At 38.9% G+C, this 72089-nt stretch overlaps 4 protein-coding genes and 3 pseudogenes across 4 annotated transcripts; all 7 read right to left on the minus strand.

The window, feature by feature from the left end:
• Positions 1–2168: 2168 nt before the first annotated feature.
• LOC149831090 (zinc transporter 5-like) lies at positions 2169–3988 on the minus strand. Its single transcript, XM_090012930.1, has 3 exons — positions 3365–3988; positions 2705–2854; positions 2169–2491 (listed from the first exon to the last, which is right to left on the minus strand). Exons 1-3 carry the CDS (start codon positions 3986–3988, stop codon positions 2186–2188), a joined length of 1080 nt encoding a protein of 359 aa, XP_089869056.1. The 3' UTR covers positions 2169–2185.
• Positions 3989–16009: 12021 nt separating this feature from the next.
• Positions 16010–17116, minus strand: LOC149831091 (zinc transporter 8 pseudogene; annotated as a pseudogene).
• A 3862-nt stretch (positions 17117–20978) lies between these two features.
• LOC149831092 (zinc transporter 8-like) lies at positions 20979–22533 on the minus strand (annotated as a pseudogene).
• A 5630-nt stretch (positions 22534–28163) lies between these two features.
• Positions 28164–31817, minus strand: LOC149831093 (zinc transporter 5-like). Its single transcript, XM_090012931.1, has 3 exons — positions 31194–31817; positions 28687–28836; positions 28164–28470 (listed from the first exon to the last, which is right to left on the minus strand). Exons 1-3 carry the CDS (start codon positions 31815–31817, stop codon positions 28165–28167), a joined length of 1080 nt encoding a protein of 359 aa, XP_089869057.1. The 3' UTR covers position 28164.
• A 4850-nt stretch (positions 31818–36667) lies between these two features.
• On the minus strand, positions 36668–41094 carry LOC149831094 (zinc transporter 5-like). The gene is made up of 3 exons (XM_090012933.1): positions 40471–41094; positions 37275–37424; positions 36668–37061 (listed from the first exon to the last, which is right to left on the minus strand). Exons 1-3 carry the CDS (start codon positions 41092–41094, stop codon positions 36756–36758), a joined length of 1080 nt encoding a protein of 359 aa, XP_089869059.1. The 3' UTR covers positions 36668–36755.
• Positions 41095–52028: 10934 nt separating this feature from the next.
• On the minus strand, positions 52029–54561 carry LOC149831095 (zinc transporter 9-like). Its single transcript, XM_090011970.1, has 3 exons — positions 53890–54561; positions 52790–52939; positions 52029–52387 (listed from the first exon to the last, which is right to left on the minus strand). Exons 1-3 carry the CDS (start codon positions 54505–54507, stop codon positions 52082–52084), a joined length of 1074 nt encoding a protein of 357 aa, XP_089868096.1. The 5' UTR covers positions 54508–54561; the 3' UTR covers positions 52029–52081.
• A 15917-nt stretch (positions 54562–70478) lies between these two features.
• The window catches only part of LOC149831096 (heat shock cognate 70 kDa protein pseudogene), a 2197-nt pseudogene continuing 586 nt past the window's right edge, over positions 70479–72089 (minus strand).

Consider the following 72089-nt stretch of genomic DNA (forward strand, 5'->3'; position numbering starts at 1 on the left):
CTGTTCTCCTCGTGGATGTAGGTCGTCAGTGACCGAACCACGTAACTTTTGTGCCTTCCTTGTTTGCAAACAACCTTATCATATTTTTCAAACTCGAGTAACGTGCCGTGCCTGTCTTTGTGATGTAGAATGTGTGATGTACGCATGAAGCAGTTATCGTGCATCATTCAGTGGCCCACGGCCGCCATCCTTTTTGCTCAAATTAGTTTGGAGTAGGGGTAGTCCCGGTTGGGCCTAGGTGGGTCGGGTCAGGCTGAACTTTTTTTTTGTTGAGTTCACATCCATAATCCAATGCTCACTTAAATTGCTTGGGATTCATTATTAGAATTCAATACTCACAAGAATACAAGTTCCAACACACACACACGTATATATATAATGCACTTTAGCAGTGACTTTTGTTGCCGCTAAAAATCTCGATCTCTGAGATTTTTAGCAGCGACAAAAGTCTGCTAAAAGTCTGGCAGCGACTTTTTTGTTACCATCCATCGCGATGCTCAGTGTGCGCATCCGTTTTCAGTCAGGCACAAAAGTGGTCAGGCAGCTGCTACTTTTTTTTGTATATATATATATATATATATATATATATATATAGAGAGAGAGAGAGAGAGAGAGAGAGAGAGAGAGAGAGAGAGAGAGAGAGAGAGATTATCATCTAACATAATGGTTGACGGCACTTGAATGACATGGCCATGTCAGTGATCATTTGACAAACCTGATAGAAGAGGTTATTACATTAACATAAAAAAGGATATCTTTTTTTTAATGAAGTAAAAAAAATGTATTAACACAGAGTCAGAGAGGACGAAGAGATTTTGTCTCGAATAGCAGAGGGACTACAGCAAGGCCCCAAACTGTGTGTGCCCCCACTTCAATTTTGTTGCAAAGAACAAAACGATCTTAAGCATATTTGACACCCTAGGTTAGGTTTTATAGTACGACAACGCATTTGCTGGGCCCACACTGTGTAACACTGCCCCACTCAACTGGGTTGGTACCGACCCATCAGTGTGTATGCGAACTTGCCAAAATAATAATTTGTCTGGTTGATCTCAGAATTTTGCTAGGTCATGAAAATGAAATCCCAAATCAGGATTTGTATAATTTCAAAAGTTTACAATTACTTAAAATTATATGTGAAACATTTGGATCGGGTTGGGTACCAACAAAACAGTCAAATCAGATTGAGTACCCTGCAAACAAAAAAAACAGAAACTCGGCCCACATATTCCTGAGTACAGTTAGGGCTGGCCCCGACCCATGCATTTGAGATGAGTTGCGCCCATTCATCTCAAATGCATGGATAGTTCAATTATCTTACTCCAAACCATATATATTTTTATTTGGGTTTATCTTTATCAAAAGGTAATCACTTTTTTTGGATATATAAACCCTGCGTTAAAGAAACAATTTTAGTGGAAGTTGATCTCTCCCCTATTCCCCATAATTAATGACTACTCCCCCTCCTTCTCTCCTCCCCCAACTCCACAGCTAAGCAGCCATGAAGAAGCCAAGCCCCCTCATCTCTTCCATTGTGCTCTTCATTCTGAAGCTTCTCCTTCTACCTCCCGTTGTCATACGAAAGCGGCGACTCATCTCAAATGCCCACTAGAATTGTTTCTCTAACGTAGGGTTTATATATCTAAAAAATGTGACTACGTTTGATAAAGATAAACCCAAATAAAAAAACATATGGTTTGGAGTAAGATAATTGAACTATCCATGCATTTGAGATGAATGAGCCCAACTCATCTAGGACCAGAAGAAAATATGGTTTGGAGAAGGATAACTGAACTATCCATGCATTTGAGATGAGTGGGTCCAACTCATCTCAAATGCATGGTTCCCAGCCAGCCCGAACTCTACTCAAGCAATATGTGGGCCGAGTTTCATTTTTTTTTTGTAGGGTACTCAATCTGATTTGACTGTTTTGTTGGTACCCAACCCGATCCAAATGTTTCACATATAATTTTAAGTAACTGTAAACTTTTGAAATTATACAAATCCCGATTTGGGATTTCATTTTCATGATCTAGCAAAATTCCGAGATCGAACAAGACAAAATGTTAGTTGGGCAAGTTCGCGTACACATTAGCCATTAGCAAAACATCTTAATGGTCCACTTGGGGCCTCGGATTTATACTCTCATTTTGTAGTTACGGTAGGAGAACTATATTACATATTTTTAAGCCCACTTTGCCACAAGGGACATTAAGCCTGCCCCAAGTAGAAGAGAGACATTGGCTAAAACTTGAAGCTTCCCACTGTTCTGCATCCTAGGAGCCATGAAATCAGCTGCAAGAAGATCCACAAGCGCCATGTAAATCAAGATCCCGGCTGATGCAGCATTGAAGACTCCCTCCACGATTAGAGCAGTTGGGCTATTCTCATTGTACACAGAGGATATTCCGATGCCGATTGCAATCCCGACGGGAGTTGTGAGGGAGAAGAATATGGCCATTAAGGCTGTAGCTCTTGTCTTGAATTTTGCCTGCATTTCATAATCATGTCAATTTAAATCTTGTAATATTTCTTAGTAAGCGAATTAAAGTAGCACGATAAGAAAACACGTTTATGATAATATTCTAAGAAGCTCCGTTTATACTAATAAGAAGAGATCTAATCTCATGTACTTTGCCGTGAGATAGAATCAATGATCAAATGAAAAGGGGAAGAAAAATGTTAGAGCTAATGCAATGCTTACCTGAACAATGCAACCTCCAAGTCCCATTCCTTCAAAAAATTGATGGAAGCTCAAGGCAGCAACCAAAGGTCTAATAGTGCATGGGCTTTCAGATGCTCCCAAGGATATCCCAATGATGACAGAATGGACCACAATGCCCAATTCCAAAACCTGGATCACAATTAAGTCATAACATAAGCTCGGGTGTTCAACAGCATGCAAATTTCATTACAATGCAATGCTATCAAGAATTTCAAAGTTTCTACTATTTCCAAGTTCTGACCACCAAGATAATCCAAAAAATATGAATAAAAATATAACCTATTTTGAAAATATCATGTTTTTATTGTGATATCATTGTATTATTAAGGAAATATTTATAATTTTATATACTTTTTGTATTTTAATGTTTTTCTTATACTTATGTATTTTTAAAGATTAAAAATACAGGGGTTCTCAAAGATTTCGTAGAGAAGAGTTTCTCTTTTTTATTTATCAGTTGATTTTCTTTCGCCAAAAAGCTGACATAAGAAAATTTGTTACTATACTAACAACAACATGCGGTTTAACCAGCATTGCTACTCAATGGAAGCCTAACACGAAGGCCACAAAATACTTTTTTTCGCCCTCAAAATTTGGAGAATCCCAAGTGAGAAGATAAAGTTTTTGATGGATACTTACCTGTGAGATGACACGGTGACGGATGAGTTCGGCCGAACTGTCCAGCGACAGAGCCGCACCCGAGCCATGTGCGTGACCGTGGGTAGCGTGATTATGAAGGTGCATCCCTAGCCCATTTGGAGCAGCCTCTTCATCGTCCGCCCCGACCGTCCTAGCCTTTCTGAGCTCCAACTTGTTATAGTAACCAGTAGCGAAGGAGTCCACCATGAGCGTCCCCAAGGCTGACAGCATCGCGATGAAGCCAGCGAAAGGGAAGTTCTGCCACGGGTTCTTGCTCAAACACGACGATCCGAGGCTTTCGAAGGCGTCCGGTAGCACGTGAATGAAGCCGGTCGCGAGGATCACTCCGGCCGCGAAGGTCTTGATCACAAAGAAGATATCTTTTTCTGGATTCAATGCGGGTATGAACTTCCCTGCGATGGGCAAACATACCCCAACTGCACTGGCCGCGAGGATGGAGCCGATCGCCGCGATTTTCAGCCTCAGTGCTTGTTCTTTATTCCGGCAGTCATCGCCGGAGGCGCATGAGTCGCCGCCTTCGTCTGCAACGACGATGAGAGGTAGGAGGAGGAGCATCAGGAGGAAGAGCACAGTGGGAGAGAGGAGGGTGCTTGGCTTCTTCATGGCTGCTTAGCTGTGGAGTTGGGGGATGAGTGATTGAATATGGGGAATAGGGGGGAGAGAGTGATATATAGAAACCGTTTGACACGTTAAGTAAGGAAAGGAGATTGGGTTGAAGTGAAAGTGTCGACATACGTAGGCGGTAGGTCCCCTGAAAGCTCGATTTTTTTTCCAATGGACTGTAACGCCCTTTGGCCTAATCACTCGGAATCGGTGCTGAATCATAAGCTGCTTGTTTAGCTTAAATGAGTCGAGCTCGAACATAGTGTGTCCAGTCTGACTCGGCTTTGGATAGCTCATATAGATAAATTATATTTATTTCAACTGTAATATATATATATATATATATATATATATATATATATATATATATATATATATATATATATATATATATATATATATATTGATGGTATACATAGAGTCGTGTCATATGTCACAGCATGTTCGACTAGTGTCATCCATGACACGCTCACCGTGACATGGTAGAAAGTATGAAAAGCAAAAGTAATGTACAAAGCAAAAAACTGATTTGTTCATGGTTTTCATTAGTATCTTGGTCTTTTAAAATAATGATATAAATTTTCATATTTTCAAAATATAAGATATATTGGTGACATAATTTAGTTACAATATTTTTAAAATATAATTTATATCATTGACGTAAATTCTACTTATTGGCGTGGGTTGAATGGTTTACCAATCTAGGTCGGCAACAACCACATGACCAAAACTAATTGCTACCGGCACAGATGGCCACATTGTGATGATTCGCATACAATGAGCGTGTAGACTAAACTCACTTTCGGGTTGGGTTTAGTTGGGATCCGACCCGTACCAAATCCTACTAAGAAGGATAGATTAGAATTCGGGTTGAACCACGGGTATGGTTTGTGAAATTTCATACCAAACTCAGAACCAACCTGAGTTCCGAGAAAGAACCGTTATTTTGCAATCTAAATAGGATAAAAAAAATTATTTTACCGAGTTAGGTTCATGTAATTCTTATAGAATATCTGGGTGTGGTTTGTCTTATGTTAGGTCCGATTGGACCCAGGTTCAGACCCAATAGCAGCATCTCACATCAGGTCTGGATCTGGTTATATATGGATCTGAACCAAACCCGACCCGTTGACACTAGTACGTGCGACTAGAGCTGTCAATGGATCGAGTTTGTGTCAGTTTCCCGACTTGATCTGAACCTGAATTACATACTCGAATAACATTCAGCCAGCCCGAACTCGACCCGAGCAACATGTGGGCTGAGTTTGGTTATGTTTTTTTGCTGGGTACTGAATCTGATTTGACTGTTTTGTTGGGTACCCAATCCTATCCAAATGTCTCACATGCAATTTAAGTAATAGTAAACTTCGGTAATTATACAGATCCAGATTTGGGATTTCATTTTCATGACCTAGCAAAACTCGAACACGAGATCGAACCAGACAAATTGTTATTTGGATAAGTTCGCGTTGATGAGTCGGTACCGACCCAGTTGACAGTGGGTGAACGTTACACAGTGTGGGCCCCAGCAAACGCATTAACAAACTAAAACCGAACCTAGGATGTGCATATGTGTGGGAAGGGTGGTTGAGGGTGATGAAAGAAAAAGGAATGGCTCCAAACTAACTTGAGCAAAGGGATGGATGCCGTGGGCCACTGGATGACGTACGTCACACATTCTACATCACAGAGACAAGGGCATGACACGTGACTCGAGTCTGAAAAATATGATAAGGTGACCTGGATTTTTTCAGTATTTAATTAATAAAAATCTAAATTTTGATATTTAGTAATAAAACATATTTTAAAAAAATATTATTAAATATATATACTGCGATAATATTAGAAATTAAAAGAATTTTTAGACATTTTAAAAAATATGTCAACGTGTATAAAGTATACATCATACATTAAAATTATGTGTCATATTTGACTCATTGACTAGCCAAGTCAATGAATGACAGGGCATGAGAGGCAAAAAAAAGAAAGAAAGGTGGTTTCCTTGAGCTCTGTACAAAGAGCAGAGCCCACCTGAATAAAGCATGTCCTTTTCTCTGCCTTCTTTCTGATCAATCTTGACGTTTTACTGCATGCACTTGAGCTACCACTCAGAAAAGCACCTTATCCAACATTAGTTGGTGGGGTTTTAGCTCATAAAGTTTAACATTGGGTTTTGAGAGTAAACCAACATTTCAACTTTGTCAACCTGAGTCGCTCAAGTGGCAGCGAGCTTGGGAAGAAGGTGTTGATGTTGAACTTTTGGATAGGGTCCAACCTAATGTGATTGGGCATTGAGCGTCGATTGGTTGAGGAGAACGCCAATCACCCATCTCTATGAAAGGTTCGATTGAATCAATGGTGGCACTGTCTGGTAAGTAGCGTTCTCCTTTTGTTTACACTAACCCATACCACGCATCCGCTGTGCATGTTTAGGGTGTGGGTGCAGCAGCATCCATGCAGTGCTCGCGGCAAACTCGTGTCAACCAACTTCTCCTTTGCCGGACTCCAATTTTATTTATTTCTTAAGGAAGTCAAAAGGCGATGAAGGATGCGTTGACCGGCAACCCACCACCTACAGATCAACAGCATTTGTTGTTGTTTCCCCACATGGGGTGACAATGATCGCCACCGTTGAGCAGGAACGCAGGATATCAGGTTTCAGTTGGGATTTTTTGGAGCCCTCCTGCAAAGAGCTGTTGGGTTTCCTTCCTTATGGGACCCATTTGTCTTGGAAATGGATCGTCTGATAACCGATTATTTATTGGCATCATCATTGGTTCGATGAATATTCATTATCGCAGCAGAATTCTCAAGCACAACGCTTGATCTTCTCAAGGACAATTCTTATATTCGTTGGGTAGCGATTTGTAGAAGTCCTCATAGCTAAATGACGATTCAGCTGTTCAGAGTTTTGAGGATCAGCGATTTGTCGATGGCGATTTGTGGTTTGTGTCTTAAGCTGCATAGCGATTTATTTCAGTATTCGTTGGATAGCGATTTGTTTCAGTACTCGCTGGATAACGATTTATAGTATTCGCTGGATAGCGATTTGTGATAAAGCGATTCAAGCGCATTGTAAGTTGTGCAAGACATTTAGTCTTTCACATTAAATGCGGGTCTCGTCCTCTATTTAAGGGATGAATGAGAGAGAGAAAGAGAGAGCTAAAAAAACAAGAAAGAGTGTGAGATACATTTTTAGGGCACCGAAAGGGTGTGAAGAGAACAAAACAAGAAGTGTTGTTACACTTCTTTTAAGACAACTTCGTGAGGCTGGTTCTTCAGAGCATTTGTTCTTTGTTCTTTAGTGAGGTATATCATCTTTGCTAGTTTATTTTTGTTACACCTTTGTGTGTTTGTAAGGCTTATGCCTTTTGACCACTTTGTAACTCTGTTTGAAGATAGTGGAAGGTGTTAACCTATCGATCGTCGTGGACATACCCCAGTTTGAGAGAGAACCACGTAAATCTTTGTGTGCTTCTTTTGTTTCTGCTGTTGATTTACCTTTCTTTCACTGTCATTGTGGTATTGCCTCCATCGATTCACACTTGTGGGAAAGACAGTTTTTTCCAACAGGAGCCCCCTATCGACACTGAAATGCTACTGTGTCGTCTGCCATGGTCGACGACGGATGCCACCAAAGCCTGATCGTTGCTGTCGATGGTGGAGGCTGACCATAGGTGGAGGCAGATCGTGCTTGGCGGTTGTTGACTGCAGCAGATGGAAGGTGGCTAGACCCCATCCAAAACAATTTTCATCGTCGTAGCCGTTAGTGGACAGCCCAGGTCAACGATGGCTGGCCGGGCATCGTTGGTGGCATTTGGGGGCCAACCACTGATGGCATTTGTTGGCGGCAATGGCTGGATGGAAGGCATATAGGGGCGAAACCCCTTTCTTTTATTTATTGTTTGTTTCCTCCCCTACTACTATTTGTCGTCATTGGCAGCTGAGGTTAGCTGCCAGCGATAGAAGGCAATGGAAGGAGGTGTAACCATCTGAAAAAAAAAATAATAAGGAGAAAGGTCAAGATTCAGTGTAGCATCTATAGTGGATTTCGACCCAGTCTAGTACTCAAAACCCAGTCGTAGGTTTCAGGTAGACTGGGTCTGTTCCAGACCCGTTTGGGACCTAGTCCATTACCCAAAACCCAGTATACTGGGTTCTAGGAGGACTGGGTTTGCACTTGATCTGGTGGGAACCAGCCCAAGGTTTGAATCCGTGTATGACCCATTTGGCCTGATCCAGAACTCAGACCTCATAATCGAGTTTCATGTGGATCACATCTAGCCTTGACCTAGGATCTGGTTGGTTCTGGTCTAGATTCGAACCTTGTTTGGGTCCATGAGATCCTACCAGGGATCCATTTGAACCAGGTATGGATTGAGGAATCTGACCTATGCGTTGTTTTGAGTTGCATTAGGTCCAAAACAACATCCATGCACTGTTTAACCCGTTTAAGAAGTAAAACTCTTTCAAAGCCTTTTCTGATCGGCTTGGAAAGGTTTTTCATAGGTTCCTATAGGGGAAGACTCTATTTTTTTATATATGAGAAAAAACAAGGGTTTTCTCATTTAGCTTACGGGTTTAAAGACTTTTGTGCATATTTTAGACTGGTTCGACTGTTTTGAGATCGATTAAGAGTATTTTTTGATCGATTTTAGGTCGTTTAAGACTAGTTTCAAATACTTTTTGACTGGTTCCAAAACTATGACCCCAGGTATTACATGTAAAAGCATGCCTTGTTATTTTTTCTCATGCATTTTATGTTGTTTTAAGTTATCCATGATATTTAAGTATGAACATCATGACTTAAATCATGATATATATAATATGTTTCATCAAAATTTTATTTGTGCATATGAGATGAAACATGAATTTGTATATTTTTTTGTTATTATATATAGTATACCATGAATATGCATGCATTATCATTTTTTTATCAACATGCTTTGTAATATGAATATATTTAACGTAAAAGATCTCGAATGACTTACTCTTGCAATAACCAAAGTGATCTCAGTTGTGTTGATTGAGGCTTCTTTGGACCGTATTGAGATTCAGTATTGTAATTGTGTGTGACTTTATGAACTAATGATTATACTCAAAGGCAATTCATTGTGTTTCAAAGTCACACAGGGCGTAATAGTAGGTGTGTACATCAGTCCATGAAGCATGTTCATACCCAAAGGTACAATGCAGTGGTTGCATGATCTACTAGTTTCATCAATTAAGCTTCAATTCATTTAAAAATTGAGGAGGTGAAATAACTCTTAGTATTATTGTTTCTACCAAAATAGAATGATAATAAATCCATTGTGCTTGCTTTAGAAAAAGTGAATAATAAAAGGTCTTATGTTTATTTTTTTTTATATAAATTTTGCATGAAGCGATTAACCCAATCCTATAGAGAATAACACAACCAATCAGAAGGTTGTTTATGAGAAGTGAGAACGCTGAATACTCAGATAATCTTAACTTATTTTTTTTTTTGCAATCATGAATATCTAAGAATATTAGAAGTGTCATATCTCATTGCAAGACAATGACAAAATTGCAAACAAATAGTCACGCGTTGGGATCGGGACAAGACAACATACTGGTCCCACCAAATTTGGGACAATTGTCTCTGCATTCAAACACAAAAAAACATTGTTACAAGTAATGTACTCATAAGCAGAAAAAGTGTCCAAACTAAGGAGCACTAAGTGAAAGTGTCCAACCTAAGGAGCACCATCAAAGTGGAAGTGTGGAATTCATAGTGTGTTGTTTGATAGCATGGAGAAATGGTATTTGTGGATGTTTGCATAGGAAGTGCCAATTCCAACTCCTCAAATCAATTACCACCATAGCGAGGAATCTACCACCTAGTTCAGTTTTGCTAAGTGCTGGTCTTCCTTTCCGAACACCTTTCAGCGGAAATGAAAAAAGAACGACTGAACTATCCCATACGCACACTATATGAAGTGCCAAATCTATGTTTTTGGCCTTATATATGGAATCCATAGCTGCAACCCAGCGCCCAGTTCCCAAGCAGAGAAACTCATTTTGACTAGGCAGGTCAATGACCTAGAAAAACAACAAGAGTGGAAATGATTTGCAAAAAGAAAGGCATGAAAGATATCATGTCCTTTTCTCACTTTTCATTCTTGGCATTGCATGACTTGACCTATAACACAAAAGTTCTTTTCTTTTTGTTGATAATGAGGTGAAACCGTTCTTAATGATTCAAATGCCCTGTTGACACCGTAAGAGTGGCCAAGCGGGGTGGTTGTGAAGGCATTGAGATGAAGGCGTCATAACAATCTGGTGGCGCACAGGTGTGTCCATAGCTTTTGACTTAAGGAGGCGTGTTTGTGGGCCCTATTTAGCATTTGCCTCACTGGAGGTGGGTTCGCTAAGTGGCCTGGTTCTTGGTGAGGATTCTTCATCATTAAAAAAAATATTTTCTTATGGGTAGAGGTGTCAATGGGTCAGCTTTACCCTGACCCAACTCGTAGCAAACTCTATAAGGTCCAAGTACGATGATAAATAAGAAGACATGATTAAGACCCGAGTTTGAACCTAAAGATCCAATTAATACATGAAACCAGATATAGTTTGTGAAATTTTATTCCAGACCCTGGCCTGACACGAGTTTTGATTAAGACCTATAAATTTTCAATGTAAAAATGACAAAAAAATATTATTTTACTGGGTATGGTTGAGTTGGTTTATGTAGTTCTTATTGGGTTCAAGTATGGTGGGTCTGATTAGACCTGGGTCCAAACTTGATACCATACTCAAAAATTGGGGTCAGGTCTCGTTTCATCTGGATCTAAACCAAACCCGCCCATTGACACCCTTAGTTATGGGCCAAAAAAAGTTGCATGTTGAGTATGGTACAGGGTCAGTGGCGATGGACCAGGCTCAAAAGAACCTGTTTTTGCAATCGAGAATTTGTTTCACTGTTCGCCCCTATGAACAGGAAAAACTTTTACTAACCTTAAACACTATTTTCTTGTTTGATTTTGCTTTTGTTTTTTTGATGATGCACATGGTTTCGACTGGTGCACACGATCGCCGATGGTGATGGACCTACTGCGCTCTGATACTAATATAGGGACTTAAGTATAATGAAGTGCAGATTCAATGGGCTGAAGCTTGCGCTGTTACTCTCGAAATCGCCAAGGATGGTCAGACTTCTCAACCCTCTTACACATCATAGTGATCTTCTGTTAACCTTAAAAATCGAGTTTCTCTCTTGCTGTTTTTTTTTATGTATAAAATTTTCATACATTTCCCGGAGTTTAAACACATCCTTAAGAGAAATTCCCTTCGGTCTAAAAGACACAACTCTTGATAACTGTACATTTTTTGGTGTAAAATAATTATCTGATTAATTTAATTTAATTGCGTTTGTTCATGTATGAATAGTTATATCCCCACTACCTTGCAGAGAAGGTCTACTCTGAGTTATAGCTCAAGTTCCTGTAGTAAAACCAACACAAGTTTGTCACAGCTGTGTTGTGTTGGCAGAATGACAAAAGAGAAAAGGACATGCTTTATTCACTGTGGGCTGGGCTTGACTCATCTTCTTCTTTCCCTTGTCTATGCTCAACCTCAAGAAATGATGACTGAGGAATTACACACCCTTCTTTTGGGCCTCTGAGTCCCTTTCTTTGTTTACGCTTCCAATGACTTGACCTGCCTAGTGATGAGTGACACGGCAGGATACATATGCACGTTGACATAGTTTTTAACATGCATAAACATTCTTTTAATTTTTAATATTATTGCAGTATATATATTTCATAATATTTTTTAAAAATTTATTATTAAGTATTAAAAAATAGTTTTTTATTAAATTAAAATTGAAAACAATCCTTGTCACCTTATCATATTTTTCAAACTCGAGTAACGTGTCGTGCCCCTGTCTGTGTGATGTAGAATGAGTGATAAGCATGAAGCAGTCATCATGCGTCATTCAATGGCCCTCGACATCCATCCTTTTGGATCAAATTAGTTTGGAGTAGGGGTAGGCAACTGGCCGGCCCAACATGGCCCAGTAAACCCGGCCTGTCAATTGACGGGCCAAGCCAACATCCCGATTCGGACCCGCACATTAGAAAAGGCTTGACCCATGGGCCTACTGGGTGTGCCGGGTCTGGCTGAACTTTTTTGTTTTTTCGAATTCACATCCATAGTCCAATGCTCACCGAAATTGCTTGGGATTCATTGTTAGAATTCAATGCTCACCAGAATACAAGTTACAACACACTTGTATATAATATAAACCCTACGTTAGAGAAACGGTATCTCTCCCCTATTCCTCATATTTAATGACTACTCCCCCTCCTTCCCTCCTCTCCCAACCCCACAGCTAAGCAGCCATGAAGAAGCCAAGAACCCTCCTCTCTCACACTGCGCTCTTCCTCCTGATGCTCCTCCTCCTACCTCTCGTCGTCGTTGCAGACGATGGCGGCGACTCGTGCCCCTCTGGTGATGACTGCCGGAACAAAGAACAAGCACTGAGGCTGAAAATCATGGCGATCGGATCCATCTTCGTGGTCAGTTCCGTTGGGGTATGTTTGCCCATCGCGAGGAAGTTCATCCCCACATCGAATCCAGAAAATTATATATTATTTGTGATCAAGGGACGGCCGGCGTGATCCTGGCAACCGGCTTGCTGTCGGACACCTTCGAGAACCTTGGATCGTTGTGTTCGAGTAAGAACCCATGGCAGAACTTCCCTTTTGCAGGATTCATTGTGATGAGTCACCGCTTTCGTCTACGATGATACATAGAGGTAGAAGGAGGAGCATCAGGATGAAGAGCACAGTGAGAGAGAGGAGAGGGCTTAGCTTCTTCATGGCTGCTTAGCTGTGGGGTTGGGGGAGGAGGGGAGGAGGATGAGTGTAGTCATTAAATATGGGGGATAGGGGACAGATCAATTTGTTTCTCTAACGTAGGGTTTATATATCCAAAAAAACGTGATTACGTTTGATAAAGATAAACCCAAATAAAAAATATGGTTAGTAACTGAACTATCCATGGATTTGATGAGTGGGTCCAACGCATCCCAAAGGTCATGCTTTTGAGGTGAGTGGGCCCAACTCATCTCAAATGCATGGACCCTGTCAATATTATCTTATGTCTATTTACTTTTAAGTGCTGTATACAAGTTTAAGAGGATGTATTACGTTCACGTTTCACACTTTCAGGTGTCATTGTGGCTGTTTATTCCCCTCAATTATTGGGCCAAATAGAATTGGATATCTGTATGAACTTTTTTTTTAATGACTCACAAACTCTCGCGCGGGCTTTCTGCAAAAACATACAGCTTTTGATGCGTTTCTGCAGGGCCCGCAACAGATATGCAAACGCAGGGCTCCCTTTCCTCATGGAGAAGGAGCCTCAAAATCAAAGTTGGACCCCCTTTCCACGGTAATGATTTCTGTAGGGGGGTCGGACTCATCTTTCGCGGAAGAGACCTCCATGGTAAAAGCTACCGTGGAGCTATCTTTCGTGACACAAACAAGCCCTTAATGAGCCCATCCCTAAACCCCAAGTATAATCGTCGACACTCAAGTCCTTACAGAACTCACCATTTAAAGGCATTCACACACTTGATGATAGTCAAACTTAGGAAGAATGAGTCTGCATCTTCTCTCCAAGCCTGCTATGCGAGCGAGAGAGAGAGAGAGAGAGGTTTACGTGGTTAGGCGACTATGGTGCCAAAGTCCACGGGAGAGAGGCTGGTTCTATTATTGCTTCTTTAGGCCCAAGCTTTTAAATTTATAGAACTCTCCGTACTCTAGAGTTTACGAAGATTATGATCAACAGATTTCGTTTCCACAGTCCTAATTTCTTTTCTTTCTTCTCTTCCTTTTCTAATTTTCCCTTTCTGTTGTGTCATCTTATCGAGTAGGAGATTTTGCCAGTATCATCAAAAACAAAATTAACATGAGAAGAGAACATCAAAAACAGTTGATCGCTTCAAGTTGGAAGCCCCATCGAGCCACAAAACAATAAAAAGATTATGTGGGTGACATTATACACAGAAGGGACATGAGAAGAGAGCATCTATGACAGCTAGTGGCCTCCATTTGGAAACCCCATCAATTGAAACTTCAATCATACAATAGCGAGCCTCCAAACAATAAATTTTTTTTATATATGGGTATCATGAGAAACATATAACAGAACGTTCTATGAGAGATAACATCTGAGATTTTGTGGATTTGTAACATTAAAACCACAATCATACATGAGAGAGAGAGAAGGAGGTGGTTCTACCTACCTTCAATGATCCGGCAACTCTCCATACTAAAGAGAGGCTGGACGTGTGTGTTGGGATTTGAGATCAAGGGTGTAAGCCGAGAGAAAGGAGAAGAAGAAAAAGAAGATGAAAGGTTTTCTCGTGAATGGCTTGCTGCATCAAGAGGGATCGTTACTACTACGATTCACTATGAGTGTATGGGCAGGAATGGTATTTAAATTTTCTTGGTGTAGCCATTTACATCCCAAATTTAATATATTTTAATGCATTTTCAATGTGTACATTTGTGTTTTCATAAGTTACAAGGTCACCGTTAGTGTGTAGCTCTTTGGATTTCATTTATGAGATCATATGATCATATTGGATCCCTTACCCAGATCCAACATCTCTCACTTGAACATATGGGTCAAACAACTATGTTAAATCATACATCATGTAAAATTCTTTGTGACAAAACATTGCACCTAATAAACTTGCACGATTCTCTGGGTTATATCAATGATGTTTTTCTTTCATGCTATGAGTTATTTTTTATGATAATCATGTGGTTTTTCATCATTCCCACGTAACTATTTACACTTTATTTATTTTTTAAATTAGATGTTTTTCGAACATATAGTCATGTGGTCTTTCTATCATCATATAAATCATTATTCTTTTCACATATAGTATGAATTTAACCATTTCATCATCTTTTCATGTACTCATTTTACGTAATTATATGAGTTTTTTATTATGTCATAATTTAAATCATAATCCTTAATGTGCAATATCATATTCAACCAAATACATCATATTATGGGTCTACCAACATCATTTAAGATATGATATAGTTTGGGTAATAGGGTGGAGATGATATGCATCCGGTGTTGCATTTTGCTGCAAAATTAAGCCCGAAACTTATAAACAATCACTAGACATTCTTTCCTCAAGAACTTATCCTTAGCTTCCCCCTTTTTTGTGTGATGATGGACCCTTACCAAGAACTGGGTTGAGGTGGTATTCCATGTGATAAGCGGGTCCTGTGTCAAGTTGAAGGCCCAGGATTGAATCTCTCAACCACATGGGGTGGCTGTTGTTCTGTAGGGGTCCGCCTAACCCCAGCTTGCCTTTCAAAAAAAAGTATAGGCCTGCCTTACTGCATGGTAAACTCTAGGTGGGGTCTACAACCACAATGAGTTACATTCAGTCAATTTTTAACTGCATCTTCGGCTTTGGTTTGGTTTAGGTGGGATTTAGATTATGTTTACACCTAACACTTAAATGTAGACCTTAACTTTCATTAACCATGCATGTTAAACCCAACCCTCTTTCTCTCTCATTGGAGGCCTTTAGTTGAGTATTCAATCTTGTTTCATGAAAGTCTCATGTAGAATCATGAGAGAAGAAACAAGCCATCATATCTCACGAGTAAAGTTGATGCAGTGAACAAAGGATTGCTCATGGCACAAGTGATGAGATCTATTTTTTTTCCGCCACCAACCATTTTTTATAGTTAGATTCATTCATACCTCCCCCTCTTATGAAAGTTTTCGCATGGGCTGTGCTGGCAATACTTTTAGAAATCAAAAACAAAGGAGGCCTAAAGTGACTTGTTTTCTCGGTGAGCGTTTTACTTTGTTATAATAAAAGAGACGTGAAAGAAAGGGCTTCTCTATTTCCGTATTTACATTAACCAGTATCAAAACATTAGTCTTGATGGTCCATTTAGGGCCTGGGATTTCTACTCTCATTTTGTAGTTAAGGTGGAACAATATTACATATTTTTAAGCCCACTTTGCCACAAGGGACATTAAGCCTGCCCCAAGAAGAAGAGAGACATTGGCTAAAACTTGAAGCTTCCCACTATTCTGCATCCTAGGAGCCATGAAATCAGCTGTAAGAAGATCCATAAGCGCCATGTAAATCAAGATCCTGGCTGATGCAGCATTGAAGACTCCCTCCACGATTAGAGCAGTTGGGCTATTCTCATTGTACACAGACGATATTCCGATGCCGATTGCAATCCCGACGGGAGTTGTGAGGGAGAAGAATATGGCCATTAAGGCTGTAGCTCTTGTCTTGAATTTCGTCTGCATTTCGTAATCATGGCAATTAAAATCTTGTAATATTTCTTAATAAGTGAATTAAAGTAGCACGATACGAAAACATGTTTATGATAATATTCTAAGAAGCTCCATTTATACTAATGAGAAGAGATCTAATTTCATGAATTTGGCCGTGAGATGGAATCAATGATCAAATGAAAGGGGGAAGAAAAAGGTTAGAGCTTATGCAATGCTTACCTGAACAATGCAACCACCAAGTCCCATTCCTTCAAAAAATTGATGGAAGCTCAAGGCAGCAACCAAAGGTCTAATAGTCCATGGGATTTTAGATGCTCCCAAGGATATCCCAATGACGACAGAAGGGACCACAATGCCCAATTCCAAAACCTGGAACACAATTAAGTCATAGCATAAGCTCGGGTGTTACATTAATGCACAAGTTAGCAAATTTCATTACAATGTAATGCTATCAAGAATTCCAAAGTTTCTATTATTTCCAAGTTCTGACCACGAAGATAGTGTTTGGATGCATCCCCTTTAATTTTTTATTTAAAAACTCAAAAGGACATACACCAGCTAGAAAACGGACATACACCAGCTAGAAAGCTGAAAGCCCAACTTCTTTAAATAACTGTGAGTCTTAATCCTATCATGCAAGATTAACCAACCCAGGACCCGAGATCTTGGGAAGGGCCCTTAGCCCATAACACACACGCAGGAACCAATCTGCCCTCGGGGGGAGCAACGATTTATACACTTTGTGGGTGAGGAACACACCATTTGGCGCAATCGCCCATTGCAACCACTGATCGTAATTTCCCGCATCTTCAATTTGATCTCTAAAGAATGATAAAGATCTCAGCCACAAGCTTCGCAAGTGCGAGATCACCAACCCCTGGGTTCCATGACGAAAAAGAGATAAATCCGAAGCACCATATTTTGCATGAAGCAAACTAGTGCATGGAGAATCTAGATGATGGGCCATCTAACATTGCTTGGCCACAAGACCAATACTCCTCTGTCTTGGAGCAAAAACACCTAAGCCAGTCATACACCTAGGTAACACCACCGTTCGCTAACCAACCAAATGGCGCTTACTCTGTAGTTGACACCCAAACCAAAATAAATCCACCATTAAACGACAAATCTGTTTATCCACACCCATAAGCATCACAAACATTGACATGAAGAATTCAGGAATAGAAGAAAGAACATGTTTGATTAAAGTCAGACGGCCAAGGATGGGGAGATAAGATGCATGCCATGCAAAAAGCTTATTTTTTACTTTTTGAATAGTTGGAGCCCAAGCAGTGGAAGAGAGGCGCTTCACTTGTAACGACATACCCAAATACATCATCGACAACTCAGAGATAGCGTAATTAAAAATCTGTTGACCTGCTGCAAGTATAGATGACTCAACATTGAACATAGTAAGAAAGCATTTGCTATCATTTAGGGAAAGCCCAGAAAGGGACAAAAAGAACTGGAGAATAAGTTTGAATCTAAGAATTTGTTGCACGTTGCTCGCCCAAAAATAATCATATCATCAACATAAATAAGGATATGGTCCGAGAAACCCGAAACATCTAAAGGATCTATCAGACGCTTCTCCGCAGCATGCTTGAGCAACACCACGAGACCCTCAACAATGACATTAAACAACAAAGGTGAGAGAGGGCAGTCTTGTCATAATTCATGCCCCAACTTGATCTGAACACCTCTAATGTTGTTAATCTTAATCATGGCCTGCGCATTAGAGATCAATTCCCTCACCCACCCAAAAAAATGACGATCAATGCCAAAATTGGATAACATTTGAAATAAGAAGGGCCAATGCACAAAATCAAAGGCTTTATGAAAATCTAATTTAAGAGAAAAGTAGGGCTGACCACTAAGATGTAAGGAGTGAATTACTTCAGAGGCCAAGATGAATGAATGGTGAATCCTCTTATTGTGGATAAAAACAAACTAAGAGTTCAAAAATATTTGGTTAGCCACAACCTTCAACCTATTAGCCAACACCTTGGCAATCATCCGATAAAAGACACTCATAACAGAAATCGGGCAAAACCTAGAGATATCAGTGGCAACATCATCTTTCGAAATTAAAGAAATAATTGCTAAGTGGGTTTGAATAGGCAATCTGGAGTTGCGATAGAATTCATCAAACATGTTAATAACATCAGGCTTCACACAAGACCAAAAAATTGAATAATTTATGACATGTTCATGCATAGTAACACATGTGAGAGAATCATGCATAAAGCGTGTTGAATTTAAATCATACATGAAAGCATGTTAGAAATGAATCATACATGAGAACATGTGTAGTATAAATCATGACATGATAGAATCATGCATGAAAGTGAAAATCATTATGGCATGTACATGCATGAAGGCATGTAAGATTAATGCATGCATATGACATAGTCTGTTTTAGTCATGCAAGAGGGCATGGACTGTTGATATCATGCAAGAAGGCATGAGTGGGTTATCCTGTGAGACGATAATACTTGACTTTGACCTATGACTTAATAAAAATGATAACCCTGGACTATGAGTCCATTTGAGGCACCGTTGAAGTTGAACTCTCTGAGATGACTCACTTTGTCCTGATCTCTTGTCTTCCTAGGAGAGGGAAGGGCGATACAAACATCGTGGGACATATTGAGTTTTTGAGGGCTGAAGGGGCCTCTTGTTGCCATCTCAAGAAAGTTAGGGGATAGGTCTACCAATGAGTCCTAAGTCGTAGTACCACAGCTCTGCAGAGTTAGGGATGTATGCTTGATTTTTTTTATCAATAATTATGGCTTGACGTAGGCTAAGACTTGAGACCATGGGTTCGTTCGCCCAACCGCTCCATTGTAAGGTTGAATCACTAAAAAAAAACAGTTAAGCCGTAAGAGGGTAGTTAAAATATATAGAATAATAAATACTCTTATAATTATTTCTAGATGTCTATACCCTCTTTTGTACCAGATGGTTCTAAATAAATAAGCGAAATAACTAATTAGATTTTTAGAATCACTACTATTATATGCATAAACATATAGATATGAACATGTAGGGACTACTAAGGTTGTTTCTAGATGTCTATACCCTCTTTTGTACTAGATGTGTCTAAACAAACAAGAAAAACAATTAATTAAATTTTTAAAATCACTGCTATTATATGCTTAAACATATAGATATGAACATGTAAATACTACTAAGATTTGCATGATTTGTTACACGTTAATGAGAAAGTCATGTTTATGTCGGTCATATGATTTGACCTGTTGATGCAAGCCAAGGCTTGGTTGTTGCATGTGAGGTGCTTGTGTGTGTGAGAAACACATGAAATATCAAATTAGGGCATGTTTCATTTATATATCTGAATGCAAAGTGCATAAATCTTCTAAAAAAAGACATGAATATATAATTTAGATAATGCATATCTTAGTCATGAGTTGTACATGAACATGTTTCTTTTGATTATAAAGAAAGTAAATGTTTATGTTGCATGAGTTGTTGCATTTTACTTCACTTTAAAGCATGCTATGAATTATGAATTTTCAAACATTTATACAAACATTAGTCATGGATATAAATGCTCGTAATGTTGAATGCTATGAATGAAAATGAATATGAGTTTCATGCATACAACTTATACAATTATGAGTACTATGGAATGGTTGATGATTAATGTGATGGAATATCATGTGCATGATTTGTTGTGGATTTCATTGACTCTTATTTTTTTTAAATGATGGGAGTTACACTTTGATTGTACCATTACAACTTGATTTGTATTCTCCAAGTTTAGTTTTGGGTTTCCTACAAGCATGTGGTTCATGCCCTTTTACATTACAGATAATCTTGTGGAGGATTATAGTGAAGTGCGGGTTGTTGCGCGGTTGAAGGCTCCACTCTTACCTATTACGATCCCTAGAGGACCCAGGCGATTTTTGAGGGTTATAACCTTATAATAATTTACCTTTTTGTCTGGACCTTTATATTTTAAGAATCATGATATTTTAGAATGAGAAAAATTCTAAATTTTGTCATTTCATTTCCGCAATAGTTGTGCTTATGGTTTGTAAACTTTAAATCTTTACGTAACTCTTCAATTGTCTTAAATCTAAATAAATTTTGTCTTTCGCATTTTTTTTCACATGTGAGAATTCTTAGAGTAATAACCCAATTGAGTTATGTTTATCGATGATTTCATATTGGAAGGCTAATATAGACTCGTGCTTGCACTTAGGTGGGCCGTATAGTATTTGAAATGGTTGGAATGTGGCTATAGACAAACTCGTTGGTATATTACTGTCGAGAATCATGTGAATTTTTATAATAAATAAAAAAGTTTTAAATTTTTCTCAAAATTTTGGGTTTGAAAAAGTTTTAAAAAGGTTGATTTTTTGCGTGGCGTTACCATAAGCCCTAGGAGTTTTATGCTAACAACATGCACAATGACTATAATAAGGCAGGCTGAACCAGCGCGAAACAATTTCTCTGAGTAAAAAAAATGCAGGCACTTGAAAGAGAAGTGAAAATCAAGCCAAACATGATTCCAAAACAGCCATAGATTACATAAGTCCCACTACCCAGAAGAACATCACTGTTGATAGTCCATTTAAAGCTCTTATCTTGAATTTTGAATCACTTTTTGTAGTTTAAGGAGGGAGAACTTTCTTACATCTTCTCAAGCCCACTTTGCCATAAGTGACATCAATCCTGCCCCAAGAAGAAGAGATCCGTTGGATAGAACTTGAAGTCTCCCATTATTCTGCATCCTTGGATTCATAAAATTTGCAGCCAAAAGATCCACAAGTGCCATGTAAATCAAGATTCCAGCTGATGCAGAATTGAAGACGCCCTCCACAATTAGAGCTGTGGGACTATTCTCATTGTATACAGATGATATCCCTATGCCAATTGCTATCCCAACAGTTGTAAGAGAGAAGAATAAAGCCATTATGATTGTAGCTTTTGTCTTGAATTTGGCCTGCAGGAAATAAAATAAATATGTCAATAAGAATTTTAAATTTCATAATAAGAGAATTAAAGTTTAGGACCATATATATATATATATATATATATATATATATATTAAGAAAAGTGCCAGTTGCCTATCACTTTTTGAGCCTACCACCAGTAAATAAGTGTTTTCAGTTTTTTTTTGCAAATCTGAGATGTGTTTGGGCATAGTCAATTTGCTAAAAAATGACATTGGTTTTTGCAAATCTAAAGAGAGAGAGAGAGAGAGAGAGAGAGAGAGAGAGAGAGAGAGAGAGAGAGTTCAAACAGCCCAAACCATTTTTAAAAATCAATTCTAGATATGTTTTTTTTTTGCAAATCTAATAGCATGGATGAGATATACATGGTCAAAAACCTAAGAACCAGCACTTGAATTAAGTTTTTTATTGCATTACTAAGATTTTTATAGTAAAAAAAATTCAACAGTTGATTTTTAGTACAAAAATCCCAATTACAAATAAAAAAACTTGATCCTGCAGGGTCTTTGGTTTTTTATCATGTAGATCACATCCATGCAATTAGATTTGCAAAAAAAAATACATCTACAATTGGTTTTTGAAAGTGCTTTGGACCTTCCTTAGATTGAACACTCTTCTTATATATATATATATATATATATATATATATATATATATATATATATATATATATATATATATATATATATATATATATATATGAGAACTGAACATGTTAGGCCTCATTTTTCATTCTGCCCAACATTTTTGACATGTCTTATGATAGATCTGAACTGTAAGCTGTATCTAGCATGCTCGATTTAGTGAGAATCCATTCTTGGATCATGTTTTTTAACAAAAAAACAAGTTTTTATGATCTAGGAAAACTGATACTTTGATAGCCATTGATTTTGGATCACCGAAAAAACATATACACAGATTCTGGTTATCCAAAGGCCAATTCCCACTAAACAAAACATATAGATCAAATCTGTTAGTAAGAGATGTGAGGTGGTGAAACAGAATTGATGAACACTTATTGAAAGAAGCAAAAAAATAAAAAAAAGTAGAGTTTAGGAATGGCTTGCCTGAACAATGCAACCACACCAAGTCCCATGCTTCCAAAAATTGATGGAAAGTTAAGGCAGCAACCAAAGGCCTAATGGTGCATGGGCTTTCAGATGTTCCCAGGGATATCCCAATGATGACAGAATGAACCACAATTCCCAACTCCAACACCTGAATCACAATTAATTCAAACATAAGCTAAGTTTGTTAATAAACATTAATGCTGCAACATGAGTCCCTCTTTTGAGATTAAGGGCAAAGTCGGCACCAAAATGGAATTTTCACTTCACTCAATTTGTCATATTTCTAGGTGGGCACCGCGAAATCATAACAGGGAAGGAAATAATGTGCACAAATGTCTAGCTAGTTTCTTTTTTTTTTTTGTTTAAAAACTCAAAAGCACATTATAGAAGAAAAATAAAACAAGATATTTCACTGATAGATTATTTGATATTGAAGAAACAAGGTCCTATCTAGAACCCAATTCACGACACAAAATAAAAATTAAAAAATCTACAATATCATGGGTTAATATTTGGTGCTAATGATGGTAGAAAAACCTATGGAGTTTGAAATTTTTGATATTTTCTTTTAGATCAGACCCTATAGATGAGATCTTTATAGGAAAATGATTTTGAATCATGTGATTGTGATATGTAAATAGTATGTCCATTAAGGTCTCAGAAAATCAACAGCCTAAATGTAATAAAATTTTATGACTGAAAAATATACTTTTGTAATAAAAATACACGATCCAAAGTTTGATTCATAGCAAACAAACCATGCTAAACATGTTTAGATTGAATATATACGGCTTAATTAAATCTATGATTTTCAGCTCAATAGTTTCATACTTTCATTACTACAAAATATAAACCCCAATATCAATTGTGGTGTATATAACACCTTTTTAGCATTTAAAAACTAAAGTACAAAACATGAAATGTTACTCAATTCATCCTAAAATTACCACTAATGGTTTCAATATTCACCAGACATAGCACCTTGATGGAGAGCCCAAAGGGGCTCCCACAAGTTCATCTCTGTACCACCATGGCATTTTGGTAGCATGGAGATGCCATCCGGACATGATGTGCGGTGGATATTGAAAATCACCAATATCACCTGACCCGGTCCCTGAATCTCTAACAACCTTGTATGGTTTATCCAGCACAGGTTGCAATACTAGAACTTAGAGAAAGTACTTTTTCATATGGAAGCCTAAACATGAAAGTCAAATTGACATTGTTGAATGCATTTGTGGAGTCAAATTGATCAAATACTGCTTGCATATATATATGAGTCAATTAAATAATACAGTACTCTAGAGTATAGCCCATATATGGTGAATATTTTCTTATGTTATGCGTTGAGATTGAGATGGGTAATAATGTGCTATCAAGCTTTCCTATGATTCAGTGCATAAGATTACATTTGATGAGTTAATTAATTTGGATAATGGTACTTAAGTGTGTTTTTGGGTAATCTATGAAAATGCAGCTGACTTATTAAATATTTATGGAAAGCTGTTTAACATTTCAGTTATTACCTTTAGCCTCTTGCATTTTAGGCAAACAGATCAGATATGATTTGATATTTAATCTGAATCAGATGTTACTTTTGGATTCGGATCCTTAAAGCAAGATTCAAATGTGCTTTCAGGTTGGAAGAGATTTTCTTAATTACTCAGATTAAGTTCAGATTCATATTGGATTTGGATCGGTACTGTAGGTTGGTTTTAATTTTAAATGAATGAAAGGCCAATTCGTTTGTATCTTTTATATGTAAAAGGCTTGATTGGTTTTAATCTTCTTTCACCGGTACCTACGATCACCATATATTTTTTGGATCCAGATTTAACCCCGTCTCATTAAATCTGATTCAGATTCAACTCTGCTAGTTATATTTTGGATTTGGATTCAGATCTAGCATGATCCAGATCCAGCATGATCCAGATCCAGCTTGTATCTGGGTCAGCGACAAGAGTACCACTGTACCAACAAAACCCCAAGGGCATGCTGATGCGGGTCCCACACCTACAATGAATAATCATCGACTCGTCCTGGTCATGGGCCCACTGCCGAAGAGAATGGTTGTGGAAGGGGAAATTTTCAAAATATTACTTTATGTTGCATTTGATATGAGTTGGGCTCACTCATCTCAAAAGCCTGACCCATTCATTTGAAATGCGTTGGGCCCACTCATTTCAAAAGCATGACCCATTCATTTGAAATGAGTTGGGCCCACTCATTTCAAAAGCATGAATAGTTCAGTTATCTTTCTTCAAACCATATTTTTCTTAGTTGAGATCACTCATCTCAAAAGCATGAATAGTTTAATTATCTTACTCCAAACCATAATTTTTTTATTAGCCTTCATCTCAATGCTATAACCGCACGGTGCCAGCAGGACATTTGAATCATTAAGAACGGTTGCACCTCGTTATCAACAAAAAGAAAAAACTTTTGAGTTATAGGTCAAGTCATGCAATGGCTGGGCTCGATCCATGCCACAAATATTTTGAAAAAAGTTGATAATTCTGTAGTTTGGTATTTACCATCATTCATTAAATAAAAAAAAAGTTTGGTATTTGTCAAACTAGTGAAGGCAAAAGGATTTATTTACAGTCCATTCCAGAAACTTGAGATATCAAGAGGCCCACACATGTGGACACATTGACTTCAACATGATCTCATTTCTTATTTAACGTGTTACAGGGTTTCTATGTATATCATTCACTCCAAATTCTCATTATTGAAGCACTCATCCACTCCCCCAACCCCACAGCTAGCCATGAAGAAGCCATGCCTCATTCTCTCTCCCACTGTGCTCTTCCTCCTGCTACTTCTTCTTCCTCTCACCATCGTTGCAGACGGTAGCGACTCATGCTCCTCCGCCGATAGCTGCCGGAACAAAGAAAAAGCACTAAAGCTAAGGATAGCAGCAATCGGCTCCATCCTCCTGGCTAATGCAATTGGGGTAAGTCTACCCAGCGCAAGCAAGTTCATCCCTGCCTTGATCCTGAGAAAGGCATCTTCTTCGTGATCAAGACTAAGATAGTTGGGGAGGACGATCACGAGGCTAATCCAAGTGGGCTCGGGATGCATGTTCATACACATGCAACCCATGGTCACGCATCCGTCGCTATCACTGGACAGTTCAGCCAATCTCATCCGTCACCATGTCATTTCACATGTGCGTATGTGTTTGTGGCCCTCAAATCTTTATCTTCTTTTATTTGGGAGAATCCAAATTTTCACCTTGAATCTTTTCAAGTAATTGCCAGCTTGTGGCCTCAAAGGGGTTTGGCGTACTGAGATGGGGCCTAGGCTGCAAGGCAGGCAGATTAGGTTTAAATTCCATGGGTGCCACCTCTTATGCATGCCAAAGCATGACGACTCCTTGAGAGTAAGAGGTAAGCCCATGGAGTTCTACTTTGCAGGGGCAGTGACTCAAGGCTGAAGGTTATGTTGCCGGAAAAACCTTGACCCCATCAAATAACAATCTGACTATGGTTCGAGAGAGAGAGAGAGAGAGAGAGAGAGAGAGAGATGTGGTTCTACCTACCTCCAATGATCCGACAACTCTCCATACTAAAGAGAGGTTGGACGTGTGTGTTGGGATTTGAGTTCAAGGGTGCAAGCCGAGAGGGAGGAGAAGAACAAAAAGAAGATGAAAGGTTTTCTCGAAAATGACTTGATTTGTCAAGAGGGATCATTCGTACTACGACTCACTATGAGTGTACGAGCATGAATGATATTTAACTTTTCTTGGGGTAGTCATTTACATCCCAAATTTAATATATTTTAATGCATTTTCAATACGTACATTTGTGTTTTCATGAGTTACAAGGTCACCATTAGTGCAGCTCTTCAGATTTCATTTGTGAGCTTATATGATCATATTGGATCTCTTACCCAGATCCAACATCTTTCACTTGAACATATGGGTAAAACAACCATGTTATACCATAATTGGTGTATCATACATCATGTGAAATACTTTGTTACAAAACATTGCATCTAATAGACTTGCACAATTCTCTGGGTTATATCAATGATGTTTTTCTTTCATGCCATGAGTTTTTTTTTCTCATAATCATGTGGTTTTTCATCATTCATTTTTAATTATGAAGTTTTCACACTTACGATGAGTTATTTCTCACATAACTATGTGCATTTTACTTATTTTTCAAATTAGATGTTTTTCATACATGTTGAATTATTTTTCACATAGTCATGTGGTCTTTCTGTCATCGTATAAATCATTATTCTTTCTGACATATAGTATGAATTTAACCATTTCATCATCTTTTCGTACACTTATTTCACATAACTATATGGTTTCTTATTATGTCATAATTTAAATCATAATCCTTAATGTGCAATATCATATTCAACCAAATACAACATATTATGGGTCTGCCAACATCATTTAAGATATGATATGGTTTCAGTAATAAGGTGGAGATGATATGCTTATGGTATTGCATTTTGCAGAAAAATTAAGCCCGAAACCTTGTACACAATCACTAGACATTCTTTCCATAAGAACTTGTCCTTAGCTTTCTTTTTTTGTGTGTGTGATGAGGAACCCTTACCAAGAACTGGGTTGAGGTGGTATATATCCCATGTGGTAAGCGGGGTATGTGTCAAGTTGAAGGCCCAGGATTGAATCCCTCTACCACATGGGACGGCTGTTATTCTGTAGGGGTCTGCCTAACCCCAACTTGCCTTTCAAAAAAACAAAAAATAGGCGTGCCTTACTGAATGGTAAACTCTAGGTGGGGTCAGACAACCACCCTGACTTACATTCCGTCAATTTTTAACTCCTGCTGCTTTGGTTTGGTTTAGGTGGGATTTAGGTCATGTTTACACCTAACACTTAAATGTAGACCTTAACTTTGATTAACCATGCATGTTAAACCCAACCCTGTTTCTCTCTTATTGGAGGCCTTTAGTTGAGCATTCAATTCAATCTTGTTTTATGAAAGTCTCAGGTATAATCATGCGAGAAGAAAGAAGGCATCATATCTCAAGAGTAAAGTTGATGAAGTGAAGAGAGGATTGCTCATGAATCCCACAAAATTGACACCCTAGCGCAACTATGAAACTATGGAATTATGAAAATACACGAAAAAATAACAGAAAATACAAAAAAAAAATTTGAAAGTACGAAATTATATATATAAGAACCCCTCCGATAACCAGGTCACTCAATGGGCCTTACTCCATGTAAGGTAAAACTAGAGTGATCATCTTATTTTTTAAATGCCTGATAAGTCGATTGCCTTTTCTCTGATATTTTGGATTTTCCTTTTGCATGACATATGAAAGAAAACACAAGGCTGGGTGATCGTGTCCTCTCAACCTGAAGTTTTACCTCACAGAGGGGCAGGCCCATTAATTAAGGCCTTGTTTGTTTCATACAACTTACATGGGAGAATGTTGAGTTGGCAACCTGATATAATCATTTTTGGCCCTGAATGAAACAAAACATCACAACATCATGGTGCAAAAGTGTCATAATGGCACAAGTGGCATATAATTTTTTTTCACCACCAACCACTTTTTAAAAGTGGATTCATTCATACCTCCCCCCTTATGAAAGTTTTCGCATGGGCACTACTTTTAGAAATCAGAAACAAACGAGGCCTAAAGTCCTCGGTGAGGGTTTTACTTTGTTATAAGAAAAAAGACTTGTTAAAGAACGAGCTTCTCTATTTCTGTATTTACATTAACCAGTAGCAAAACATTAGTCTTAAAGGGCCTTGGATTTATACTCTAATTTGGTAGTTAAGGGATCGGAGAACTATATTACATAGTTTTAAGCCCACTTTGCCACAAGGGACATTAAGCCTGCCCCAAGTAGAAGAGAGACATTGGCTAAAACTTGAAGCTTCCCACTGTTCTGCATCCTAGGAGCCATGAAATCAGCTGCAAGAAGATCCACAAGCGCCATGTAAATCAAGATCCCGGCTGATGCAGCGTTGAAGACTCCCTCCACGATTAGAGCAGTTGGGCTATTCTCATTGTACACAGAGGATATTCCGATGCCGATTGCAATCCCGACGGGAGTTGTGAGGGAGAAGAATATGGCCATTAAGGCTGTAGCTCTTGTCTTGAATTTTGCCTGAATTTTCATAATCATGTCAATTAAAATCTTGTAATATTTCTTAGTGAGAGAAATTAAAGTAGCACGATACGAAAACAGGTTTATGATAATATTCTAAGAAGCTCCATTTATACTAATAAGAAGAGATCTAATCTCATGAATTTGGCCGTGAGATAGAATCAATGATCAAATGAAAAGGGGGAAGAAAAAGGTTAGAGCTTATGCAATGCTTACCTGAACAATGCAACCACCAAGTCCCATTCCTTCAAAAAATTGATGGAAGCTCAAGGCAGCAACCAAAGGTCTAATCGTGCATGGGCTTTCAGATGCTCCCAAGGATATCCCAATGATGACAGAATGGACCACAATGCCCAATTCCAAAACCTGGATCACAATTAAGTCATAACATAAGCTCGGGCGTTAACAGCATTAATGCACAAGTTAGCATGCAAATTTCATTAAAATGCAATGCTATCAAGAATTCCAATGTACTACTATTTCCAAGTTCTGACCACTAAGGCAGTGTTTGGATGCATCGACAAATCAATACAAGGTGGGATATTCTGTTATAGAGCAAGATCCAATTTCTGTAATATCCAGTTTATTGCTGGTTGCATCCAAACACCCATTTCAGAAAAGGCAGAAAAAGTTGTTCCCTTTTAAGCATCAACTGTGGCCTTAAGGGTTTGTTTGGGTGATCAAGGATTTCTGTGGAATTGGAATCCAATCGCGCAAAACTGCGCTTTGTAGCTGAAAATGGCCAAAGGATTTAATGAAATTGGATTCCAATTCCCCCAAATTCTCTGAATCCAAACACGCCCTAAGTGCCTTCTACGATTCATAGTTCCTAACAGTACGGTAATCTTAAAGCGTCGAGGAAAGTTGGATCCTTTTCCAGCATCCCTTCAAAGAAAACTCATCATATGAAGTAAAAATAGAGAATTTACTGAACCCCACCTATGATTATTTGTTAAATGCACCTGTGGGATCACATTAAGTAAATAAAACTGACACTTATGTTTTTTTTCTAGATGGTACAGTACTATGAAGAGTAGCTAATAATTCCCTTTTGTAAACCAAGCTCCACGTTTATGATTTAAAAAGGAACAAATAAAACTATTTGAGCAAATAAAAGTAACACCTATTTGCTCAATGTGACGTTGACAAATAGTTTTATTTGCTCGTTGTGACCAAGCTCTTCTAGGTCTGAGGAGGTCACATTGATCAGATAGTAGAGAGTATGGTACAATCGGGCATGCACACACACACACACACACACACACATTAGAAAAATTGCAATGATACCATAAGAAACAAACATCCTCTGCAAATTGAATTGAACACAGTTTCTATCAAACGCTAAAACACAATTCACGTTTTCAATTACCCAACCACTACAACCTTTCCTAGGAAAACTTATCCGACTAAGATGGATTCATGATCCGTTTCAAATGCTATTTGTGCAAAAAGTATACGTACACAATACGCTATACAAAAAAAAATCGTATGCCTCATATTTAAACATGTATTCTGATGATAACATGACTAATATATAGATGATTCAGAATATCATTTTTTTATTAATAACCGAGACATTTAAAGAAAGTTTACCAGAAATTTACCTTTTTTCACAAGGCCAAACAAGAAAGAAGGAAGAAGAATCCAAGGAAAGCAAAACGTAAAGTCAGAAGCCATGCCATATATAACACAAATTAAGAACCACACAGACCTATAGTTACCATTAATTAACTGTGGTTAACTTTCAGTTAAACTAACATGAGAATAATGCATTAACGCCCTCGAGTGTTTAAAATACCTGCCCATCTCTTTTCTAAGGCTAAATAAACAATTTTAAACTCCAAAAGGCAATATAAAAAACTCAAAAGAACCAAAGATCAATTGACATGCACGTTCGACTCCAACCGGTGTGCGGGTGCTTTTATCAGTGGTACAACAAAAACTATAACCCAAACTGGACCCACATATTACTCGAGTCAGGTTTTGGTTGATCCGAATAATATTCAAGTATTCAGGTTCTAGTCGAGTCAGGTATCAGACACAAACCCGATCCATAGTCTTGTTCATTACCTAAAAAAACTATCACCGTGGGAAGCAGATCAGATCATGCTGAACATGAGCATTTTTGCTCATGCATTTTGGATGAATTGACTTTTTAGCTTTTCAAAATACAAATCGGACGGCCACGATGTTGGCATGAACAAAAACGCTCATGTTCAGCATGATCTGATCTGCTTCCATCACCGTGACAATTTATAAAATTGACTGCTTCCACGTGCATCTCTAACAAACATAGTCACAAATATCAGTCATTTTTTAAAAATCTTTATCATTAGATTTCCCAAAACCTATATAATCCAAAAAATATGAATATAAATACAACCTATTTTGAAAATATCATGTTTTTATTGTGATATTAAGGAAGTATTTATAATTTTATATACTTTTTATATTTTAATGTTTGTCTTATACTTATATATTTTTAAAGATTAAAAATAGCCGGGTTCTCAAAGATTTCGTAGAGGAGAGTTTTTGTTTTTTAATTTATGAGGAGATTTTCTTTCTTCAAAAAGATGGCATAAGAAAATTTGTTACTATTCTAACAACCTCATGCTGCTTAACCAGCATTGCTACTCAATGGAAGCCTAACACGAAGCCCACAAAATACCTTTTTTTCGACCTCAAAATTTGGAATGAAGATAAAGTTTTTGATGGATACGTACCTGTGAGATGACACGGTGACGGATGAATTCGGACGAACTGTCCAGCGACAGAGCCGCACCCGAGCCATGTGCGTGACCGTGGGTAGCGTGATTATGAAGGTGCATCCCTAACCCATTTGGAGCAGCCTCTTCATCGTCCGTCCCGACCGTCCTAGCCTTTCTGAGCTCCAACTTGTTATAGTAACCAGTAGCGAAGGAGTCCACCATGAGCGTCCCCAAGGCCGACAGCATCGCGATGAAGCCAGCGAAAGGGAAGTTCTGCCACGGGTTCTTGCTCAAACACGACGATCCGAGGCTTTCGAAGGCGTCCGGTAGCACGTGAATGAAGCCGGTCGCGAGGATCACTCCGGCCGCGAAGGCCTTGATCACAAAGAAGATATCTTTTTCTGGATTCAATGCGGGTATGAACTTCCCTGCGATGGGCAAACATACCCCAACTGCACTGGCCGCGAGGATGGAGCCGATCGCCGCTATTTTCAGCCTCAGTGCTTGGTGTTTGTTCCGGCAGTCATCGCCGGAGGCGCACAAGTCGCTGCCTTCGTCTGCGACGACGATGAGAGGTAGAAGGAGGAGCATCAGCAGGAAGAGCACAGTGGGAGAAACGAGGGTGCTTAGCTTCATCATGGCGGATTAGCTGTGGGGTTTTGGAAGGAGGGGATGAGTGATTGAATATGGGGAATAGGGGGGAGAGAGTGATATATAGTGACGCGTTAAGGAAAGGAGTTTGGTTTGAACTCAAAGTGCCTACATACGTAGGCGGTAGGGAAAGCTCAAGTCTTTTCTTTTCAATGGACTGTAACGGCCTTTGGCCTAATCACTCGGAATCGGTTCGTGCAACTAAATAGCTCAAGGCGAGTAAAACTCTGATAGAAAAATAAAATTTTGCCTGTGAGAAGTTTTGATATGATAACTTTTTCCTTTAAATTTTTTTTTGCTTGTTTGTGTAGTTGGAGAAAAATGGTACTGAGTTGTTTGTTTATGCATAAAAAAAATTTCAACCATCAATGATTGACTAATAATAGTTAATTCATCACAGAGAATTCTATGAATACGATGGTAGCAAGGTCTCTTGTGTAGATGTTCTGAAAAGACAAGTCTCTTGATGGAATGCCTAATCCAAACGATAAGTTGCTTCAATTCCTTGTATTTAGGTATATGACAGCTTGCTAATAAAAAAATATATATGCTAAGAAAACAGGTTCAATATAATTTTTTTTTTTTTAACAATTCGATGAATAGTTAGCAATATACGCATGAAAGTCGTTACAAGAAAAAAGAATTGGCACTATAATACGTGCAAACTTATTAGAGAAACCTCCTTCTTATGAGAGAGAGAGAAAAAAAAAGGTATACTGGCAGAAAAAAAAAAAAAAAGAAGGGCGTCTATGCTTGGTTGCAGAAAAACCAAAGAGATTGAGAGGGTGTCTCTCTCTTGCTGCAAAAAAATGAAAGAGAGGTGTCGCCCTAGCTGCAGAAAAATAAAAGAGATTTATAAGATATGTCTCTCTAGCTGCAGAAAAACAAAAGAGGAGAAGGAGAAAAGGGTGTCTCTTCCTAGTTACAGAAAAATGAAAGAAGGGTGAGAGAGGAGGCGGGTTGCAGAGAAAAAAAAAATGCAAGCTGACATCGTGGCCGTCTGTTTGCATTTTGGATGAATACCACGTGATTTTGTTGACTTTTGAGCTTTTTAAAATGCAAATCCAATGGCCACGATGTCAGCATGAGCAAAAACGCTCATGTTCAGCATGACCTGATCTACTCTGTGTTATAGCTCAAGTTCATGTAGTAAAACTGCAAGACTGATTGTCATGACCAAACACAATTTTGTCACAGCTGTGTTGGCAGAATGACAAAAGAGAAAAGGACATGCTTTATTCACGACTCATCTTCTCCTTTCCCTTGTCTATGCTCAGGCTCAAGAAATGACGACTGAGAAAACCACCTTTCTTTTTGGCCTCTGAGTCCCTTTCTTTGTTTACCTTTTCAAATGACTTGACGGGCCTAGTCAATGAGTCCAATATGACACATAATTTTAACGTTTAATGTATATCATGTGTGATGAGTGACACGAGCAGGATACATATACACGTTGACATATTTTTTAACATGTATAAACGTTCTTTTAATTTTTAATATTATTGCAGTATATGTATTTCGTAGTATTTTTTAAAAATTTATTATTAAGTATCAAAAATTAATTTATTATTAAATTAAAACTGAAAACAAACAATCCATGTCACCTTATCATATTTTTCAAACTAGAGTAACGTGTCGTGCCCTTGTCTTTGTGATGTAGAATGCATGACGTAGGCATGAACAAAACAGTCATTGAGTACCCTTAAAAAACAAAAAACCGAAATCCCGCTGGCCGGGGCCCATGCATTTGAGATGAGTTGGGCCCACTCATTTCAAATGCATGAATAGTTCATCTCAAATGCATGAACGGTTCAGTTATCTTACTCCAAACCATAATTTTTTATTTGGGTTTATCTTTATCAAACGTAATCACTTATATATATATATATATATATATATATATATATATACATAAACCCTACGGTAGAGAAACAATTTTAGTGGAAGTTGATCTCTCCCCACTACTCCCCCTTCTTCCCTCCTCTCCCAACCCCACAGCTAAACAGCCATGAATAAGGCAAGCTCCCTCCTCTCTTCCATTGTGCTCTTCCTCCTGAAGCTCCTCCTTCTACCTCTCGTTGTGGTCGCAGAGGAAAGCGGAGACTTGTGTGCCTCTGCCGCCGGACTGTCGACCGGAACAAAAAACAAGCACTGAAGCTGAAAATTATACGGTGATCGGCTCCATCCTCACGGAAGTTCATCCCCGCGTCGAATCCAGAAAAATATATATTATTTGTGATCAAGGGACGGCCGGCTGAAAATCACGGTGTGCGGCAGGACACCTTCGAGAACCTTAGATCATCATCTTTGAGTGAGAACCCATGGCACAACTTCCCCTTTGCAGGATTCATTGCGACTTCATCTACGATGATATAGAGAGGTAGAAGGAGGAGCATCAGGATGAAGAGCACAGTGAGAGATAGGAGAGGGCTTAGCTTCTTCATGGCTGCTTAGCTGTGGGGTTGGGGGAGGAGGGGGAGTAGTCGGAACAGGGGACAGATCAACTTTAACTGTTTCTCTAACGTAAGGTTGATATATCAAAAAAACGTGATTACGTTTGATAAAGATAACCCCGAATAAAAAATATGATTAGTAACTGAACTAGCCATTTATGGAAGGCTGTTTAACATTTCAGTTATTACGTTAAGCCTCTTGCATTTTAGGCAAACGGATCAGATATGATTTGATATTTAATCTGAATCAGATGTTACTTTTGGATTCGGATCCTTAAAGCAAGATTCAAATGTGCTTTCAGGTTGGAAGAGATTTTCTTACTCAGATTAAGTTCAGATTCAAAATGAAGCCCGAACCTTATAAACAATCACTAGACTTATAAACCTTATCTGTTTCGGTAATAGGGTGGAGATGATATGCGTCTGGTGTTGCATTTTGCTGCAAAATGAAGCCCGAACCTTATAAACAATCACTAGACATTCTTTCCTTAAGAACTTGTCCTTAGCTTCCTTCTTTTTTGTGTGATGAGGAACCCTTACCAAGGAACTGGGTTGAGGTGGTATCCGATGTGGTAAGCTGGGTCCTGGGTCAAGTTGAAGGCCCAGGATCGAATCCCCCTACCACATGGGGCGGCTGTTGTTCTGTACGGGTCCGCATAACCCCAACTTGCCTTTAAAAAAAAAAAATTAGGCCTGCCTTACTGCATTGTAAACTTTGGGTGGGGTCTACAACCACCCTGAGTTACATTCAGTCAATTTTTAACTACATCTTCGGCTTTGGTTTGGGTTAGGTGGGATTTAGATTATGTTTACACCTAACACTTAAATGTAGAACTTAACTTTGATTAACCATGCATGTTAAACCCAACCCTCTTTCTCTCTCATTGGAGGCCTTTAGTTGAGCATTCAATCTTGTTTCATGAAAGTCTCAGGTATAATCATGCGAGAAGAAAGAAGCCATCATATCTCAAGAGTAAAGTTGACGCAGTGAAGAGAGGATTGCTCATGAATCCCGCAAAATCGACACCCTAGCGCAACTATGAAACTTTGGAATTATGAAAAGACACGAAAAAATAACAGAAAATACAAAAAAAAATAATTGAAAATTTCAATATTTCACCATCAAGCCCTTTACGCCTCTTTAGAATCAATATTTATAATGAAGAGAGAAAAACATTGGAAATCCTAATACTAATATGAATATGAGACATGATTCAATCCTAAACTTTGATCCAAATATATATGAACCAAATTCAATCAACTAAATACTTACAAAAAACTCAAATAATGAGAATAGATCTAAATGGAGTCATGGACCCTGAACTCGATAGTATCTCGCTCTTGCTCCTACATCAAAAGTGCAAGTTCATTACCCTCAATAAGATCGATATGCTTAAGCGTGGCAACTTTCGTATGAAGGTGCATGCGACCCATGCCTATGAGTCATGTTAACAATTCTAGCATTGGATGCATGAGGCAACTTAGACCAAGTAAACATATATGTGATGCATATCTACTTGACAACAGAGTAGGCCAGAGCAAGAGGTGTCCCTGAAGGTGTTACCATAAAGACTGCCTTGAAGATAATGCAATTCCTGTCACTTGGATGGATCCCACCTTTGTTTTTCTGATGCTATCCATGCTTCGGATGGATCACACAGAAATGGTCCAAAGTGAATGGCACGTAGTGAGCCATTCCAGGATGGGTTTTGGTTGCGGTGCGGTTCATCATGAAGATGAACAACATTCGGGGTAGGTTAAACTGGCTTGGTAAACTTAAATTTGAATAATTTATTATGCACATGCCCTCACACATACATGTTGGTGTGCTTTGCATATATATATATATATATATATATATGAGAACCCCTGGCCGAGAACCAGGTCACTCAGGGCCTGATCATTTTTTTTTAAATACTTGATAAGTTGATTGCCTTTTCTCTGATATTTTTGGATTCTCTTTTGGAATGACATATTAAAGAAAATACAAGGTTGGGTGATCGTGTCCTCAACCTGAAGTTTTACCTCACAGGGAGGCAGGCCTGTTTGTTTGATACAACTTACATGGGAGAATGCTGAGTTAGCAACCTGATATAATCGTTTTTTCGCCATGAATGAAACAAACATCAAATCATCATGGTAGAAAAAGTATCATAATGGTACAAGTGGGATCTAATTTTTTTCCACCACCAACCACTTTTTATAGGTAGATTCATTCATACCTCCCCCCTCTTATGAAAGTTTTCGCTGGGCTGTGCTGGCAGTACTTTTAGAAATCAGAAACAAACGAGGCCTAAAGTCCTCGGTGAGGGTTTTACTTTGTTATAAGAAAAAAGACGTGTGAAAGAACGGGCTTCTCTATTTCTGTATTTACATTAACCAGTAGCAAAACATTAGTCATAATGGTCCACTTAGGGCCTTGGATTTCTACTCTCATTTGGTAGTTAAGGTAGGAGAACTTTCTTACATATTTTTAAGCCCACTTTGCCACAAGGGACATTAAGCCTGCCCCAAGAAGAAGAGAGACATTGGCTAAAACTTGAAGCTTCCCACTGTTCTGCATCCTAGGAGCCATGAAATCAGCTGCAAGAAGATCCACAAGCGCCATGTAAATCAAGATCCCGGCTGATGCAGCATTGAAGACTCCCTCCACGATTAGAGCAGTTGGGCTATTCTCATTGTACACAGAGGATATTCCGATGCCGATTGCAATCCCGACGGGAGTTGTGAGGGAGAAGAATATGGCCATTAAGGCTGTAGCTCTTGTCTTGAATTTCGCCTGCATTTCATAATCATGTCAATTAAAATCTAGTAATATTTCTTAGTAAGCGAATTAAAGTAGCACGATAAGAAAACACGTTTATGATAATATTCTAAGAAGCTCCATTTATACTAATAAGAAGAGATGTAATCTCATGAACTTGGCCGTGAAATAGAATCAATGATCAAATGAAAAGGGGAAGAAAAAGGTTAGAGCATATGCAATGCTTACCTGAACAATGCAACCACCAAGTCCCATTCCTTCAAAAAATTGATGGAAGCTCAAGGCAGCAACCAAAGGTCTAATAGTGCATGGGCTTTCAGATGCTCCCAAGGATATCCCAATGATGACAGAATGGACCACAATGCCCAATTCCAAAACCTGGATCACAATTAAGTCATAACATAAGCTCGGGTGTTCAACAGCATTAATGCACAAGTTAGCATGCAAATTTCATTACAATGCAATGCTATCAAGAATTCCAATGTTTCTACTATTTCCAAGTTCTGACCACTAAGGCAGTGTTTGGATGCATTGACAATCAATACAAGGTGGGATATTCTGTTATAGAGCAAGATCCAATTTCCCGAATATCGTGTTTATTGGTGGTTGCATCCAAACACCCATTTCAGAAAAGACAGAAAAAGTCGTTCCCTTTTAAGCATCAACTGTGGCCTTAAGGGTTTGTTTGGGTTCAAGAATTTCTGTGGAATTGGAATCCAATCGCGCAAAACTGCTCTTTTTGGCTGAAAATGGCCAAAGGATTTAATGAAATTGGATTCCAATTCCCCCAAATTCTCTGAATCCAAACACGCCCTAAGAGCCTTCTAGGATTCATACTTCCTAACAGTACGGTAATCTTTAAGAGTCGAGGAAAGTTGTATCCTTTTCCAGCATCCCTTCAAAGAAAACTCATATGAAGCAAAAATAGAGAATTTACTGAACCCCCCACCTATGAGAATAATGCATTACTGCCCTCGAGTGATTAAAATACCTGCCCATCTCTTTTCTAAGGCTAAATAAACATTTTTCAACTCCCAAAGGCAATATAAAAAAACTCAAAGAACCAAAGTTCAATTGACATGCACGTTCGACTCCAACCGTTGTGCGGGTGCCTCTATCAGTGGTACAACAAAAACTATAACCCAAACTGGACCCACATATTACTCGAGTCAGGTTTGGGTTGATCCGAATAATATTCAAGTATTCAGGTTCAAGCCGAGTCAGGTATCAGACACAAACCCGATCCATTGGTGTCAACAGGTCGGGTTTACATGGACCAAACCCGAGTCCAGACCAGAATATCTGATTAATACATGAATCCGGGTATAGTTTGAAAAAATTTATACCAGATCCGGGTCCCACCTGAGTTCCGCTTAAGACCCACAAATTTTCAATGTAAAAATGATAAAAAATATTTTATTACCCGGTATGATCCTGGTCTCGTTCATGTTGTTTTTATCGGGTTCGGGTGTGGTTTCTCTTATAGTGAACCCGATACCATACCCAAAAATCAGGTTCAAATCGGGTTCTAACTGGGTCCAAACCAAACCCGACCCATTGACACCCCACCTAGGACTGGGAGGCGTTATATATCGAAGAAGACCACAAATGTGGCGTGTGCTGCGACAAAAAGAAATCAATGCAGTGGACCATTAATGGAATAGCTTTATGATAAAGCAGCAGATGACCATTGATTCATATACAGAGGCTTCCACCTTGGAACCACATAGTTATGAAATTTGTGAATTTCAAAAAAATTGTGAAGCCCAAGGCTAGGCTACGATCTAGAGTTCACTCCGTGTCTGACTCATAGGGATGGTTTGGTTTTAGTTTTTATTTTTGGAAAATTCTCTTTAGGGCCAACCATTTTTTGCACCTAATTTTTAATTCCTTCGATATGGGCCTCTAATTTTTTGGAAACTGCCAAACATAGACCTATGGTTAACTTCCATCATCTTGGGAAACGTGATTCTTTTGAGTCTTTTATATAACTTTTAGAATTGAAAAGTATTTGCTTACCCTAAAAGTGTAGGCATTTGATGGCATTATTGCTATTTGATTTAATTTAATCTAGGTTTAACTTGGGTTAACGGTCAATGATAAGAATATATCTCTGTTAGGCAGACCGTATCAAGAAAATCAGAAACGTAAGGCCCTTTTATTTTTTTTACTAAATTTATCATATTTTTATTTAGTTGTCTGTCATAAAAGGGACGAACGTAAAGCACACAAATGGCAAGAAACTACCGTCTAGTTTTTTATTTAAAAGCTCAAAAGAACATTAGAGAAGAAAAGTAAAACACGAGACTTCAATGATGAGTATATATATATATATATATATATATATATATATATATATATATATATATATATATATATATATATATATATATATATAGAAAAAAATGAGTCCGTGCTAAACTCATTTGGTGTTAAACAGCTTGTTAAATGGATTTTTGGGGCCTCTACGGTGCTTTTTATGCAGTTTCAGCTTCATAAATGTGTTGGATATGGTCGATTTACTAAGAATCCCCACCTGGATCATGTGTTTTTGATGAAAAAATAATGTTTGGAGCTTCAAAATTTTATAAAGATTTTTTACTATTAATTTTTCAAATTTTATAAAAAAAACCACCAATGTTTTGCAATCAAACCCAAGAGCTGTCCCTATAAAATCAAGTATATAAATTACATTTGTACAATCAGAATTTAAAAATAAAGTTAAAAAAACCCGGAGAAACCTATTTAACAGGTGGTTTAGCACCAAATGGGTTTAGCACGGACTCATTACTCTTTATATATATATATATATATATATATATAGAGAGAGAGAGAGAGAGAGAGAGAGTTCTCTATATATATGTTTTTCACTTCCCTATGTATATATGTATGTATGTAGTCTTGTTCATTACTGAAAAAAAACAATCACCGCCACAATTTATAAAATTGACTGCTTCCACGTGCATCTCTAACAAACACAATCACAAATATCACTCATTTTTTTAAAATATTTATCATGAGATTTCCACAAAACCTATATAATCAAAAAAATATGAATAAAAATATAACCTATTTTGAAAATGTCATGTTTTTATTGTGATATCATTGTATTATTAAGGAAATATATATAATTTTATATATTTTTTATATTTTAAAGTTTTTCTTATGTATTTTTAAAGATTAAAAATACCGGGGTTCTCAAAGATTTCGTAGAGAAGAGTTTCTATTTTTATTTATCAGGAGATTTTCTTTCGCCAAAAGATGGCATAAGAAAATTTGTTACTATTCTAACAACTTCATGGGGTTTAACCAGCATTGCTACTCAACGGAAGCCTAACACGAAAACCACAAAATACCTTTTTTTCGCCCTCAAAATTCGGAGAATCCCAAGTGAAAGAAGATAAACTTTTTGACGGATACGTACCTGTGAGATGACACGGTGACGGATGAGTTCGGCCGAACTGCCCAGCGACAGCACTGCACCCGAGCCATGTGGGTGACTGTGGGTAGCGTGAGTATGAAGGTGCATCCCGAGCCCATTTGGAGCAGCCTCCTCATCGTCCACTCCAACCGTCCTAGCCTTGCTGAGCTCCGACTTGTTATAGTAACCAGTAGCGAAGGAGTCCACCATGAGCGTCCCCAAGGCCGACAGCATCGCGATGAAGCCCGCAAAAGGGAAGTTCTGCCATGGGTTCTTGCTCAAACACGACGATCCGAGGCTCTCGAAGGCGTCCGGCAGCACGTGAATGAAGCCTGTCGCGAGGATCACTCCGGCCGCGAAGGCCTTGATCACAAAGAAGATATCTTTTTCTGGATTCAATGCGGGTATGAACTTCCCTGCGATGGGCAAACATACCCCAACTGCACTGGCCGCGAGGATGGAGCCGATCGCCGCGATTTTCAGCCTCAGTGCTTGTTCTTTATTCCGGCAGTCATCGCCGGAGGCGCACGAGTCGCCGCCTTCGTCTGCAACGACGATGAGAGGTAGGAGGAGGAGCATCAGGAGGAAGAGCACAGTGGGAGAAACGAGGGTGCTTGGCTTCTTCATGGCTGCTTAGCTGTGGAGTTGGGGGATGAGTGACTGAATATGGAGAACAGGGGAGAGAGTGATATATAGAAACCGTTTGACGCGTTAAGGAAAGGAGATTGGTTTGAAGTCAAAGTGTCGACATAAGTAGGTGGTAGGTCCCCTGAAAGCTCGATTTTTTTTTTCAGTGGACTGTAACGCCCTTTGGCCTAATCACTCGGAATCGGTTCGTGCAACTAAATAGCTCAAGGCTAAAAGGCTAGAAAAACTCTGATAGAAAAATAAAGTTTCGCTAATGAGAAGTTTTGATGCGATAACTTTTTCTTAAATTTTTTTTTTCTTGTTTGTGTAGTTGGAGAAAAATGGTACGAAAAAAATTTTCTCTTGTTTGTTTGTGCTTGAAATATTTTTTTTACTATCAATGATTGACTAATAATAGTTAATTCATCATAGAGAATTCTATGAATACGATGGAAGCAAGGTCTCCTGTGTAGATGTCCTTGTTAAAAGAAAATTGTGTGAAAAGACAAGTTTCTTGATTAAATGCCTGTTCCAAACTATAAGTTGCTTCAATTCTTTGTATTTATGTATATGGCAGTTTGCTAATAAAAAAATATATATATGTTAAGAACAAAAGTTTAATATAAAAAAATTTATTTTAAGTGTGTACAATTTGACTCGGCTTTGGATAGCTCATATTAGATAAAATACATTTATTTTAAGTGTAATATATATATAGAGAGAGAGTTATTAAAATAAAATTAAAATATTGATGGTATACATAGAGTTGTGTCAGCTGTCACTGCGTGTTCGACTAGTGTCATCCATGACACGCTCACCGTGACATGGTAGAAAGTATGAAAAGTAAAAGTAATGTACAAAGCAAAAAACTGATTTGTAACATTAGTATCTCGGTCTTTTAATATAATGATATAAAATTTCATATTTTCAAAATATAAGATATACATTGGTTACATAATTTAGTCACAATATTTTTAAAATATAATTTATATTGTTGACGTAAATTCTACCTAATTGCGACCAATCTAGGTCGGCAAGAACGACACTAATTGCTATGAGCCATTCCGGCACAGATGGCCACATTATGATGATTAGCATACAATGAGCGTGTCACTTTCCATAGAAGCTCCCAAACGTACGACTAGGACTGTCAAAGGGTCGGGTTTAGTCGGGATCCAACCCGTACCAAATCCTAATAACAAGGATAGATTAGAATTCGGGTTGAACCAGAAGGGTCTGGTTAATACATGGAGTCGGGTATGGTTTGTGAAATTTCATACCAAACTCGGAACCAACCCGAGTTCTGACAAAGAACCGTTATTTTGCAATCTAAAAAGGATAAAGAAATTTTATTTTACCGAGTTAGGTTCATGTAATTCTTATAGGATCCGGGTGTGGTTTCTCTTATGTTAGGTCCGATTGAACCCAGATTCAGACCCAATACCAGCATCTCAAATCAGGTCTGAACTACCACGTGCAATTAGAGCTGTCAATGGGTCGAGTTTGTGTCAGGTACCCGCCTTGATCTGAACCTGAATTACCTACTCGAATAATATTCAGGCCGGCCCGAACTTGAACGAACTTCTCCCTCGCCGGACTCCTATTTATTTATTTTTTAAGGAAGCCAAAAGACGACGGAGGATGCATTGACCGGCAACCCACCGCCTGCATATCAACAACATTTGTTGTTGTTGTTTCCCCCACACAAGGTGATGGTGGTCGCCACCGTTGAGCAGGAACGCAAGATATCAGGTTTCAGTTGGGGTTTTTGGAGCCCTCCCACAAGGAGCCCCCTACCGACACTAGAATGTTGTTGGGTCGGCTGCCATGGTCGGTGGCAGATAACACTGGAGCCCGGCCGTCGCCGTCGACGATGGAGGCCGGCCGTGAGTGGCGGTTGCTGACTGCAGCCTGTGGAAGGGGGTCGGACCCCATCCAAAACAATTTTCGTCGTTATAGCCATCGGTGGACAGCCAAGCTCGATGATGGCCGGCCACCGAAGGCCGGCCATTATCGGTGGCATCTTGGGGCTGGCCACTGATGGCGTCTGTTGGCGGCAGTGGCCGGATGGAAGGCAGATGGGGGGAGAAACCCCTTTCTTTTATTTATTGTGTGTTTCCTCCATTGCTACCGATCATCGTCGTTGGCAGCTCAGGTTAGTTCCCGGGAGCAGAAGGCAGTGGGAGGGGGCGTAACCATCTAAAAAAAAGAATAAGGAGAAAGGTCAAGATTCATTGTAGCATCTATAGTGGATCCTGACCTGATTTGGACCCGGTCTAGTATTCGAAACCCAGTCGTATGTTTCGGGTAGACTGGGTCTACACCAGACCCGTTTGAGACCCAGTCTGTTACCCAAAACCCAGTATACTGGGTTCCAGGAAGCCTGCGTTTGCACCCGATCTTGTGGGAACCAGACCAAGGTTTGAATCCGTGTATGACCCATTTGGCCAAATTCAGAACTCGAACCTCAGAACCTGGTTTCATGTGGATCAAATCTAGCCCTGACTTTAGATCCGGTTGGTTTGGGTCTGGATTGAAACTGTGTTTGGGTCCATGAGATCTTATCGGGGAGGTCTAGATTGAGGAATCTGATTTGAGTTGCATCAGGTTAGAAACAGAATTCATGCACTGTTTAACCCATTTAAGGAGAAAAAATGGTTCAGTGAGCGGGTTCGAAAGGTTTTTCATTGGTTCCTATAAGAGGAGACCATTTTTTTTTGTATATGAGAAAGAATAGAGGTCTTCTCATTTGGCTTAAGGATTTAAAGACTTTTGTGCATATTTCAGACTGGTTCAACGGTTTTGAGACTAGTTCAGGGTATTTTTTTGACCAATTTCAGGTTGTTTCAGATACTTTTTAACTGGTTCCAACATTGGGACCCTAGGTATTACATGTAAAAGCATGCCTTGTCATTTTTTCTCATGCATTTTATGTTGTTTTAAGTTATCCATGATATTTAACTTTGAAAATCATGACTTAATTCATGATATATATGATATGTTTCATCAAAATTTCATTTATGCATATGAGATGTAACATGAATTTATGTATTTTGATGTTATTATACATAGTTTACTATGAATATGCATGCATTATCATGATTGCATGAGCATGATCTGTAATACGAATATATTTAAAGGAAAAGATCTCGAACAACTTACTCTTGCAATCACCAAACTGATCTCAGTTGTATTGATTGAGGTTTCTTTGGATCGTATCGAGATTGAGTATTGTAATTGAGTGTGACTTTATGAATCAATGATTATACCCAAAGGCAAGTCATTGTATTTCAATGTCACACCGAGTGTAATAGTAGGTGTGTACACCAACCCATGAAGCATATTCATACTCAAAGGTATAATGCTGAATTATGTATGGTTGTATGATCTACTAGTTTCATCAATTAAACTTTAATTTATTTAAAAATTCAGGAGGTGAAACAACTCTAAGTATTATTGTTTTCACCAAAGTAGAATGATAATAATTCTATTATGCTTGCTTTAAAAAATGAGAATAATAAAGGGTCTCATGTTTACCTTTTCGATATGAATCTTGCATAGAGCGATTAACCCACTCCTAGAGAGAATAACACAACCGATCAAAAGGTTGTTTATGAGAAGTGAGAGCGATTAGATAGCCTCAACTTATTTCTTTTGTAATCACGAGTGATCAAGAATATTAAAAGTGTCATATCTCATTGCAGGACAACGACAAAATTTTTTGAAGCCATTGAGGTAAAAATTATTGATTAAAACGAGATCTCATCTCAGGCCATATGGATAAGAATCATCATTTTGGGTCTTGGTATTGTGAACTCTATTGAGAGGTCTCTGAAGATCTTTATGATAATAAAGTTTTTTATTATGTTATTAAAAAAAGAATTGAGAATCATTTAGTGTGTATTGATACAATCGGTACGAAGAAAATGACTATAAATCCTCTTACTAATAGGCTAACACTAGAATTATATTTTTAACTTGTAATTAGGATGAGTCTATTTGATTTCTTTTGATGTATAAGAATACATTATGGTTTTATGTGATCATATTTATTAAACTAAACTGATTTTCTATGATTTTATGCATTATTGATTTTTTGTAAAGTGTATTTCATTTTGAGAAGAGAGAATAATAGAATAACAATATTAAAATAACCAATAGAGTGGGTAAGAGATCAACTCCTTAATAAAAAAACACTACAAGAAACCTGTGGATTAGCGACGACTTAAATTCGTCGCTAATCCGATGCTAATCCGTCGCTAAACAGTTTAGCGACGAATTAGCGTCAGATTAGCGACTAAAAACTTTCATCGCGAATTTTTCGACGCTAAGTAGTGCCATAACTTATCCGTCGCTAATTCCGTCGCTAATTTGCGACGGATTAGCGACGAATATGATCCATCGCGAGTCCTTCGCTATTTTAAATTAGCGATGGATCATATCCGTCGTTAAATTTTTAAAAAAAAAATAAAAAAAAATTGCTCGTTGCCGGCGCGTTCTCTGGCAAGAAGCAATTTTTTTTGCACAACCGGCGCGTTCCGGCGTCGGGACGCTCTTCCCCTAACAATCGCGATGAACCGGCACTGCCTCCAGTTGCATCTTCCTCACCCTCACCCTCCGCATCTTCCCTTCACTCTACGGCTTCTTCATCCTCCTCCTCCACGTGACCACCATCGTTGCCGCCACATTTGGCTGTGTGTCGGCCACCAGCGCTGCCTCGCACACGCGCTGGTACACCTCCCACATGGTGTCAACCGTGCTGATGGCCATATTCGAGGGGTCGGTGTCGGTGCTCATCTTCACGCGGACGGGAGACTTCCTGCAGTCCCTCAAGTCGTACGTCAGAGAAGACGACGCAGAGGTGATACTCAAGCTCGCGGGGGGTCTCTGCGTGCTCATATTTTGCTTGGAGTGGGTGGTGCTGTGCTTGGCATTCATAATGCACTACAACGCCTATGTTGTTGAACCGGCGCGTTCCGGCGTCGGCGACTCCGACAGGCTCCAGTGGCTCCCCAACAGCAGCCTCCTCTTCGTCGCCACTCTCTTCGACTCCGGCAAGCTCCAGGTTTAAATCGAACGGGAGGGAAAAACAAAGGGAGAAAAAATTTTGAACGGAGGGAGGGAAAATTTCGCGCCTCAGGTGGGACGAAAATTAGCGAGGGAATTTTTCCGTCCCTAATCTGTTCTATTTAGCGACGGATTAGGGACGAAAAAATTCCCTCGCTAATTCCGTCGCTAATTAGCATTTTTTTGTAGTGTTTTGGCGTCGAAAAAATGTTGTTGCTAATCCCTTGCTAATTAGCGACGGCTTTAGCGACGGAGATATTTCCGTCGCTAATTTTGCAAATATTTCAAACGTTAGCGACAAATAGTTTTCGCTCGCTAATCCGTCGCAAATTGGCGACGGAAAAAATCCGTCGCAAATTTCCGTCGCTAAGTAGCATTTTTCTTGTGGTGAAAATCTTAACATGTTAAATACTTAAAATGAATGATATTATAGTGTATAAAAATATAACATTTCATAAAGAGGTGTTCATCACCATGACTCGTATGATTCATTCTTCTGATTCAGTATTGCATGTGAACCCACATGAAAATTCAATTGAGATAATGGTAAATAACCTCAATTATGTGATTTTTTGTGTTAATAAGCCAAGCAAAAGAAAGTTGAACTTTTAGATCGAGTCCAATTGAATGTGACCCAGTTTGACAGAGGCACAGGGTAGGGGCCTGTTATGAGAATGTAAAAAGTTCACATGAAATGTCATCCATGTAAACCCCACCTATATCGAAGGTTCGATCAGATCAACTGCAGCGGCGTTCGATAAATAGTGTCCTCCCGTTGTTTACGCTAACAACTGACTCTTTCATCTCAAGCTTTGTAAGAGCTTGGGTGTCGTTCATCCCACCCAGGGTGAACCTTCTGGTTCTTCATCACTTGAAAAAATAAACATACACGTCAACTCTCCCATAGACAATTTGTTTGGTTTTGAAATTAGAGTAACAGAGAATAACAAAACCACATGTAATCGTGTTTTTTCAATAAAAAAAGCATAATGTAATAAGCCAAAACAAAAATAAACATACCACTTGTCGTAATTGGACGATTCAAAAGCAAATATATATATTTTTTGAAAGGCAAGCCGGGTTAGACTGGCAGACCTCTATCAGTTATACAACGATACCATTGGGAATTGAACTTGCAACGTCTCAACACAACGTGACGTGCACTAAATCCTCTTGCCAGAAAAGCTGAATCTCACTGGTTTAAAAAAAAAAAACAAGAGAGTACAAAACCTTTTTGAACACGTTAAGGTGTAGTGGCAGCAGGCGTAGATAGACTTCTCAGCTGCAGCCTGCAGCTTATTTAATAATTGTAACTAATTTGATTTGACATTTTGGTGATACAACAAGCTAAAGAAAAATCTTGTTGTAAATAAACGGAGGTGGCCATAAATCTGGTTGGCTGAGTCCAATATGAACTAGGTTGGGTGTGTGCACCATAAGTAGCTTGATGCTCAAATGTCACAATACGTAGTTTACAAGTTTTGTTGATCTTGGTAAAGTAGATATGTAAAAGTGTACGTAGAAAGCTTTGTCACAAACATACGGGTATGACTCGAGTCCAACACGTGAGATCGATTTTTTTGGGGAAAGTAAAATACTGTGACAAGTTTTTTTTTTTAAATTTTAATAAATAACAAACTACTTTGTTATTATTATATATAAAAATTTGTTTTTATTAAAATATTGCAAAATTTTCAAAATAATACTAAAATTATTGAAATTTTATTTCTATATATCACAGTCATGTCAGCCTGTCATCGTGTGTTTGACTAGTGTCACCCATGACACGCCCTCTAAGATGGTGTGTTGCTATGGGATATGTAAAAAGTATAAATAAAAAATATGTAACACAAAAATTACAAAAACTGAGTTTGTCGTGGTTTTTATTATTATCTTGGTCTATTAAAATATTACGATGAAATTACATATTTTCAAACTAGAGGATATATTTCTGACATAATTTGGTTGAAATATTTTCAAGTTATAGGCTATTTTTTTGTGACACAAAATGCCCACTTAATTGCGTGGTTTGTGGGATATACGATAGGAACCTAGTGCGGCAACAATAACATTGACCGAAACTCATTCCAGCCATAGTGAAAATCTCGCGATGTTATCGCGAGAAATTGCCTGAAAGTTTAAAACAGTAATTTCTTGCGATACTTTTAAAATATCTATTTATGAAAAAAAACATAAATACTGAGATTTAAACATGATATTTATGTTTTAAACGGCTATTTATCATGAAAAAACTGTGTATTTTTATTTTTAAATACTTTTTATTAATATTTTCTTATAAAAATATTTTTTATATTTTTAAATTTATTTTTTTATTGCCAAGATTTTGTCAAAAAAAATGCAAGATTTATGAAAAAATTTCAATTTCTCGCAAGTTTTTTGAAGAACCAGATTTTGCCGATAAAAACGTTTGTCACTGTGATTCCAACACAGATGGCGACGTGCTGACCGGGCAGGGGTTCGAGAGCTTATCCCCCGCACCCGTCTCGATCGACTGCCATCCTTAATTAGAGTGATGCTCTGGGAGGAAGAATTATGCATATAAAAAACTGTGTAATCATATTGCACTTGTTCTGCTGCATGTGCTCGGGTTTCAGGATAAGGCCCAGTGGCCCAGTGACTGCGTCATGCATACGTCACACTAAATGTGAAAAGACACGGGTACTTTATTCATCATGCGACTCGAGTTGGACACGCAGTTTATTTTTTTTTAAATAATAGAATTAAATATTACATTAATGTTTATACGTGTTAACAAGGTAAATTAGTCAAATGAAAGAGAGAAAACAAAGAAAGGAAGGGGTTCCTTCAGTCATCATTGGGCCTATAAAAGGGAAGGGAAGGAGGAACATTGGGATTGAAGCCCAGCTCGCGTGCAGAAACCATCTACTTTCCTCTTCTTTCTGTCACCCACTCAGCTGTGACACACTTTCTTGTGGGCCTCACCGTAATCATTCTTGGATTTCCTTCGCTAAGACTTACACCTAAAACTCAAAGGGGACTTTATCCACCTGGTTGGTGGCGTTGTATACCCAGTTTCGACTTTGCGGCACATAGGTTTTGAACTTGGATGTCGGGTCAACTTGATGACAATCACAAGCCGCCCCTACCAGATGAGCAGAACCCTTGTGGGCTATTGATTCATAAAGTTTAGCATTAGGTTTTTTAAACAAATATACCAAACTCGGTCGCAGAGAATTTGTTTGGTTTCGAAACTAAAGCAATGAGATTAACATCACCACATAGGATTTAGTTGGTTTTAAAACTTGACTTTATTTAGGATTAGGGTGATTTAGACTGACAAGCACAAAGAACGTAATTAGGTTGGTTTCAGAGTTAGGCTTATCCACCTAATTGGTGACCTAGTGGGGTGGCATTTTGGCTCATGTACCATGTCACAGTGAGATGCCATTTAGAGGGCGTGTCATGTGTAATACAAATCAAACACACTGGCATGGTACTTTAGTTTTAGAGTGCTAGCATGTAGGCTCTTAACTTTTGTAGGCCCTTGATTTGTTAAAAAATACCTTGAAAACCCACATTCGCTTCCGGTAGGCTCTTAACTTTGGTAGGCACATGCTCCTTGATATATATGGGATAATATTTGGTGCTATTGAAGCCAGGGAACTAGTGAAATAAAAAATCATAGAATCAAGATTCATTGACTTAATCTGACCACATATTTGTATTCAACATGATTTGTTGGTTAAGATCAAACTTTGAATCTTGTTATTTGAATCTAAAAATATGTTTTTTTGAGTCATGAAATTTTATTGAGTTATAAAATATAATTTTTTGAGTCATGAAATATTTTTTTTTTAGTTAAGAGATTTGGGTGAATTGTGGACCATTGATTTTTAAAGCCTTAAAAAAACCTGCTTATATATCACAATCACATGATTCAAAACTCATTTTCCATGTATCACATTCATAAAATCTGATATGGAAAAAAACTCTAAAAATATTAAAATGCGATGATTTTATACTCAATATATAGTGTCATTGAAGCCATGAAACTATTGAGCTAGAATTTATAGGTTCAAGCTTAGCTTTATCGACTCAATCTGATCATATAAATGTGTTCAACATGGTTTGTTTGTTTGCTAAGGATCAAACCTTGAATCATGTTATTTCAATATAAAACTATGATTTTTTGAGTTGTAAAGTTTTAGTGCATTGTGGACTGTTAATTTTTAAAGGCTTTAAAAATATGCTTACAAGTGATAATCACATGATTCAAAACTTATTTTGTACTAAACAAACCTTGTAGTTCATCATCCATAAGGTATGATTTACAAAAAATATGGTAATATAATTGTTATGTGTTTTTAACAGCACAAAATATTAACTCATATATATATATATATATATATATATATATATATATATATATATATATATATATATATATATATATATATATATATATATATATATATGTATGTGTGTGTGTGTGTGTGATTAGAATATATTTACTGGAGTATGGACTGAGATTTTTGTGGGTTATTTTTTGATTAAATCTTACTGTACAGATGAGATCTACATGATCGATTTTATGGAGACCGGCCACTTACAACGCATAAGCAAGATCTTTTAAGGCTTGAAAATTGACAACTCAGAATTCTTGTAAATATTCGAGCTACCAAAATCATATAATTTTTTTAAAATACATGATCCAACAATCGATTCCTAGCATTGTGTGACAGAATGAACAAAACAGGAGCAGACCTACCATATGTGAAAATTAAAAGGCTATGCTATGCGACCTTCACACACACACAGGTCAAGTCAACATTGGAACAGTTTGTGGGTTTTCTTCATATTTAAAGATGAACGCCATTGTTCTCTTGCGTCGTTCCCTTTGGTGTCCCTTGCAATTTGTGGGGCTGATGACGAATTAGAATCGCAATGATGAGGACAAAGGGCTATCGGCATTGAGACAAAAACCACCGCCAAACTTTTCTCCCAAGTCAAAGTCTTACTTTCTTGTCTTCTTCCCTATTTTCAAAACCTTGCAGCTTTACCGTGTTTGGGTGGCCCCAGATGTGAATTGGATTCTTGCAAACAGTGAAAGTCTGACTCATATTTTGTCATTTTTCACATTATTCTCAAACATGTAAAAATTTATAAAGCGTAAATGATTCCATTTCAGACCCTGTTTTGAAACGTGTTGGAATAGTTCTTCAGCATAAATGAATCAAATTCGATATAATTACACGTATCAGCAATGATATCCGCACCACAGGTGTTCCTCAGATCAGATCCAGTGTTTGGAGGAGAGAGGATACAGGGATCGCTTTAGTGCCTGCCTATGTGACACAGGTCCATTCACGGGTAAACAAACCGAGCCCGAAGATGCCCTGTTCGGTTCGTTCGGCTGGTTTACTAGCCCGAGCTGGTGGTGGCATCAAAACTGGCCCAAATTTTGACATTAATTAAGGAGATCTTGTTCCTGCCTTGGGAGTTTAAAATACTTTCGGAGCAGTAAGGCAAGGGGTGTTGCATAGTAGGATTGGGACTATAGACCGTTTGACCGGCAATCTAGGTTCAAAGCTCATGGGCGTCACCCTCCTGTGTAAGCCGAAGCTTGGCGACTCCATGGGGCCGAAGGATAAGCCCTCGGAGTTTTACGCTAACAACATGGACAGTGACTGTAGAATGGCAGGCTGAACCAGCGCGGTTAGGTCTCTGTGCTTGAAACTGTTTCTCCGAGTAAAAAAAAAAAAGATACTTAAAAGAGAAGTGAAAATCAAGCAAAACACGATTCCGAACCAGCGATAGATTACATAGGTCACACTACCCAGAGAAACATCAGTGTTGATAATCCATTTAAAGCCTTTATCTTTGAATTTCAAATCACTTTTTGTAGTTTAAGGAGGGAGAACTTTATTACATCTTCAACTCAAGCCCACTTTGCCATAAGTGACATCAATCCTGCCCCAAGAAGAAGAGATCCATTGGATAGAACTTGAAGTCTCCCATTATTCTGCATCCTTGGATTCATAAAATCAGCAGCCAAAAGATCCACAAGTGCCATGTAAATCAAGATACCAGCTGATGCGGAATTGAAGACACCCTCCACAATTAGAGCTGTGGGACTATTCTCATTGTACACAGATGATATCCCTATGCCAATTCCTATCCCAACAGGAGTTGTTAGGGAGAAGAATAAAGCCATTATGATTGTAGCTTTTGCCTTGAATCTAGCCTGCAGCATATAAAATAAATATATGTCAATAAGAATTTTGCATTTCTCAATAAGAGAATTAAAGTTTAGGACCATATATATATATATATATATATATATATATATATATATATATATATATATATATATATATATATATATATATATATATATATATATATGATATTCTGTTTATGGGCCGAGTGGTGTCACATTGACCGTGGACTAAGTCGGTGTCCTTAGTGCAAAACTCAATGAGTACATTTGGCTTAGGCGTTGTGGAAAGGAGAAACATGAGTTTATGTTAATATTTTAGTAAAGAAACTATATCGGGTCTACTAGTAATAAGAGATGTGAGGTGGTGAAACAAAATTGATGAACACATATAGAAAGAAAAAAGAGTTGAGTTTAGGAATGGCTTGCCTGAACAATGCAACCACCAAGTCCCATGCCTTCAAAAAATTGATGGAAAGTTAAGGCAGCAACCAAAGGCCTAATGGTGCATGGGCTTTCAGATGTTCCCAGGGATATCCCAATGATGACAGAATGAACCACAATTCCCAACTCCAACACCTGAATCACAATTAATTCAAACATAAGATAAGTTTGTTAATAAACATTAATGCTGCAACATGAGTCCCTCTTTTGATATTAAGGGCAAAGTCGGCACCAAAATGGAATTTTCACTTCACTCAATTTGATTCTTAAAAATATACTTTTGTATTAAAAATACACCATCCAAAGTTTGATTCTTAGCAAACAAACCATGCTAAACACATATATCTGGTTAGATTGAATATATACGTCTTAAATCTATGAGTTTCAGCTCAATAGTTTCATACTTTCATTACTACCAAATATAAACCCCAATTTCATTTGTGTGTATATAACCAACAAAATCACCTTTTTAGCATTTAAAAACTAAAATACAAAACATGAAATGTTACTCATTCATCCAAAAATTACCACTAATGGTTTCAATATTCACCGGACATCTTGGTGGTATGGAGCACCTTGATGGAGAGCCCAAAGGGTCTCCCACAAGGTCATCTCTGTACCACCAGGGCATTTTGGTAGCAGGGAGATGCCATCCGGACATGATGTGTGGTGGATATTGAAAATCACCAGTATCGCCTGATCCGGTCCGTGAATCTCTAACAACCTTGTATGGTTTAACCAGCACAGCAATACCAAGAAAGTCACAATCTAACATAATTTTTTTGAAATTTACATGAAGAAACTGTCCCCACCTAGCCACACTGGCTCTGCCCGCCGTACTTACAATCACTGCGCCCGCAGCCTAGAACTCCATAGGCTTTACCTCTTACCCTCAAAGAGTCGTCATGCTTCAGCTTGCATAAGAGGTGACGCTCATGAGATTTGAACCTAGACTGCCTGCCTAGTGGCCTAGGCCCCATCCGACTAAGTAAAACTCCTCTGGGGGCATTTCTTTTCAAGTTCAAAATTTGGATTCTCCAAAATAAGATAAGATAAAGATTTGAGGGCCACAAACGCATACGTACCTGTGAAATGACACGGTGACGGATGAGTTCGGCTGAACTGTCCAGTGATAGCGATGCACCCGAACCATGTGCGTGACCATTGGTTGCATGTGTATGAACATGCATCCCGAGCCCACTTGGATTAGCCTCCTGATCGTCCTCCCCAATTAGCTTAACCTTGCTGACTTCCGAGCTCTTGTAGAAATTAGTAGCCAAGGCATCCACCATGAGCGTTCCCATGGCAGATAGCATCGCAATGAAGCCTGCGAAAGGGAACTTCTGCCATGGATTCTCACTCAAACATGACGATCCGAGGTTGTCGAAGGCATCTGGCAGTACGTGAATGAAGCCGGTGGCGAGGATCACTCCGGCCGCGAAGGCCTTGATCACGAAGAAGATGTCTTTCTCAGGATTCAAGGCAGGGATGAACTTGCTTGCGCTGGGTAGACTTACCCCAATTGCACTAGCCAGGAGGATGGAGCCGATTGCTGCTATCCTTAGCTTTAATGCTTTTTCTTTGTTCCTACAACTATCGCCGGAGGTGCACGAGTCGCCGCCATCTGCAACGACGTTGAGAGGAAGAAGAAGTAGCAGGAAGAAGATCATAGCGAGAGAGAGAAGGAGGCATGGCTTCTTCATGACTAGCTGTGGGGTTGGGGGAGGGGATGAGTGCTTCAATAATGTGAATTTGGATTGAGTGATATATATAGAAACCGTGTACCACATTAAATAAGTGTTACACGTTAAATAAGAAAGGAGATCATGTTGAAGTCAAAGTGTCCACATGTGTGGGCCCCTTGAAATCTCAAGTTTCTCGAATGAACTATAAAGCCTTTTGCCTTAACCAGTTTGACAAATACCATTTTTTTTTATTTAATGAATGATGGAAAATACCAAACTACAGAATTATCAACTTTTTTCAAAATATCAGCTACATTTGTGACATGGGCAGCCGGATCATTTCTACTTAATTGCGTGGTTTGTGGGATGTTTTCTACTTTGGCTCTGTTTGGGAGCCTTGCGTTGAGATGGAAACACCATTTTCATTTGTTGCCAAAAATAGTGTTGAGGATGGAGTTGTGAAAAACATCCTCTTATGAATGGTGTTGGGTAGGCCTACTCCATCCCCAATACAGTGTTTTGGCAACACCACTGCTCCCAAACAGCAAAGAGCATGAGAGCAGTGGGTGAAACCGCAACGCAACTCCCATTCAAAGCTCTCAAACAAAGCCTTGATTACACGGTTCTTTGGATGGGTTTTATTTGATTGCATGGTTTGTAGGAAATATTACATTAACATGACCGATATCGGTAGCAAACATGGCCTCGTGATGTTCATTCTCATAGACTGAGCCTAGACTGGCTCATCTTGAGTGGATCAGGTTCGAGCTGTCCAAGACACTTTGGATGTTGTCCATCATGAAAGTAGACTGCACTCAGAAGATACTCAAATGGACGGTACCCACCTAGATGGGTCCCACCACTGGCGGAGCCAGGGGTGGGCATGGGTGGGCGGTCGCCCACCCCAGAATTAGAAATAGAAAAAAAAAAAATTCTTCTGACGATGTTAAAGAAAGAATATGCGTCCATGTGTGTTTTCTTCTGACGATGGTAGTGCTAATCTTTTCCTTCAATTTTTTTTACCTTATTGAACTGTGTAAAAACTGCAGAAGAGACGGGTTATTAGTTCGTGGGAGTTGGAGTTCTCTCTTGTGAATATTCAACTAAGATCTGTGTGTTTTTCCCCAGCTTCTTCTTTTGTCATTTGTTCTTTGTGAAACCGTGTAACCTACGTTTATGGGGAACTCGGCTCCACTCATCCCTGTATCATCCTTTGTGGTCATAACTCCCTCTCGGATCTCATTGGTACTAAGTTGTTTTGATCAATCTGGCCCTATCGATGGGTTCAGCACGGTTGATTTAATAGAAATCAATCTTTTGATAGTGTTCTTTAACAAAAAAAAAAACATGATTTTCAATTTATTTTGACAGTGTTCTTTAACAAAAAAAAACCATGTTTTTATTAATGGTTATTGATTTTTGAATCAGCAAAAAGTCCTGCACATAAGTCGGATTCTGTCTATTCAAATGCCGATCTTCACTAAATGAATGATGTAGATCACATACACAGGGTCCAATTTTGATGAAAACAACTTGCATCGGTGAGGTCCGGAATGGCGATATGGATGACTGCAACCTAAATCTGGTTATGGGTGTCATACAAAACACTATGCTTGCTTCACTAAATGGAGGAAAAGTAAATGGAGGAAAAGAGGGATTGAAAGTGTGTTGTAGCCTGACCACGGGCAGGCCGATGCCATGAAGGCCCTCAGAATGATGAAACCAGATGGTACCATCAACTTTTGATGGCCATCGCCTTCTCCGGCCAGGGAGGCCGCTTCTAGAAGAGCATGTCAGATCTATCACGCACAACCAAATTTTCTTCTGACGATGGGTGGGTAAAAAATTTCTGGCTCCGCCACTGGTCCGAATAAATGGATCGTCCTTCAAGACCATAGCATTGTCCCCGAGACCCGAAGTCTGCCCACCCAACGAAAAACTTCTGGCTCCGCCACTGGGTCCCACAATAAATTTTGACACCGTTCACTTCTCAGATGGACAGCATCAACAGCCGAAAAATGTACTGTTGAAACTTGTTGAAAGAAGAATGTTTTTTTTTGTGCCGGTATCATTGCGTCTAAAGCACCCTGAAAAGTTTTCTATCCAAAGGGCATGCTTGCAATGCCCTGTGATTTTTGTATGTTGCGATTGTAATACCGGACTTTTTCAAGGTTAGTGGGATGTGAGAAAGTAGTTGTGATTGTGATTGCTAGCTGTAATTCTTTTTGCCTTTATTTGTCTTGAAACTTGTGGAAGTAAATCACGTCTTTCTCAGATTCAACTCTCTCAACTACTTTTTCGGGCTTCTACTTTCTCACTTGTGATCAAAACAAACATGCCCAAAGTCTGTTGAACCTGATCTGCTCCCCTTATCTTTTATAGAAGCTTCCCAAATTCAGATCACTATTTTCATAGTGTTTGCCCCTGTTTTTAGTGCATCAGGCTTTTAAAACATCCAATGTTGGGAAATATTGAACCTAAGATGCCGTTTGAGGGCCCAAACAAACAGTCCAGGATAAGTGGTACAACTATTTAACCTCTTTTTTTTTTATGACAAATAGCCTTAGCGTTAAAAAATTTGTGGACAAATAGTCACGGGTTGGGATCGGGACAGGACATCATGCAGGTTCCACCAAATTTGAGACAATAGTCTCTGCATTCAAACGCAGAAAAACATTGTTACAGATGATGTGCTCATAAGCAGAGAAATTGTCCAAACTAAGGAGCACTGTCTGAGTGGAAGTGTCCAAACTAAGGAGCACCATCAGAGTGGAAGTGTGGAATTCATAGTGTCAGACTTTGTTTGATAGCATGGAGAAATGGTATTTGTGGGTGTTGGCATAGGAAGTGCCAATTCCAACTCCTCAAATCAATTACCACCATAGCGAGGAATATACCACCTAGATCAGTTTTGCCAAGTGCTGGTCTTCCTTTCCGAACACCTTGCAGCGAAAATGAAAAAGTAACGACTGTCCCAAACGAGTACTATAGGAAATGCCAAATCTATGCTTTTGGCCTTAGATGTGGAATTCATAGCTGCAACCAAGGTTGTTAAATGCGATAAGGCGAAGCGAGGCGTTGAGGCGTACGCCTCTCACAACTGGTATGGAAGTGAAGCAGTGGGAGGGGAGGCAGGGAGCGGTGGAGGAGCAGTTGGCCGGCACGTGGCGGTGGATCCACCGGCACTTGGGGTTAGCACAGCCGACGAATCGGGCGGAGGAGGAAGACTTGGGGATGAAGGAGGGGGTTCTGGAGGTTGATGAGGGGCAATTTGCGCATCACAGCACGCCTCAGTACCTTGAGCGTGCGCCTCGCCTCTGAGGCGTACGCTTCAGGTACTGAGGCTTACACTGGCTGCAACCCAGCACAGCACCCGGTTCTCAAACAGAGAAACTCATTTTGACTAGCCAGGTCAATGAACGAGAGGGACAACAAGAGTGAAAATGACATGAAAAAAGAAGTCATCATCAAGAAAGAGAACCATGGATCAAGCCCAGCCCATGTGCACTTACTATGACCTTTTCTCACTTTCATTCTTGGCATTTATTGCATGACTTGACCCAGAAGTCAATTTTTTTTTGGTTTTAGTTGATAATGAGGTGCAGTCGTTCTTATGATTCAAATGTCCTGTTACTCCTGTAGACACCATGCGAGTGGCTTGCGTGGCCAGTGGGGTAGTTGTCAAGGCATTGACATAAAGGCGCCATATCAATCTGCTGGCGCACAGGTGTGTCCGTAGCTTTCGAAGGTGAGCCACTTAAGGCAGGGTGTTTATGGGCCCCACTTAGCATTTGCCTCTCCTGGGGTGGGTCCGCTAAGTGGCCTGGTTCTTGGTGATGATTCCTCATCATTAAAAAAAATGTCCTGTTTTGGGTAGGGGTGTCAATGTGTCACTTTACCCATACCCAACCTGTATCAAGGTCCGAATATGGTGATAAATAAGAAGACTTGGGTCCGGACCCAAAGGTCAAATTAATACATGGTACCGGATATAGTTTGTGAAATTTTATACCAGACCCGGGCCGACCTGAGTTTGATTAAGACCCACAAGTTTTCAATGTAAAAATGATAAAAAAATATTATTTTATTGGGTATGGCCCGAATGTAGTTCTTATCAGGTCCGAGTATGGTTTCTCTTATGATGGGTCCAGACTCGACCCACCCGTTGACACCCGGGCCAAAAAGTGGCATGTTGAGTATGGTAGCTCTGTTTCGATATCTGCAACGTACAATGTAAAGTATTATACCGGCCTGGTTGGTGGTATTTTGGCTCTTGTGAGTTGATAAACTTTGGCATTGGGTCTGGAGAATAATATATCAAATTATCAATTCTACCACATATGTAGAATTTGGTTGGTTTCATAACTAGACTTCTGAGACTAACATAACCGTGTAGAGTTATAGTTGGTTTCCGAACTAGACTCAATTGAGAAGAACCACAACTAGAGTATTGAGACTAACATAACCACATAGAACTAACATCACCACATTGAATTTAGTTGGTTTCAGAACTAGACTTTATCCATCTAGTTGGTTCTGTTTTTGACTCATTGTGCCATGTTACAAAAGTACACCATTTAGAGCCCGTGCCATGGGCAACACAAGTCTCACACACTGACAATTTTCAGAATTTTATAAACATTACTTTAATACTTTTTAATAATGTTTTAATAAAAATGCAGTTCTATACATTAAATAAAATATAAAAAAAAGTGAGTAAAAGTCCAAGAAATACGTGTTGCCATTTCCTATTTTTCAAAAAAATAATTCAAACTTGCATGTTTAAATCGTGTTGGGTCATACCCGTATCTTTGTGACAGCTCTTATGAGATCACATATAGAGTTTGACATTTGGGTTTTGAGGCTAACATTTCAACTCGACTGAATAGAATTTGGTTGGTTTTAAGAACCCACTTCTGCATTTAGACACCATATTTTTGGACTATCATAGAAATTAGAGTGATTGGAGGTGTGCCCAAGCTAATGTGTTCCCACCTTGTGTACTGGACTCAAGAAAATCAGTTTCACTCAATGTAAGTTTATAGATGTCTTACCATAGTGTGTTTGACAGGAGATCAAGGGGTTTGGCGTACGCAGTGGGATGGGGCCTAGACTGATTGAGGGCCCATGGGCGTCACCCCCTGCATAAGCCGAAGCTTGGTGACTCCTTCGAGTCGATCGGAGTTTTACGCCGTCATGGACAGAGACCATAGTATGGCAGGCTGGGCCAGAGCGGCTAGGTCTCTGCGCTTGGGGCGGTTTCTTCAAGTAAAAAATAAAAAAAATAGTTTGTTTGACAGGAATCATGCCTTGGATTTTATATTTTCAAAATAAAATCATGAGTTTTTAAATTTTAAAAAATTGGTAGATTTGAGCCATTGATTTTTTGTGCTCTTGAAAATACTTGTTGCACGGCTAAAGCCTTGTGGCCGGGAATGTATCTTTCCTGGATTGGTCAGCCTTGTCTTGGTCCTTTTTAGAAAACGTAATCGTTCTGGTCTTATGCCTTCTTATTGTCTGATGAAATCTCTTTATCAGTCACTTTGTACCTGCTTTATTTTATTTTAATGAATTTCTCTTTTACCTCAAAAAAAAAATAAAACACTTCTTGCACATTATAAGGATATGATCCAAAACCTATTTATTATCAAACAAACCATGTAGACTATATGTTATAGCTTTTGATCATCAGATTGATTGGATGGTTTAAGGGTTGGGGCACTGATGCTGGGCTAAAGCTAGATACATTGGGTGTCTAGGATCCATTTGGATCCAGTTGGGCTGTTGGGGTTCTTTATTAGATTTAATCCAACATTTGACATTGGATTGGAATTTGGATTATATTTAGGTATTGGATCTATCTTGAATCCGTATTAGAATTAGGGTTTTTCTAGTTTTCCTATAAATATTTATTATAAGTTATTTTTCAGAAATGGATGGATGAATTATTGAGTGTTTTCATTTAATTTTATCAATTTTTCTATAGATCATAGATTAGAATAGAATAAATCATAGTTTGGTAGATCACAGCGTAGTTTCCACGAATCCAGCAATGGATTTGCATTAGGCACATAGAGCCATCGTTACTCTCTCTCTCTCTCTCCAAGTCCTTGAAACTTTTGTTGGTAGGGGATTGCTGATTTTTTAAATATTAGAAATCCTTACACATCATGGTCTACAGCCTCTTTTTTACTAAACCAACCATGTCTAAAGTTTTTTCAACTATCCTGTAGTGTGATAAAATGGATGCACAAAGGTGCACCCTTACTATATGGAAAATCTAAAACGATGTATGAAGTAGAATATGAATGGGCCTCCCGAGAGAGAGTCAATGATGAAATAATTGGTTTATTCTTCAGCAAGTCTGCCTAAACCCAGCTTGCCTATACAAAACAGAAAAATAAAGATACAATAATCAATTTCTTTGTTCTCTTTGCTACAATAGGGACATGGTCTGCCGATATTATGATAAACCACTGTATATTGGTGTTATCCGCGTCTTTTTCCAAGTCAAAAAGTCTTAGCTTTCTGTCTTCTTCCTTATCTTCAAAATTTGCAGCTATAAATAGGGACTACTGAGATAACCAAGGGATCTCGGGTTTGAACTCCATGAGTTATCTCCTGTATTTGCTTTCCAAAAAAAAGAAGAAAATTTTCATGTGCTTCTACGGTGGTAAGGTACACACTTGATCTAAGCTCCAAAGCAAAATCTGACCTTCAGTGTTTTGCTATTTTCACGAGTTAAAGTTGACTCAAACACATGGTTTTATACCATTTTTAAAACCAACTTTAATTATTTTCATAAGTTGTGAGCCCTTGATTTTTTTACCATCTCAAAAATGAATGTTTGTGGTGCGTTAAACATGACAAAACCTTCTAACATAATAAATAAACCATACTTAACACATCTGTACGGTTATTTTTTTGGTGGTTAGATCCATACAAATAAGAGTGTTTAACACCATAAGGTATGGTGATACATAACCACGTACCACATATTTTCTCAATAAAAAATAAAACAAAGTTTCCAATATTATTAAAAACAGACATAACTGTTAACCACATAAATTAAAATGCTCGAGAGTTTCCTTTCATCAAGATTGCTGTTAAATGTGTATTATGATTATCATTCTACCCTAAAAAAACAAAATCCCCCGTGCCATGTCATTTATTGGAACCATAACAATGGTGTTAGCGGTGGCAATCTAGCCAGCATCTTCACCCCCTTTCGGTTGAGGAACTCGTGCTTGCCCTTTGGTCAGTAATACTACCATCATTGACCCAAGGGGTTTGTCATAGTGGGATGGGGCCTAGATCGTTTGAAGGGCAGACTAGGTTCAAATCCCATGAGCCTCACCCCCAGACTAAGCCGATGCTTAGCTACTCTCTGGGGTCAAGGGGTTAGCCCTCATAGTTTTAGGCTGACATGGACAGAGACCATAAGTAGGGCAGGCTAAGCCAGCACGGCTAGGTCTCTGCGCCTGGAGCGGTTTCTTCAGTAAAAAATCATGAAAGGATTCTTTCTTACCATTATGTGAAGGGATACTGTGACCAAGATGTACCTTGTCTTACGTGACGAGCTTCTTCCTCAAGGAATTTTCTTGCAGTTACAGCTTGCATGTCACTTATGGGGGTTGCTTCAAAGAAGTTCTAGTCAAAGTTTTACAAAAAAATGAGAAACTGTTTTTTCATTCATTCTTTTTTGTTTTTAAGTGGAAGGCATTTGTTGAATCAGAGGTTCCAGTGACTGCCAAAGTTGGGTTTCAAATACATGCTTGGTCTTAAAATCATTCAGTTGACTTTATTTTAAAACTGGCACTCTTTGAAAACATGGTCTGAACTTGGTTCTTATCCATCCTAACCTTATTTAGACACAGTATTCTTGTTTTTGCTTCGACTTGTATTCCCCAAAAATGGATCCGGCACTAATAGCTCGGAATAAATCAAATACATGTAAGATAAGAAGGCATCTTATTCCACAACAATTAAAGCACATTTTCATTTTTTTTTTATACTAGGGGATTCCGCCTGAAGAAGAAAATGTCACATATTCGGGTCCATAACCATGGGTTCTAATGCATGAGATCGAATGACAAAAGAGAATTGTGGGATTGACGTGAAAGGGTAAGGATGGCTATCTTGCTGGGAGTGAACTTCATGCTAATATTAAAGCTAATGGATACAAGTTAGGCTTTGAAAAAAAAAAGACGTTTCCGAATAAGCTTTGTCCACCAGAAAAAAACTATAAATAATGCAACTATGAATCTTATGGAGTGTTTGATCCTCTCTCTCTCTCTCTCTCTCTCTCTCTCTCTCTATATATATATATATATATATATATATATATATATTGCTACCTTCGTGGGAAAGAAACTCTCAGTAAAAATTGTAATATTTTTAAATTTTCAATGTTTTTTGCACTTATGCCCCCTCTAGATGTGATTTGTATGTTTCCATTAGTAGAAATTGATGCTTACGTTATGTTATTCTAATATGTATATAAGATTTTATAGGGGTTGCAAAATCAATGGCCTACAAATTTTCAACCCTTATAAAATCATACTTTTATGTCGATAAGAATACAATCTAAGAGTCAATTCCTACTATTTTGACTATTTTGTACACATCTATGGGGTTAGATTTTGCAAGAGTTGAAACCCTATATATATATATATATATATATATATATATATATATATATATATATATATATATATATATATATATATATATATATATATATATATATATATATATATATATATATATATATATAAATTTAAAAGATGTAGGATATTCGTTTCAAGCCTCGATTATCTTTTTCTACGAAAAGGTAAAGTAGAGGCAGGTTTGATCTTAATAGCTCTCAATCTACTGGCATAAAAGCAAAATTAAAACAAGAATAACTGAATGGATTCAAATATTACATTTTTCAAACTCAGGGTATGTTTAGTCCTTTAGGCTCTAAATTGCAAGGCTTCACTGACAAAGCATCGACATACATAGTGATCTAAGAGGTCATCCCTTCACAATCCAGCAATGCTTTCACGTAGGTAGGGTGATTTGTGAAACAAGTTCGGTAACACCTCTACATCATGGATCCGAATTGGAATACATGCGAGATAAAGTAAGGGTAGGTTCTGGTCCTTTTTAGGGGTGCTAGTACTTAGGTAGGAATTTCTTTGATTCTTTTAAAACGATCGGGTTCTAGGGCTCAACCCCTATTTATAAGCTTTGAAGAATATAATATGAGTCTTAGGAGTTTTGAATTTGGATTTGACTTAAATGGATTCATGCTCATCCACATGTATAAGATAGGGTAACCTCGAAGTTTCTCATGGAGGAATCCACACCTAAAATGTGCGTGAAAGATTAAGATAGGAGATAAGGATGAGGCCTACGACTTATCTAGACATTCATTTGAATCAAAAGAGGGGAAGATCAAAGGGAGAGTAAAAAGTTTTGCCATTGCCTAGCATCCATGGCAAGCGACAAGGACAAAAATTTTTTCCGTTCGAGAATCAGACGACAAAAAGTTTTTGCCATCAATCTGTAAAGAAAATTAAGAAAAAGTAAGGAAAATTTTATTATTTGAGGTATTAATGTGAACATTTTTGTTTGTTTTTTTTAACTAGGGTCTGAAATGACTCAAGTTCTTGATACTTCCACCCAAAAACCTGACAAAACTGTGTTTGGGCATCGTAAAAATTGTGTTCGCTATATATAGTGATTGGATGAGAAAAGAGGATGACACATACTTCCTCTTAAAAAAAAACATATATTCCATCACGGTTTCTCTCTCCTCCCTCTTTGAGACCACCTTCTCCATAAGCACGTTCCTGTGGCCTCATCTGTCGTGCAAGAAGAGGAAGAGTGAGAAAAAATGAGTGGCTATAAGAGCAATTGCAGACAAACCTACTATCTTGGTTAAAGAGATTGGTGCGGTTGTGCTCAACTTCTTGAGAAGCTTCACCAACGTGGAGTGCTCCAACTTCACATAGAATGAGCTTTGCATCTTGGTGAAAACCACACTAGACCATAATAACAAACTTATGCTTTACATGGAACGAAAGTCAGCTGCTTGTGATAAGAAAAAAGTCGGTTGAGATACTCTTGTCATGAATAATGATAAAGCTAAGGAGAATAACGCTAAGGATAGAAAGAAATCCTATCGTATTTGTAAAGGTCATCTAAAAGGCTGTCAAGCTAATAAACCTTACTGTTTAGGAAGTGTTGAAAATAGTAAGATAGAATGTATAAAAGTTGTAGCTATTCTTGATAAAAAATAATACACAGCCTCGTGTTTTCTTCTCCGTGGACGTAGGTTCCTCTGGACCGAACCACGTATACCTCTATGTTTTCTGTTCTTGTTTTTTGTTTATGGTATCAGAGCCATCTGTGCTAGAGTTGTGTCAGCACGATGGTCGCATCTTTATCACCTTCAAACCTTTACCCATATCCCTTCAATCTAAACATCTAAACATCTCTAACTTCGTTTCTCTGAAACTCACCCAAGACAACTTCCTCTTATGGAAGACTCAGTTTATGGCGCTTGTTGAAAGCCAAGACCTTCAAGGGTTTTGACCGGTGAATTTCCTATGTCGTCGGCCACTGTCACAGAGAACAACGAAGGAAGGGTTAATAGCGTGCTGAATCCTACATATGTCGCATGGAGATGTTCAGATTGGTTGTTGAAGGGCTAGATTATGAGTACATTGTCGAAAAGGTGTACTCAGATTAGTCGTTGGACTGGAAACTTCTCGAGAAATATGGGTGTCTTTGATTGAAAATTATGCCCGAGACTCCCCAGAACGAGAGTTTCAGCTTATGCACAAAATGACCAACTTAAAGAAGGGTGATGACTTGGTGAATGAATACATTAGAAAATTCAAGGCTGTCTGTGATGAACTGGGTGCCATCGACAGACCTGTTGATGATAAGGCCTGAGTTTTCTGGTTGTTACAAGGTCTTGGGCATGGGTATGGGGCGTTTGTGATGTCCATGCTCAAACCTCATGTTCCTCCATATAAGGAGATCGTGCCTTTTCTATAAAGTTTTGAGGCCAGAAACATTTTCACTGATGGCAAGGCTTAACCTTTCATGAGCTATTTTGCTCAACAAAATCAATTAAAGAAGAAGGGAGGATACCAAAACAATCAGTTCAACTCAAAGGGGTGCAGGTTTATCTAGTCTGATAATTCAAACCGAAATCGAAATGATGGCACTACTCAATCAAGTGGAGGTAAAGGTAAAGATAAAAGAGAAGTTGTCATATGCCAAATATGCAACAAAAGAAACCACACCGCCTTGAAATGCTACAATAGGTTTAATCACTCATTTCAACCTCAAGACCTCCCTGAGGCACTTGTGGCCATGACAATTGCTGATAGTCAAGACAATGAATGGTTTGTCGACACTGGGGCTTCCGCACATATGACTTCGGATTTAGGTAAGTTATCTAACTTGCGGCCTTACTCAGGTTGTGATAAAATCTTCATTGGCAATGGTGAAAAATTATCCATTTCTCACATTGGAGATATTTCCTTGCAAACTAAAGATTCAACCATTCCTCTAAAAAATGTTTTATGCATCCCTAAAATAAAAAAAGACCTTGTTTCAATTAGCCAACTGACTTCAGACTTACCTTGTACCATGAAATTCTCATCCTCTAGCTTTGTTATTAAGGACAAGCAGAAGAGATAGGTACTGGCGACCGAAGCTAAGCTAGGTGGTTTATACGTTCTTGAGGAGAAACATGTTGCATATTTTTCCAACATATTTCAGCAAGTTTATCTAGAGAGATGGCACCATCGTCTTGGACATGCTCAGTATGATGTGGTTCATTTCTTGAATAAAAAGAATTTAATTCAAGTTAGTTCTTTACCAAATAAAAATCCTTTTTGCTCTAGCTGCCAAATGGGAAAGTCATCTAGAATGCCTTTTTGAAATGAAAGTGAAAGTTGTAATGAACCTTTTATGAAGATTCACTTAGATTTGTGGGGGTCGGCTCCAATTTATTCCAGAGGATTCAAATTTTATGTTTTGTTTATAGATGATTATACCAAGTTTACTTGGATATATCCGTTAGAAAAAATCTGATTTCTTTAATGTTTTCATTCACTTTCATTGGCATGTGGAACGGCAATTTGACAAGAAAATTAAGATTTTTCAATGAGACGGTGGAGGAGAATATAGCAGCGAAAAATTTATTAAGTACCTTCATGATTTTGGCATAAAATGGCAAACCGCATGTCCAAAAATGCCTGAGCAAAATAGGACTGCAGAGAGAAGACATCAAAATGTGATGGAATTAGGTCTCATAATGCTTTTCTATTCCAGAATTCCCAAACATTTTTGGGTAGAAGCTTTCACCACAACCATTTTTTTGATAAATCGATTGCCATCATCCTCTCTTGATATGGAGTCCCTCATTTTTAAACTCTTTGGCAAGCATCTGGATTATTCTTCATTCAGAGTTTTTGGCAGCATGTGTTTTCCTTACTTACTCCCATATGGAAGTACTAAATTTGATCCTAAGTCACTACCATGTGTATTTTTGGGCTACAACATTCAATATAAGGGATATAGGTGCTTATATCCTCTTACTAGCCGTATATATATGTCTAGACACGTGGTTTTTTATGAAGAAAACCTACCTTATCAAGAGCCTGCATGCCTTTACAAACATGAATCTAATCCTGGGGAATTTAGTACTTTTTTAGATCTTGAAGGTTTTTTTTACTCACCTTGTGAAAAGGAAATGCATGGTGCCACCGTTACTACATATGATGCTTGCCACACACATAGAGGTCTAAGCCAGTCTCCTCATGATTCAACTTTTTTCGATCAACCAGATGAACATATTGAAAGTCTAACGCCCTCTGATGAGCCCATTGAATACTCTCCATCTGGCGACTCTAATGATCTATCTTACCAGTTGCTTCCAATCAAACGCATCATGGCTGGAGTCTTCAAGCCAAATGCACGGTATGCCAATCTTCATGTTGCACAAAAGTATGCCTCTATTCCCCGTGAACCACGCAACATCAATGAAGCTTCACGACATTTCGGTTAGAAATCTGCGATGAATGAGGAGATTGATGCTCTTAAAAACAATCATACATGAGATTTGGCTCCTCTTCAACCAAATATGAACGTTGTCGGATCAAAGTGGGTCTATAAAGCCAAGTTACAAGCGGACAACACCCTTGAATGGCTAAAAGACCGCTTAGTGGCACGTGGTTTCACCCAAGTTGAAGGAGTTGATTTCTCTGAGACTTTTTCCCTAGTTGTTTAACCCAAAAGTATATGAGTGGTTCTTTCAATTGCTACTGTCAGACGATGGGAATTACGGCAACTTGACTTCAAGAACACTATTCTATATGGAACGTAAAGCAAAACTGTTTTCATGCAACAATATCCAGGGTATAAGGATGCCAAATTTCCTCAAAATGTCTGCAAGCTTAGTCGAGCTCTTTACAACCTCAATCTAGCCTCACGTGCATGGTTCGACAAACTTAGTATTTTCCTATTGAATTATGTTTTTTTTTTGCAGTATTGTCGATTCATCCATGTTCGTCTATCATGCTCCAGAAGGCACCGATATCCTCCTTGTTTATGTAGATGACATGGTCCTGATGGAGAGTAATCCTCTACTCTTAACTGAGTTCACAAAGCAGCTTGCTCAAACTTTTTCTATTAAAGACATGGGCCATCTTCATTATTTTTTGGGCATCGAAGTTGATCATACCCCTGATGGTTTGTTTTTGTGTCAAACAAAGTATGCTAACGATCTTCTCGAACGTGCTCATATGAGTGATTGGAAACCAATTTCTATGCTCATGATTGAGAAGCTTTCTATTGATTCCACTTATGATGAAGATTACTCCGATCCCACACATTATCGCAGTTTAGTTGGGGCCCTTCAATACTTAACTATTACAAGGTCGGAACTCTCCTTTAGCATCAACCATGTTAGCCAATATATGCATAAGCCCTCTACAAGTCATTTTCTCATAGTAAAGTGGATTCTTCGATATGTGAAGGGAACTCTGGATTATGGATTTGGAATTATGGCTTAAAGCTCACTTGATCTCTATGCTTTTTCTTACTTAGACTGGCCTGGGCGCCCAGATACCAGGCGTTCAACAACAGGCTTTTGCACCTTTCTCAGAAGCAATTGTATCACGTGGAGTGCTAAAAAACAAAGTGCAGTCGCTTGTTCAAGTGCAGAAGCCAAATATAGATCCATGGCCTCAACGGCAGCAGAACTTACTTGGATATCATTTATTTTGAGAGATATTGGGATTCAACTTGATAATCCTCCCATCCTCCACTGTGATAACATAAGTGCCTTATATATGACTGTAAATCCAGTTTTTCATAATAGGACGAAACACATCCAAGTTGATTATCAATATGTCAGGGAGAAAGTCGATCAAGGCAGACTTATTACCAAATTTGTTCCTTCAAAGTATCAAGTTGTCGACATTTTTACAAAACCTCTTGCATGGAGGCAATTCAGTAGTTTGAGAGGCAAACTTGGCCTATATCCTAGGCCGAGTTTGACGGGAAGTAATAACAAACTTATGCTTTACATGGAACTCAAGTCAGCTGCTTGTGATAAGGAAGAAGTCGATTGCGATACACTTGCCGTGAATAATGAAAGCTGAGGAGAATAACGATAATGATAGAAAGCAATCCTATCGTATTTGTAAAGGTCATCTAAAAGGCTGTCAAGCTGATAAACCTTACTGTTTAGGAAGTGTTGAAAACATTAAGATAGAATGTATAAAAGTTGTAGTTATTCTTGACAAAAAATAATGCACAGCCTCGTGTTTTCTTCTCCGTGGACGTAGGTTCCTCTGGACCGAACCGTGTATACCCATGTGTTTTCTGTTCTTGTTTTTCATTTAGACCATACCCATGCTGTGTTTTGGATGTCTCATGTGGCATGGAGTTAAGAGGGTAAGTAGGGCTTTAGTGCGGTAGTTGGAGAGGGTGTCCAAAAAGAAGCAGCTGGGGAAGGAGTACCACCTCTCCATGGTCATACTAGTTCCACGATTTTCAGTTTTTTTTCTCGTCTCAAACAAAGAGAAAAGCTGTGGATTCCACGAATCCACTCCGGTGCTGAGATTTTAAACAGGGCTTAAGAGATCCTCAATTTATGCTGTTCTATGGAATATCAAGCCTCTGGGTCGTTCAGATGGAGGCCAGTCATGTGGCGAACTAACAAACCTTGGTCAGCAAAAGTTGCGTCCAAAGGGGGTTCGCATAGCACTTCTCTTTTCAAAAACCAAGTTGGTTGCAGTGAGTTGTCAGGCTGATGTAATCGGATTGTCAGCTTGGTAGCTTGGCAAGCTCACAGTGAGGGTGTGTACATTCATAGCTATTTCGCAATTACACGGGTACCACCAACGTTCCCACATAGGTTTGACTCTCCAGTTCTAAAATCTACTGGAAAACAAGATATGCGGACATGGATTTCTTACCGAGTAAAGAAATATCTTTTGATATTTTAATACTTCAAAATGCATTTATATTAAAAATATTAAAAATTGCTTAAAATATTAAAATAATATTCATGTATCAATCTTCATATACATTGTGAAAGGTTGAAGGGTAACTGAAGACACACAGACACAATAGTGCCTCTGCCTCTGTGACAAAGGTTCAAGGGTATAATGCTGCTTTTACTCTCCTTACACTTACTGTATCCACAATGCCAGCAAGGCGGTTGCACCAATTGACCCTCTCTTGTAAATTGCAACTATGTTGTGATATGAAACTTTCACACTGTAGTTCTTTTTTTTTAAAACGAAACAGATAGTCATCATCCACACAGAACCCAGATAGGTAGAAGAAACGCTGATAAGTAAGGAAAGCCACAATTAGCTAATACCAAAAAAAAAAGGAAAACCATAATTAAACACGAAAGATAAAGATTGAACTCCAGATATACATCGCCCATTGGCGAATTAAAAAAAAAATTAGGAGATGGCGCTGATGCTTTTGCATATGCTCTCCAGCTCCTTCTTCTTGTCCCCAAACTCGTCAACCTCAGCCTGCTCGTTAGTGTTCAGCCAGTGCCTCACCTGCTCTATCGCATCCTCCATCTTCTTCTTCTCCACAGCAGTGAGATTGGCGCAGACCCTCTCATCCTTGATGGTGTTCCGCATGTTGTAAACATAGTCCTCCAGTGCGTTCCTCGCCTTGGCCTTCTTCCTGTACTCCTCGTCTTTGAATCTATACTTCACAGCATCCAGCACCATCCTCTCGATCTCCTGTTTGCACAATCGCCCCTTCTCGTTAGTGATAGTGATCTTGTTTTTTTGCCCACTAGTCTTTTCCTCAGCAGAGACGCTCAAGATACCGTTCACATCGATCTCGAAGCAGACGGTGAACCTGACGGTGTCGCGAGGGCCAGGAGTGTAGCCAGAGACCTTGAATTCTCCGAGCAGATTATTGTCGCAGGCCCTCGCTCTCTCTCCCTCGTGGACAGGGATGGGCACGCAAAGGCTGTAGTCAATAGCGTTCGTGAATGTTTTCTCCTTTTTGGTTGGGATGGTGGTGTTCCTCGGGACAACAACACTCATGAGTCCATCGTTGGTCTTGATACCGAGGGAGAGAGGGGTGACGTCGAGAACAATCAGGTCTTGAACCTGATCGTTGCCCACCAACTTGGCCGCTTGGAGTGCCGCACCGTAGGCAACGGCCTCGTCCGGGTTGATACTCTTGCACAGCTCCTTGCCATCGAAGAAGTCACGCAACAACTGCTGCACCTTGGGGATCCTAGTCGATCCACCAACGAGAACGACATCGTCTATCGAGTTCTTGTCCATCTTAGCATCACTCAAGCAGCTCTCAACATGCTCCATGCACTTCCGGAAGAGGTCCATGTTCAACTCCTCCAACTTAGCACGAGTGATTTTAGAGACAAAGTCGATTCCATCGTAGAGGGCATCGATCTCGACGGTGGTCTGGACTTCAAACGAGAGGACACGCTTGGCCCTCTCGCAGGACGTCCTCAGACGTCTCAGCGACTTTGGGCTATTGCTAATGTCCTTATTCTCCTTTCTGTTAAACACCTGACTGAAATGGTTGACCAGCCGGTTGTCAAAGTCCTCACCGCCCAGGTGGGTGTCTCCTGACGTGGACTTAACCTCAATGGTGCCGTATTCGATGGTGAGCAGGGCGACATCAAGGGTTCCACCACCAAGATCGAAGATGAGCACGGTCTTCTTACCCTTGCTTCCGGCTCTCTTGTCAAAGCCATAGGCGATGGCAGCGGCAGTGGGCTCGTTGGTGATACGCAAGACGTTCAATCCGGTAATGACACTGGCATCCCTGGTTGCCCGCCGCTGCGAATCGTTGAAGTAGGCAGGGACGGTAACGACGGCATTCTTGACAGTGCAGCCGAGATATGTCTCAGCGGTCTCCCGCATCTTAATGAGAACCATCGACGATATCTCCTCGGCAGCGAAATGTTTCTCCTCGCCCTTATACTGGACGACGATCATGGGCCTGTCGTCGGAGCCAGCGATCACCTTGAAAGGCCAGAGCTTGATGTCGCTCTGCACAGAAGCGTCGCTGAACCGCCT

This window comes from Nuphar pumila, chromosome 7 (assembly GCF_984573655.1).
Source record: "Nuphar pumila chromosome 7, dmNupPumi1.hap1.1, whole genome shotgun sequence".
In the NCBI taxonomy this organism is placed as follows: Eukaryota; Viridiplantae; Streptophyta; class Magnoliopsida; order Nymphaeales; family Nymphaeaceae; genus Nuphar; species Nuphar pumila.

Excerpts from the sequence above, each read along its gene's own strand:
- LOC149831090 (XM_090012930.1), bottom strand. The coding sequence starts at position 3,988 with ATGAAGAAGCCAAGCACCCTCCTCTCTCCCACTGTGCTCTTCCTCCTG. Across the intron at positions 2,855-3,364 it reads GTCACCGTGTCATCTCACAG|GTTTTGGAATTGGGCATTGT; the intron begins GTAAGTATCCAT and ends ATTGTGATCCAG. Across the intron at positions 2,492-2,704 it reads TTGGAGGTTGCATTGTTCAG|GCAAAATTCAAGACAAGAGC; the intron begins GTAAGCATTGCA and ends TATGAAATGCAG.
- LOC149831094 (XM_090012933.1), bottom strand. The coding sequence starts at position 41,094 with ATGAAGAAGCCAAGCACCCTCGTTTCTCCCACTGTGCTCTTCCTCCTG. Across the intron at positions 37,425-40,470 it reads GTCACCGTGTCATCTCACAG|GTTTTGGAATTGGGCATTGT; the intron begins GTACGTATCCGT and ends ATTGTGATCCAG. Across the intron at positions 37,062-37,274 it reads TTGGTGGTTGCATTGTTCAG|GCGAAATTCAAGACAAGAGC; the intron begins GTAAGCATTGCA and ends TATGAAATGCAG.
- LOC149831093 (XM_090012931.1), bottom strand. The coding sequence starts at position 31,817 with ATGATGAAGCTAAGCACCCTCGTTTCTCCCACTGTGCTCTTCCTGCTG. Across the intron at positions 28,837-31,193 it reads GTCACCGTGTCATCTCACAG|GTTTTGGAATTGGGCATTGT; the intron begins GTACGTATCCAT and ends ATTGTGATCCAG. Across the intron at positions 28,471-28,686 it reads TTGGTGGTTGCATTGTTCAG|GCAAAATTCAAGACAAGAGC; the intron begins GTAAGCATTGCA and ends ATGAAAATTCAG.
- LOC149831095 (XM_090011970.1), bottom strand. The coding sequence starts at position 54,507 with ATGAAGAAGCCATGCCTCCTTCTCTCTCTCGCTATGATCTTCTTCCTG. Across the intron at positions 52,940-53,889 it reads GTCACCGTGTCATTTCACAG|GTGTTGGAGTTGGGAATTGT; the intron begins GTACGTATGCGT and ends ATTGTGATTCAG. Across the intron at positions 52,388-52,789 it reads TTGGTGGTTGCATTGTTCAG|GCTAGATTCAAGGCAAAAGC; the intron begins GCAAGCCATTCC and ends TATATGCTGCAG.